The following is a 56,763-nucleotide window of genomic DNA, read 5'->3' as shown; positions in this document are numbered from 1 at the left end:
TATCGTCCAAAGGCATTGCATTATCCCATACACCCCTCTCTAATACAATGGTATCGTCCAAAGGCATTGCATCATCCCATACACCCCTCTCTAATACAATGGTATCGTCCAAAGGCATTGCATTATCCCATACACCCCTCTCTAATACAATGGTATCGTCCAAAGGCATTGCATCATCCCATACACCCCTCTCTAATACAATGGTATCGTCCAAAGGCATTGCATTATCCCATACACCCCTCTCTAATACAATGGTATCGTCCAAAGGCATTGCATTATCCCATACACCCCCACTAATACAATGGTATCGTCCAATTACCCCTTTCCCTCTGTGAATGGAATCGGCCATAATAAACTTTGCTGGTTGTCAGCGGTCTCAGTGAACAGCCCCCACCCCACACCCCCCCCCTGTGAGTCATTAACATAAGATGCCACGCCCCCTCCCTAATTAACATAGACCGTCACGCCCTCTCCCTAATTAACATAAGATGCCACGCCCATTCCCTGATTGACATAGGCCACCACGCCCCCTCCCTAATTAACATAGGCCACCACGCCCCGGATGTGACGTCACTCCTCATCCCTGACCACCATCCCCCCTAATTAACATACATAACCACGCCCCCTAGTTAATTAACATAGGCGACCACGCCCCCGGATGTTACGTCATTACTTTTTCCCGCTCAGAGTGTCAGCCTCTCTGAATCGCTCCCTCACCGCCTCCTCCCCACCCCCTAATTAACATAAGTAACCACGCCCATCCCTAATTAACATACACAAACACGCCTCCTCTAGATAATTAACATACGTGACCACGCCCCCCGGATGTTACGTCACTCCTCATCCCTCACCACTACCTCCCTAATTAACATACATAACCACGCCCCCTAGCTAATTAACATACGTGACCACGCCCCCGGATGTGACGTCACTACTCATCCCTCACCACTACCTCGCTAATTAACATACATAACCACGCCTCCTCGCTAATTAACATACGCGACCACGCCCCCGGATGTGACGTCATTAAATTTTTCCCGCTAAGAGTGTCAGCCTCTCTGAATCGCTCCCTCACCGCCTCCTCCTCCTCCCCACCCCCTAATTAACATAAGTAACCACGCCCATCCCTAATTAACATACACAAACACGCCCCCTAGCTAATTAACATACACAACCACGCCCCCGGATGTTACGTCACTCCTCTTCCCTCACCACTACCCCCCTAATTAACATACGTAACCACGCCCCCGGATGCAACGTCACTCCTCATCCCTCACCACTACCCCCTTAATTAACATACGTGACCACGCCCCCGGATGTTACGTCACTTCTCCTCATCCTCCCCCACTCCGCGTGTGTGAGCCTCCCTGAATCGCTCCCTCACCGCCTCACCACCACCACCTCACCTCCTCCTCACCACCTCCACCTCCTCCTCACCTCCTCCTCACCTCCTCACCACCTCCTCACCACCTCCTCACCACCTCCTCAGCGATGCCCAAGAACAAAGGTGGGTGAGGGGGGGGGGTGAGGAGACGCGGAGCGGCGGGAATAACTCGCCACGGCCTGGCAATGGCGGCTCGAGGCCTAGCGAAGGCTTCTGTCTCTGCGTGTGTCTCTGTGTGTCTCTGTGTGTCTGTCTCTGTATATCTGTGTGTGTATCTGTGTGTGTGTGTGTGTCTCTGTGTGTGTCTATCTGTGTGTGTCTGTGTGTGTGTCTGTGTCTATCTGTGTGTGTCTGTGTGTGTGTGTGTGTCTCTGTGTGTGTCTATCTGTGTGTCTCTGTGTGTGTGTGTGTCCTGTGTGTGTGTGTGTGTGTCTCTGTGTGTGTCTATCTGTGTGTGTGTGTGTGTGTCTCTGTGTGTGTCTGTGTCCTGTGTGTGTGTGTGTCTGTGTGTGTGTCTATCTGTGTGTGTGTCTCTGTGTGTGTGTCTTTGTGTCTCTGTGTGTGTGTCTGTCTATCTGTGTATCTATCTGTGTGTGTCTCTCTGTGTTTATCTGTGCGTGTCTTTGTCTCTGTGTCTCTCTCTGTGTCTCTCTATGTCTGTGTCTCTGTCTCTCTCTTTGTGTCTCTCTGTGTCTATGAGTGTCTCTGTGTCTTTGTGCGTGTCTGTTTATGTCTCTCTATGTGTGTGTCAATGTGTCTGTCTATGTGTGTGTCTCTGTATGTGTCTGTCTCTCCTTGTCTCCCCGTGTCTCTCCCTCTCCCCGTGTCTCTCTCCCCATATCTCTCTCCATCTCTCTCTCTGGCCACATCTCTCTGCCCGTGTTTGTCCGTGTCTAACCCCCCCGTGTCTCTCTGTGTCTGTCTGTCTGTCTCACCCCCTGTGTCTCTCTGTGTCTCACCCCAAGTGCCTGACCCCCCGTGTCTCTCTGTGTCTAACCCCCCGTGTCTCTCTGTGTCTGTCTGTGTCTCACCCCCTGTGTCTCTCTGTGTCTCACCCCAAGTGCCTGACCCCCCGTGTCTCTCTGTGTCTCACCCCACGTGCCTGACCCCCCGTGTCTGACCCCCCGTGTCTGACCCCCCGTGTCTCTCTGTGTCTCTCCCCGTGTCTCTCTCCCCATATCTCTCTGCGTCTCTCTCTCTGACCACATCTCTCTGCCCGTGTTTGTCCGTGTCTAACCCCCCGTGTCTCTCTGTGTCTCACCCCCCGTGTCTCTCTGTGTCTCACCCCACGTGTCTCACCCCCCGTGTCTCTCTGTGTCTCTCTGTGTCTCTCTGTGTCTCTCTGTCTCACCCCCCGTGTCTCACCCCCCGTGTCTCTCTGTGTCTCTCTGTCTCACCCCCCGTGTCTCACCCCCCGTGTCTCTCTGTGTCTCTCTGTGTCTCACCCCACGTGTCTCACCCCCCGTGTCTCTCTGTGTCTCTCTGTGTCTCACCCCACGTGTCTCACCCCCCGTGTCTCTCTGTGTCTCACCCCACGTGTCTCTCTGTGTCTCTCCCCACGTGTCTCACCCCCCGTGTCTCTCTGTGTCTCTCTGTGTCTCACCCCCCGTGTCTCACCCCCCGTGTCTGTCTGCCCAGGTAAGGGAGGTAAGAACCGGAGACGAGGAAAGAACGAAAACGAGTCGGAGAAGAGGGAGCTCGTCTTCAAGGAGGATGGACAGGGTGAGTGGGTGGGTGAGTGGGTGGGTGGGTGAGTGGGTGGGTGAGTGAGTGGGTGGGTGAGTGGGTGGGTGGGTGGGTGGGTGAGTGGGTGGGTGAGTGGGTGGGTGAGTGGGTGGGTGAGTGGGTGGGTGAGTGGGTGGGTGGGTGGGTGAGTGGGTGGGTGGGTGGGTGAGTGGGTGGGTGAGTGAGTGGGTGGGTGAGTGGGTGGGTGAGTGGGTGGGTGAGTGGGTGGGTGAGTGAGTGGGTGGGTGGGTGAGTGGGTGGGTGAGTGGGTGAGTGGGTGAGTGGGCGGGTGAGTGGGTGGGTGAGTGGGTGGGTGAGTGGGTGGGTGAGTGGGTGGGTGGGTGAGTGGGTGGGTGAGTGAGTGAGTGGGTGGGTGAGTGAGTGGGTGGGTGAGTGGGTGGGTGAGTGGGTGGGTGAGTGGGTGGGTGGGTGAGTGGGTGGGTGAGTGAGTGGGTGGGTGAGTGGGTGGGTGAGTGGGTGAGTGGGCGGGTGAGTGAGTGGGCGGGTGAGTGGGTGGGTGAGTGGGTGGGTGAGTGGGTGGGTGAGTGGGTGGGTGGGTGGGTGAGTGGGTGAGTGAGTGGGTGGGTGAGTGGGTGGGTGAGTGAGTGGGTGGGTGAGTGGGTGGGTGAGTGGGTGGGTGAGTGGGTGGGTGAGTGGGTGGGTGGGTGGGTGGGTGGGTGAGTGGGTGGGTGAGTGAGTGGGTGGGTGAGTGGGTGAGTGGGTGAGTGGGCGGGTGAGTGGGTGAGTGGGCGGGTGAGTGGGTGGGTGAGTGGGTGGGTGAGTGGGTGGGTGAGTGGGTGGGTGGGTGAGTGGGTGGGTGAGTGAGTGGGTGGGTGAGTGGGTGGGTGAGTGAGTGGGTGGGTGAGTGGGTGGGTGAGTGGGTGGGTGAGTGGGTGGGTGAGTGGGTGAGTGGGTGGGTGGGTGGGTGAGTGGGTGGGTGAGTGGGTGGGTGAGTGGGTGGGTGAGTGGGTGGGTGAGTGGGTGAGTGAGTGGGTGAGTGGGTGGGTGAGTGGGTGGGTGGGTGAGTGGGTGGGTGGGTGGGTGAGTGGGTGGGTGAGTGGGTGGGTGAGTGGGTGGGTGAGTGAGTGGGTGGGTGAGTGGGTGGGTGAGTGGGTGGGTGAGTGGGTGAGTGGGTGGGTGGGTGGGTGAGTGGGTGGGTGGGTGAGTGGGTGGGTGAGTGGGTGGGTGAGTGGGTGGGTGAGTGGGTGGGTGAGTGGGTGGGTGAGTGGGTGAGTGAGTGGGTGAGTGGGTGGGTGAGTGGGTGGGTGGGTGGGTGAGTGGGTGGGTGAGTGGGTGGGTGAGTGGGTGGGTGAGTGAGTGGGTGAGTGGGTGGGTGAGTGGGTGGGTGAGTGGGTGAGTGGGTGGGTGAGTGGGTGGGTGAGTGGGTGGGTGGGTGAGTGGGTAGGTGGGTGGGTGGGTGGATGAGTGGGTGGGTGGGTGGGTGAGTGGGTGGGTGGGTGAGTGGGTGGGTGAGTGGGTGGGTGAGTGGGTGAGTGGGTGGGTGAGTGGGTGGGTGAGTGGGTGGGTGAGTGGGTGGGTGGGTGAGTGGGTAGGTGGGTGAGTGAGTGGGTGAGTGGGTGAGTGGGTGGGTGGGTGAGTGAGTGGGTGAGTGAGTGGGTGAGTGGGTGGGTGAGTGGGTGAGTGGGTGGGTGGGTGGGTGGGTGGGTGAGTGGGTGGGTGAGTGGGTAGGTGGGTGAGTGAGTGGGTGAGTGGGTGAGTGGGTGGGTGGGTGGGTGGGTGAGTGGGTGGGTGGGTGAGTGGGTGGGTGGGTGAGTGGGTGGGTGGGTGAGTGGGTGGGTGGGTGAGTGGGTGGGTGGGTGGGTGAGTGGGTGGGTGAGTGGCTGAGTGAGTGGCTGGGTGAGTGAGTGGCTGGGTGAGTGAGAGGTTGGGTGAGTGGGTGGGTGAGTGGGTGGGTGAGTGGGTGAGTGGCTGGGTGAGTGAGAGGCTGGGTGAGTGAGTGGCTGGGTGAGTGAGTGGCTGGGTGAGTGAGTGGCTGGGTGAGTGAGTGGCTGGGTGAGTGAGTGGCTGGGTGAGTGAGTGGCTGGGTGAGTGAGTGGGTGGGTGAGTGAGTGGCTGGGTGAGTGAGAGGCTGGGTGAGTGAGTGGCTGGGTGAGTGAGTGGCTGGGTGAGTGAGTGGCTGGGTGAGTGAGTGGCTGGGTGAGTGAGTGGCTGGGTGAGTGAGAGGCTGGGTGAGTGAGAGGCTGGGTGAGTGAGTGGCTGGGTGAGTGAGTGGCTGGGTGAGTGAGTGGCTGGGTGAGTGAGTGGCTGGGTGAGTGAGTGGCTGGGTGAGTGAGTGGCTGGGTGAGTGAGTGGCTGGGTGAGTGAGAGGCTGGGTGAGTGAGTGGCTGGGTGAGTGAGTGGCTGGGTGAGTGAGTGGCTGGGTGAGTGAGAGGCTGGGTGAGTGAGTGGCTGGGTGAGTGAGTGGCTGGGTGAGTGAGTGGCTGGGTGAGTGAGTGGCTGGGTGAGTGAGTGGCTGGGTGAGTGAGAGGCTGGGTGAGTGAGTGGCTGGGTGAGCGAGTGGCTGGGTGAGCGAGTGGCTGGGTGAGCGAGTGGCTGGGTGAGCGAGAGGCTGGGTGAGCGAGTGGCTGGGTGAGCGAGTGGCTGGGTGAGCGAGTGGCTGGGTGAGCGAGTGGCTGGGTGAGCGAGTGGCTGGGTGAGCGAGTGGCTGGGTGAGCGAGAGGCTGGGTGAGTGAGAGGCTGGGTGAGTGAGTGGCTGGGTGAGTGAGTGGCTGGGTGAGTGAGTGGCTGGGTGAGCGAGTGGCTGGGTGAGCGAGTGGCTGGGTGAGCGAGTGGCTGGGTGAGCGAGTGGCTGGGTGAGCGAGTGGCTGGGTGAGCGAGTGGCTGGGTGAGCGAGAGGCTGGGTGAGTGAGTGGCTGGGTGAGCGAGTGGCTGGGTGAGCGAGTGGCTGGGTGAGCGAGTGGCTGGGTGAGCGAGTGGCTGGGTGAGCGAGTGGCTGGGTGAGCGAGTGGCTGGGTGAGCGAGAGGCTGGGTGAGTGAGTGGCTGGGTGAGTGAGTGGCTGGGTGAGTGAGTGGCTGGGTGAGTGAGTGGCTGGGTGAGTGAGTGGCTGGGTGAGTGAGTGGCTGGGTGAGTGAGTGGCTGGGTGAGTGAGTGGCTGGGTGAGTGAGTGGCTGGGTGAGTGAGAGGCTGGGTGAGTGAGTGGCTGGGTGAGTGAGTGGCTGGGTGAGTGAGTGGCTGGGTGAGTGAGTGGCTGGGTGAGTGAGTGGCTGGGTGAGTGAGTGGCTGGGTGAGCGAGTGGCTGAGTGAGTGAGTGGCTGGGTGAGTGAGTGACTGATTGACTGGGTGAGTGAGTGGCTGAGTGAGTGGCTGAGTGAATGGCTGAGTGAGTGGCTGAGTGAGTGGCTGAGTGAGTGGGTGGGTGAGTGGCTGAGTGAGTGGGTGGGTGAGTGAGTGAGTGAGTGGCTGAGTGAGTGGGTGGGTGAGTGGCTGAGTGAGTGGCTGAGTGAGTGGGTGGGTGAGTGGCTGAGTGAGTGGCTGAGTGAGTGGGTGGGTGAGTGAGTGAGTGAGTGGCTGAGTGAGTGGCTGGGTGAGTGGCTGAGTGAGTGGCTGAGTGAGTGGGTGAGTGAGTGGCTGAGTGAGTGGGTGGGTGAGTGGCTGAGTGAGTGGCTGAGTGAGTGGCTGAGTGAGTGGCTGAGTGAGTGGCTGAGTGAGTGGGTGGGTGAGTGGCTGAGTGAGTGGGTGGGTGAGTGGCTGAGTGAGTGGCTGAGTGAGTGGCTGAGTGAGTGGCTGAGTGAGTGGCTGAGTGAGTGGGTGGGTGAGTGGCTGAGTGAGTGGGTGGGTGAGTGGTGAGTGAGTGGTGAGTGTCTGTCTCTGCAGAGTACGCCCAGGTGATCAAGATGCTGGGTAACGGGCGTCTCGAGGCGATGTGCTTCGACGGAGTCAAGAGACTTTGCCACATACGCGGCAAGCTGCGGAAAAAGGTACCCACTCACCTACCCACTCACCCACTCACCCACCCACTCACCTACCCACTCACCTACCCACTCACCTACCCACTCACCTACCCACTCACCTACCCACTCACTCGCCCACTCACCTACCCACTCACCTACCCACTCACCTACCCACTCACCTACCCACTCACCTACCCACTCACCTACCCACTCACCCACTCACCTACCCACTCACTCACTCACTCATCCACTCACCTACCCACTCACCTACCCACTCACCTACCCACTCACCTACCCACTCACCTACCCACTCACCTACCCACTCACCTACCCACTCACCCACTCACCTACCCACTCACTCACTCACTCATCCACTCACCTACCCACTCACCTACCCACTCACCTACCCACTCACCTACCCACTCACCTACCCACTCACCTACCCACTCACCCACTCACTCACCCACTCACCCACTCACCTACCCACTCACCTACCCACTCACCCACTCACCTACCCACTCACCTACCCACTCACCTACCCACTCACCTACCCACTCACCTACCCACTCACCCACTCACCTACCCACTCACCCACTCACCTACCCACTCACCCACTCACTCACCCACCCACTCACCTACCCACTCACTTACCTACCCACTCACTCACCTACCCACTCACTCACCCACTCACTCACCTACCCACTCACCTACCCACTCACTCACTCACTCACTCACCTACCCACTCACTTACCTACCCACTCACCCACTCACCTACTCACTCACCCACTCACCCACTCACCCACTCACTCACCCACTCACTCACCCACCCACTCACCTACCCACTCACCCACTCACCCACTCACCCACTCACCTACCCACTCACCTACCCACTCACCCACTCACCTACCCACTCACCCACTCACCTACCCACTCACCTACCCACTCACCTACCCACTCACCCACTCACCTACCCACTCACCCACTCACCTACCCACTCACCCACTCACCTACCCACTCACCTACCCACTCACCTACCCACTCACCTACCCACTCATCCACCCACTCACCCATTCACTCACTCACCCACTCACTCACCTACCCACTCACCTACCCACTCACCTACCCACTCACCTACCCACTCACCCATTCACTCACTCACCTACCCACTCACCTACCCACTCACCTACCCACTCACCCACCCACTCACCCATTCACTCACTCACCTACCCACTCACCTACCCACTCACCTACCCACTCACCTACCCACTCACCTACCCACTCACCTACCCACTCACCCACTCACCCACTCACCTACTCACCTACTCACCTACCCACTCACCTACCCACTCACCTACCCACTCACCCACTCACCCACTCACTCACCCACTCACCTACCCACTCACCCACTCACCTACTCACCTACCCACTCACCTACCCACTCACCTACCCACTCACCCACTCACCCACTCACCTACCCACTCACCCACTCACCCACTCACCTACCCACTCACCTACCCACTCACCTACCCACTCACCCACTCACCTACCCACTCACCCACTCACCTACCCACTCACCCACTCACCTACCCACTCACCCACTCACCTACCCACTCACTCACCCACTCACCTACCCACTCACCCACTCACCTACCCACTCACCTACCCACTCACCCACTCACCCACTCACCTACCCACTCACCCACTCACCTACCCACTCACCTACCCACTCACCTACCCACTCATCCACCCACTCACCCATTCACTCACTCACCCACTCACTCACCTACCCACTCACCTACCCACTCACCTACCCACTCACCTACCCACTCACCCATTCACTCACTCACCTACCCACTCACCTACCCACTCACCTACCCACTCACCCACCCACTCACCCATTCACTCACTCACCTACCCACTCACCTACCCACTCACCTACCCACTCACCTACCCACTCACCTACCCACTCACCTACCCACTCACCCACTCACCTACTCACCTACTCACCTACCCACTCACCTACCCACTCACCTACCCACTCACCCACTCACTCACCCACTCACCTACCCACTCACCCACTCACCTACTCACCTACCCACTCACCTACCCACTCACCCACTCACCTACCCACTCACCCACTCACCTACCCACTCACTCACCCACTCACCTACCCACTCACCCACTCACCTACCCACTCACCTACCCACTCACCCACTCACCTACCCACTCAACTACCCACTCACCTACCCACTCACCCACTCACCTACCCACTCACTCACCCACTCACCTACCCACTCACCTACCCACTCACCCACTCACCTACCCACCTACCCACTCACCTACTCACTCACTCACCCACTCACCTACTCACTCACCTACCCACTCACCTACCCACTCACCCACTCACCTACTCACTCACTCACCCACTCACCTACTCACTCACCTACCCACTCACCTACCCACTCACCCACTCACCTACTCACTCACTCACCCACTCACCTACTCACTCACCTACCCACTCACCTACCCACTCACCCACTCACCTACTCACTCACCCACTCACTCACCTACCCACTCACCTACCCACTCACCTACCCACTCACCTACTCACTCACCAACTCACTCACCTACCCACTCTCACCCACTCACTCACCTACCCACTCACCTACCCACTCACCTACCCACTCACTCACTCACTCACCAACTCACCCACTCACCTACCCACTCACCTACCCACTCACCTACCCACTCACCTACCCACTCACCTACCCACTCACTCAACTACCCACTCACCTACCCACTCACCTACCCACTCACCCACCCACTCACCTACCCACTCACCCACCTACCCACTCACCCACTCACCCACTCACCTACCCACTCACCCACTCACCTACCCACTCACCTACCCACTCACTCACCTACCCACTCACCTACCCACTCACCTACCCACTCACCTACCCACTCACCTACCCACTCACCTACCCACTCACTCACCCACCCACTCACCTACCCACTCACCCACCCACCTACCCACTCACCCACTCACCTACCCACTCACCCACTCACCTACCCACTCACCTACCCACTCACTCACCTACCCACTCACCTACCCACTCACCTACCCACTCACCCACTCACCTACCCACTCACCCACTCACCTACCCACTCACTCACCCACTCACCTACCCACTCACCCACTCACCTACCCACTCACCTACCCACTCACCTACCCACTCACCTACCCACTCACCCACTCACCTACCCACTCACCTACCCACTCACCTACCCACTCACCCACTCACCTACCCACTCACTCACCCACTCACCTACCCACTCACCTACCCACTCACCCACTCACCTACCCACCTACCCACTCACCTACTCACTCACTCACCCACTCACCTACTCACTCACCTACCCACTCACCTACCCACTCACCCACTCACCTACCCACTCACTCACCCACTCACCTACCCACTCACCCACTCACCTACCCACTCACCTACCCACTCACCTACCCACTCACCTACCCACTCACCTACCCACTCACCTACCCACTCACCCACTCACCTACCCACTCACTCACCCACTCACCTACCCACTCACCTACCCACTCACCCACTCACCTACCCACCTACCCACTCACCTACTCACTCACTCACCCACTCACCTACTCACTCACCTACCCACTCACCTACCCACTCACCCACTCACCTACTCACTCACTCACCCACTCACCTACTCACTCACCTACCCACTCACCTACCCACTCACCCACTCACCTACTCACTCACTCACCCACTCACCTACTCATTCACCTACCCACTCACCTACCCACTCACCCACTCACCTACTCACTCACTCACCCACTCACTCACCTACCCACTCACCTACCCACTCACCTACTCACTCACCAACTCACTCACCTACCCACTCACTCACCCACTCACTCACCTACCCACTCACCTACCCACTCACCTACCCACTCACCTACTCACTCACTCACCAACTCACCCACTCACCTACCCACTCACCTACCCACTCACCTACCCACTCACCTACCCACTCACTCAACTACCCACTCACCTACCCACTCATCTACCCACTCATTCACCCACCCACTCACCTACCCACTCACCCACCCACCTACCCACTCACCCACTCACCTACCCACTCACCTACCCACTCACCTACCCACTCACTCACCTACCCACTCACCTACCCACTCACCTACCCACTCACCTACCCACTCACCTACCCACTCACTCACCCACCCACTCACCTACCCATTCACCCACCCACCTACCCACTCACCCACTCACCTACCCACTCACCCACTCACTCACTCACCTACCCACTCACCTACCCACTCACCTACCCACTCACCTACCCACTCACCTACCCACTCACCTACCCACTCACCCACCCACCCACCCACTCACCTACCCACTCACCCACTCACCTACCCACTCACCTACCCACACACTCACCACTCACTCACCACTCACTCACTCACCCACTCACCCACTCACCTACCCACTCACCTACCCACTCACCTACCCACTCACCTACCCACTCACTCACCCACTCACTCACCCACTCACCTACCCACTCACCTACCCACTCACCTACCCACTCACCCACTCACCTACCCACTCACCTACCCACTCACCTACCCACTCACCCACCCACCCACTCACCTACCCACTCACCCACTCACCTACCCACTCACCTACCCACTCACCTACCCACTCACCCACCCACTCACCTACCCACTCACCCACTCACCTACCCACTCACCTACCCACACACTCACCACTCACTCACTCACCACTCACTCACCACTCACTCACTCACCCACTCACCCACTCACCTACCCACTCACCTACCCACTCACCTACCCACTCACCTACCCACTCACTCACCCACTCACCCACTCACCTACCCACTCACCTACCCACTCACCTACCCACTCACCCACTCACCTACCCACTCACCTACCCACTCACCCACTCACCTACCCACTCACCTACCCACTCACTCACCACTCACTCACTCACTCACCCACTCACCCACTCACCTACCCACTCACCTACCCACTCACCTACCCACTCACCCACTCACCTACCCACTCACCTACCCACTCACCCACCCACCTACCCACTCACCCACTCACCCACTCACCTACCCACTCACCCACTCACCTACCCACTCACCTACCCACTCACTCACCTACCCACTCACCTACCCACTCACCTACCCACTCACCTACCCACTCACCTACCCACTCACCCACCCACCCACTCACCCACTCACCCACTCACCTACCCACTCACCCACCCACCCACTCACCCACTCACACACTCACCTACCCACTCACTCAACTACCCACTCACCCACTCACCCACTCACCTACCCACTCACCCACTCACCTACCCACTCACCTACCCACACACTCACCTACCCACTCACTCACCACTCACTCACCACTCACTCACCTACCCACTCACCTACCCACTCACTCACCCACTCACCCACTCACCTACCCACTCACCTACCCACTCACCTACCCACTCACCTACCCACTCACTCACTCACCCACCCACTCACCTACCCACTCACCTACCCACTCACTCACTCACTCATCCACTCACCTACCCACTCACCTACCCACTCATCCACTCACCCACTCACTCACCTACCCACTCACCTACCCACTCACCCACTCACCTACCCACTCACTCACCCACTCACCTACCCACTCACTCACCTACCCACTCACTCACCCACTCACCTACCCACTCACTCACTCACCTACCCACTCACTCACTCACCTACCGACTCACCTACCCACTCACTCACCCACTCACTCACCTACCCACTCACCTACCTACTCACCTACCCACCCACTCACTCACCCACTCACCCACCCACTCACTCACCCACTCACCCACCCACTCACCTACCCACTCACCCACTCACTCACCCACTCACCCACTCACTCACCTACCCACTCACTCACCCACTCACCTACCCACTCACTCACTCACCTACCCACTCACTCACTCACCTACCGACTCACCTACCCACTCACTCACCCACTCACTCACCTACCCACTCACCTACCTACTCACCTACCCACCCACTCACTCACCCACTCACCCACCCACTCACTCACCCACTCACCCACCCACTCACCTACCCACTCACCCACTCACTCACTCACCCACTCACCCACTCACCCACCCACTCACTCACCCACTCACCCACCCACTCACCTACCCACTCATCTACCCACTCACCTACCCACTCACTCACCTACCCACTCACCCACTCCCCCACTCACTCACCTACCCACTCACCCACTCACCTACCCACTCACTCACCTACCCACTCACCCACTCACCTACCTACTCACCTACCCACTCACCCACTCACCTACCCACTCACCCACTCCCCCACTCACTCACCTACCCACTCACCCACTCACCTACCTACTCACCTACCCACTCACCCACTCACCCACTCACTCACCTACCCACTCACCCACTCACCTACCTACTCACCTACCCACCCACTCACTCACCCACCCACTCACTCACCTACCCACTCACCCACTCACCTACCTACCTACTCACCTACCCACCCACTCACTCACCCACTCACCCACCCACCCACTCACTCACTCACCCACTCACCCACTCACCTACCTACTCACCTACCCACCCACTCACTCACCCACTCACCTACCCACTCACCCACTCACCTACCCACTCACTCACTCACCCACTCACCTACCCACTCATTCACCCACTCACTCACCTACCCACTCACCTACCCACTCACTCACTCACCCACTCACCTACCCACTCACCTACCCACTCACTCACCCACTCACCTACCCACTCACCCACTCACCCACTCACCTACCCACTCACTCACCCACCCACTCACTCACCCACTCACCTACCCACTCACCCACTCACCCACTCACCTACCCACTCACTCACTCACCCACTCAACTACCCACTCACCTACCCACTCACTCACTCACCCACTCACCTACCCACTTACTCACTCACCTACCCACTCACCTACCCACTCACCTACCCACTCACCCACTCACCTACCCACTCACCCACTCACCTACCCACTCACTCACCCACTCACCCACCTACCCACTCACCTACCCACTCACCTACCCACTCACCCACTCACCTACCCACTCACCAACCCACTCAATCACCACTCACTCACCCACTCACCTACCCACTCACCTACCCACTCACCGACCCACTCACCGACCCACCCACCTACCCACTCACCTACCCACTCACTCACCCACTCACTCACCTACCCACTCACTCACCTACCCACTCACTCACCTACCCACTCACCCACTCCCCCACTCAACTACCCACTCACCTACCCACCCACTCACCCACCCACTCACTCACCCACTCACCTACCCACTCATCTACCCACTCACCTACCCACTCACTCACCTACCCACTCACCCACTCCTCCACTCACTCACCTACCCACTCACCCACTCACCTACCCACCCACTCACTCACCTACCCACTCACCCACTCACCTACCTACTCACCTACCCACTCACCCACTCACCTACCCACTCACCCACTCCCCCACTCACTCACCTACCCACTCACCCACTCACCTACCTACTCACCTACCCACTCACCCACTCACCCACTCACTCACCTACCCACTCACCCACTCACCTACCTACTCACCTACCCACCCACTCACTCACCCACCCACTCACTCACCTACCCACTCACCCACTCACCTACCTACCTACTCACCTACCCACCCACTCACTCACCCACTCACCCACCCACTCACTCACTCACCCACTCACCCACTCACCCACTCACCTACCTACTCACCTACCCACCCACTCACTCACCCACTCACCTACCCACTCACCCACTCACCTACCCACTCACTCACTCACCCACTCACCTACCCACTCATTCACCCACTCACTCACCTACCCACTCACCTACCCACTCACTCACTCACCCACTCACCTACCCACTCACCTACCCACTCACTCACCCACTCACCTACCCACTCACCCACTCACCCACTCACCTACCCACTCACCCACCCACTCACTCACCCACTCACCTACCCACTCACCTACCCACTCACTCACTCACCCACTCACCTACCCACTCACCTACCCACTCACTCACTCACCCACTCACCTACCCACTCACTCACTCACCTACCCACTCACCTACCCACTCACCTACCCACTCACCCACTCACCCACTCACCTACCCACTCACCCACTCACCTACCCACTCACTCACCCACTCACCCACCTACCCACTCACCTACCCACTCACCTACCCACTCACCCACTCACCTACCCACTCACCGACCCACTCAATCACCACTCACTCACCCACTCACCTACCCACTCACCTACCCACTCACCGACCCACCCACCTACCCACCCACCTACCCACTCACCTACCCACTCACTCACCCACTCACTCACCTACCCACTCACTCACCTACCCACTCACTCACCTACCCACTCACCCACTCCCCCACTGAACTACCCACTCACCTACCCACCCACTCACCCACTCACCTACCCACTCACCTACCCACTCACCTACCCACTCACCTACCCACTCACCTACCCACTCACCCACTCACCTACCCACTCACCTACCCACTCACCTACTCACCCACCCACTCACTCACCCACTCACCCACTCACCTACCCACTCACCCACTCACCTACTCACCCACCCACTCACTCACCTACCCACTCACCCACTCACCCACTCACCTACCCACTCACCTACCCACTCACCCACTCACCCACTCACCTACCCACTCACCCACTCACCTACCCACTCACCTACCCACTCACCTACCCACACACTCACCTACCCACTCACCTACCCACCCACTCACCTACCCACTCACCCACTCACCTACCCACTCACTCACCCACTCACCTACCCACCCACTCACCTACCCACTCACCCACTCACCCACCCACCCACTCACTCACCTACCCACTCACCTACCCACTCACCTACCCACTCACCCACTCACCTACCCACACACTCACTCACTCACCTACCCACTCACCCACTCACCTACCCACTCACTCACCTACCCACTCACCCACCTACCCACTCACCCACCCACTCACCTACCCACTCACCCACTCACCTACCCACTCACCTACCCACTCACCTACCCACTCACCCACTCCCCCACTCAACTACCCACTCACCTACCCACTCACCTACCCACTCACTCACCCACTCACTCACCCACTCACCCACCCACTCACCCACTCACCTACCCACTCACCTACCCACTCACCCACTCCCCCACTCAACTACCCACTCACCTACCCACTCACCTACCCACTCACCCACTCACCTACCCACTCACCTACCCCTCACTCACCTACCCACTCACTCACCTACCCACTCACCCACCCACTCACCTACCCACTCACTCACCTACCCACTCACCCACCCACTCACCCACTCACTCACTCACCCACTCACTCACTCACCCACTCACTCACCCACCCACTCACCTACCCACTCACCCACCCACTCACCTACCCACTCACTCACCTACCCACTCACCCACCCACTCACTCACCCACTCACTCACTCACCCACTCACTCACTCACTCACCCACTCACTCACCCACCCACTCACCTACCCACTCACCCACCCACTCACCTACCCACTCACCTACCCACACACTCACCTACCCACTCACCCACTCACCTACCCACTCACCTACCCACTCACCCACCTACCCACTCACCCACCCACTCACCTACCCACTCACTCACCTACCCACACACTCACTTACCCACTCACCCACTCACCCACTCACTCACCTACCCACTCACTCACCTACCCACTCACCCACCCACTCACCTACCCACTCACTCACCTACCCACTCACCCACCCACTCACTCACCCACTCACTCACTCACCCACTCACTCACTCACCCACTCACTCACCTACCCACTCACTCACCTACCCACTCACCCACCCACTCACCTACCCACTCACTCACCTACCCACTCACCCACCCACTCACTCACCCACTCACTCACTCACCCACTCACTCACTCACCCACTCACCTACCCACTCACCCACCCACTCACCTACCCACTCACCTACCCACACACTCACCTACCCACTCACCCACTCACCTACCCACTCACCTACCCACTCACCTACCCACTCACCTACCCACTCACTCACCTACCCACTCACTCACTCACCCACTCACTCACTCACCCACTCACCCACTCACCCACCCACTCACCCACTCACCTACCCACTCACCTACCCACTCACCCACTCACCTACCCACTCACCTACCCACTCACTCACCTACCCACTCACCTACCCACTCACCCACTCACCCACTCAACTACCCACTCACCTACCCACTCACCTACCCACTCACCCACTCACCTACCCACTCACCCACTCACCTACCCACTCACCCACTCACCCACTCACTCACCTACCCACTCACTCACCTACCCACTCACCTACCCACTCACCCACTCCCCCACTCAACTACCCACTCACCTACCCACTCACTCACCCACTCACTCACCCACTCACCCACCCACTCACCCACTCACCTACCCACTCACCCACTCACCTACCCACTCACTTACCTACCCACTCACTTACCTACCCACTCACTCACCCACCCACCCACTCACTCACCTACCCACTCACCTACCCACTCACCCACCCACCCACTCACCCACCCACCCACTCACTCACCCACTCACCCACCCACTCACCCACTTACCTACCCACTCACCCACCCACCCACTCACCCACCCACCCACCCACTCACCCACTCACCTACCCACTCACCCACTCACCCACCCACTCACCCACTCACCCACTGTGTGTGTGTGTGTCACTGTGTGTGTGTGTGTGTCACTGTGTGTGTGTGTGTCACTGTGTGTGTGTGTGTCACTGTGTGTGTGTGTGTCACTGTGTGTGTGTGTGTCACTGTGTGTGTGTCACTGTGTGTGTGTCACTGTGTGTGTGTCACTGTGTGTGTGTGTCACTGTGTGTGTGTGTCACTGTGTGTGTGTCACTGTGTGTGTGTGTGTGTCACTGTGTGTGTGTGTGTGTGTCACTGTGTGTGTCACTGTGTGTGTGTGTGTGTCACTGTGTGTGTGTGTGTGTGTCACTGTGTGTGTGTGTGTGTCACTGTGTAGGTGTGGATCAACACGTCTGACATTGTCCTTGTGGGACTCCGCGACTATCAGGTACCCAGCATCATCATCAACATCATCAACATCATCACCATCACAATCATCAACATCATCAACATCATCACCATCACCATCATCAACATCATCAACATCATCACCATCACAATCATCAACATCATCAACATCATCACCATCACCATCATCAACATCATCAACATCATCACCATCACCACCATCAACATCATCAACATCATCAACATCATCACCACCACCATCAACATCATCAACATCATCACCATCACCACCATCACCACCACCATCACCACCACCATCACCACCATCACCACCACCATCACCACCACCATCACCACCACCACCACCATCACCACCTTCACCACCATCACCACCACCATCATCACCATCACCACCACCTTCACCACCATCACCACCACCATCACCACCATCACCACCACCACCATCACCACCTTCACCACCATCACCACCACCATCATCACCATCACCACCACCATCACCACCACCATCACCACCATCACCACCATCACCACCACCACCATCACCACCATCACCACCATCATCATCACCATCATCACCATCATCACCATCATCACCACCTTCACCATCATCACCATCACCACCACCATCACCACTGTCACCACCACCATCACCACTATCACCACCCCCATCACCACCATCACCACCACCATCACCACTATCACCACCACCATCACCACCATCACCACTATCATCACCACCATCACCACCATCACCACCATCACCACCCCCATCACCACCATCACCACCATCACACCATGACTGCCCCCGTGCTCTGTAGGACACGAAGGCCATCACCACCACCACCATCACCACCACCCCCATCACCACCATCATCACCATCATCATCACCACCATCACCACCATCACACCATGACTGCCCCCGTGCTCTGTAGGACACGAAGGCCATCACCACCATCATCACCATCACCACCCCCACCACCACCATCACCACCCCCATCACCACCATCATCACCATCATCATCACCATCACCACCACCATCACCACCACCATCACCACCATCACCACCCCCATCACCACCCCCATCACCACCATCATCACCACCATCATCATCACCATCATCACCATCATCATCACCATCATCACCACCACCATCATCACCATCATCATCACCACCATCACCACCCCCACCACCACCATCACACCATGACTGCCCCCGTGCTCTGTAGGACACCAAGGCCATCACCACCATCACCACCCCCACCACCACCATCATCACCATCACCACCCCCATCACCACCATCATCACCATCATCATCACCATCACCACCACCATCACCATCACCACCACCATCACCACCACCATCACCACCCCCATCACCACCCCCATCACCACCCCCATCACCACCATCATCACCACCATCATCACCATCATCATCACCATCATCACCATCATCACCACCACCATCATCACCATCATCATCACCACCATCACCACCCCCACCACCACCATCACCACCCCCATCACCACCATCATCACCATCATCATCACCATCACCACCACCATCACCACCACCATCACCACCACCATCACCACCCCCATCACCACCCCCATCATCACCATCATCATCACCATCATCACCATCATCACCACCACCATCATCACCATCATCATCACCACCATCACCACCACCACCACCACCATCACCACCACCACCACCATCACCACCACCATCACCACCATCACCACCACCATCACCACCCCCATCACCACCATCATCACCCCCATCACCACCATCACACCATGACTGCCCCCGTGCTCTGTAGGACACCAAGGCCATCACCCCCATCACCACCATCACACCATGACTGCCCCCGTGCTCTGTAGGACACCAAGGCCATCACCCCCATCACCACCATCACACCATCACCACCATCACACCATGACTGCCCCCGTGCTCTGTAGGACACCAAGGCCATCACCCCCATCACCACCATCACACCATGACTGCCCCCGTGCTCTGTAGGACACCAAGGCCATCACCCCCATCACCACCATCACACCATGACTGCCCCCGTGCTCTGTAGGACACCAAGGCCATCACCCCCATCACCACCATCACACCATGACTGCCCCCGTGCTCTGTAGGACACCAAGGCCATCACCCCCATCACCACCATCACACCATGACTGCCCCCGTGCTCTGTAGGACACCAAGGCCATCACCCCCATCACCACCATCACACCATGACTGCCCCCGTGCTCTGTAGGACACCAAGGCCATCACCCCCATCACCACCATCACACCATGACTGCCCCCGTGCTCTGTAGGACACCAAGGCCATCACCCCCATCACCACCATCACCACCATCACACCATGACTGCCCCCGTGCTCTGTAGGACACCAAGGCCATCACCACCATCACCACCATCATCACCATCACCACCATCACACCATGACTGCCCCCGTGCTCTGTAGGACACCAAGGCCATCACCACCACCACCACCACCCCCATCACCACCATCACCACCATCACACCATGACTGCCCCCGTGCTCTGTAGGACACCAAGGCCATCACCCCCATCACCACCATCACACCATCACCACCATCACACCATGACTGCCCCCGTGCTCTGTAGGACACCAAGGCCATCACCCCCATCACCACCATCACACCATGACTGCCCCCGTGCTCTGTAGGACACCAAGGCCATCACCCCCATCACCACCATCACACCATGACTGCCCCCGTGCTCTGTAGGACACCAAGGCCATCACCCCCATCACCACCATCACCACCATCACCACCATCACACCATGACTGCCCCCGTGCTCTGTAGGACACCAAGGCCATCACCACCATCACCACCATCATCACCATCACCACCATCACACCATGACTGCCCCCGTGCTCTGTAGGACACCAAGGCCATCACCACCACCACCACCACCCCCATCACCACCATCACCACCATCACACCATGACTGCCCCCGTGCTCTGTAGGACACCAAGGCCATCACCACCACCACCACCACCCCCATCACCACCATCACCACCATCACACAATGACTGCCCCCGTGCTCTGTAGGACACCAAGGCTGACGTGATCCTCAAGTACAACGCTGACGAAGCTCGCAGCCTCAAAGCCTACGGGGAGCTCCCAGAACATGGTGCCCAACTCTCCCTTAACTCTCCCTTAGCTCTCCCTTAGCTCTCTCTCTTAGCTCTCCCTTAGCTCTCCCTTAGCTCTCTCTTAGCTCTCCCTTAGCTCTCCCTTAGCTCTCCCTTAGCTCTCCCTTAGCTCTCTCTCTTAGCTCTCCCTTAGCTCTCCCTTAGCTCTCCCTTAGCTCTCTCTTAGCTCTCCCTTAGCTCTCCCTTAGCTCTCCCTTAGCTCTCCCTTAGCTCTCCCTTAACTCTCCCTTAGCTCTCCCTTAGCTCTCCCTTAGCTCTCCCTTAGCTCTCCCTTAGCTCTCTCTTAGCTCTCCCTTAACTCTCCCTTAGCTCTCCCTTAGCTCTCCCTTAGCTCTCCCTTAACTCTCCCTTAGCTCTCTCTTAGCTCTCCCTTAGCTCTCTTTTAGCTCTCCCTTAACTCTCCCTTAGCTCTCCCTTAGCTCTCCCTTAGCTCTCCCTTAGCTCTCCCTTAGCTCTCCCTTAGCTCTCTCTTAGCTCTCTCTTAGCTCTCCCTTAGCTCTCCCTTAGCTCTCCCTTAGCTCTCCCTTAGCTCTCCCTTAGCTCTCTCTTAGCTCTCCCTTAGCTCTCCCTTAGCTCTCCCTTAGCTCTCCCTTAGCTCTCCCTTAGCTCTCCCTTAGCTCTCCCTTAGCTCTCCCTTAGCTCTCCCTTAGCTTTCCCTTAGCTCTCCCTTAGCTCTCCCTTAACTCTCCCTTAGCTCTCCCTTAGCTCTCCCTTAGCTCTCCCTTAACTCTCCCTTAGCTCTCCCTTAGCTCTCCCTTAGCTCTCCCTTAGCTCTCCCTTAGCTCTCTCTTAGCTCTCCCTTAACTCTCCCTTAGCTCTCCCTTAGCTCTCCCTTAGCTCTCCCTTAACTCTCCCTTAGCTCTCCCTTAGCTCTCCCTTAGCTCTCTCTTAGCTCTCCCTTAGCTCTCCCTTAGCTCTCCCTTAGCTCTCCCTTAGCTCTCCCTTAGCTCTCTCTTAGCTCTCTCTTAGCTCTCCCTTAGCTCTCCCTTAGCTCTCCCTTAGCTCTCCCTTAGCTCTCTCTTAGCTCTCTCTCTGTCTCTGTGTGTGTGTGTGTCTGTGTCTCTTTGTGTCTCTGTCTCTCTGCGTGTCTCTCTGCATATCTCTCTGTGTCTCTGTCTGACTGCGTGTCTCTGTGTCTCTCTGTGTCTCTGTCTGACTGCATGTCTCTCTGCGTGTCTCTGTGTGTCTCTATCTGACTGCGTGTCTCTGTCTCTCTCTGTCTCTGTGTGTCTCTGTGTGTGTCTCTCTGTGTGTCTCTGTGTGTCTCTGTGTCTCTGTGTGTTTGTGTGTCTTTGTGTGTCTCTGTGTGTCTCTGTGTGTGTCTCTGTGTGTGTCTCTGTGTCTCTCTGTGTCTCTGTCTCTGTGTGTGTGTGTCTCTGCCTCTCTGTGTCTCTGTGTGTCTCTCTGTGTGTGTCTCTGTGTGTCTCTCTGTCTCTCTGTGTGTGTCTCTGTCTCTCTGTGTATCTCTGTGTGTGTCTGTGTGTCTCTGTGTCTCTCTGTGTCTCTGTGTGTGTCTCTGTCTCTCTGTCTCTGTGTGTGTGTCTGTGTGTCTCTGTGTGTCTCTGTGGGCCTCTGTGTGTCTCTCTGTGTCTCTGTGTGTCTCTGTGTGTGTCTCTGTGTGTCTCTGTGTCTCTCTCTGTGTCTCTGTCTGACTGTCTGACTGCTTGTCTCTGCTGCTGCGTGTGTCCGAGTAGCCAAGATTAACGAGACGGACACGTTTGGTCCGGGCGAAGAGGACGACATCCTGTTTGACGACATCGGAGATGATGAGGAAGACATCGATGATGTGAGTGGAGAGAGACACGGGGAGAGAGACACGGGGAGAGAGACACGGGGAGAGAGACACGGGGAGAGAGAGACACGGGGAGAGACACGGGGAGAGACACGGGGGGAGAGACACGGGGAGAGAGACACGGGGAGAGAGACACGGGGAGAGAGACACGGGGAGAGAGACACGGGGAGAGAGACACGGGGAGAGAGACACGGGGAGAGAGACACGGGGAGAGAGACACGGGGAGAGAGACACGGGGAGAGAGACACGGGGAGAGAGAGACACGGGGAGAGACACGGGGAGAGACACGGGGGGAGAGACACGGGGAGAGAGACACGGGGAGAGAGACACGGGGAGAGAGACACGGGGAGAGAGACACGGGGAGAGAGACACGGGGAGAGAGACACGGGGAGAGAGACACGGGCAGAGAGACACGGGCAGAGAGACACGGGGGGAGAGAGACACGGGGAGAGAGACACGGGGAGAGGGAGAGAGACACGGAGAGAGACACGGGGAGAGAGACACGGGGAGAGAGACACGGGGAGAGAGACACGGGGAGAGAGACACGGGGAGAGAGAGACACGGGGAGAGACACGGGGGGAGAGACACGGGGAGAGAGACACGGGGAGAGAGAGACACGGGGAGAGAGAGACACGGGGAGAGAGAGACACAGGGAGAGACACGGGGAGAGAGAGACGGGGAGAGAGACACGGGGAGAGAAAGAGAGACACGGAGAGAGACACGGGGAGAGAGACACGGGGAGAGAGACACGGGGAGAGAGACACGGGGAGAGAGACACGGGGAGAGAGACACGGGGAGAGAGACACGGGGAGAGAGAGACACTGGGAGAGACATGGGGAGAGAGAGACACGGGGAGAGGGAGAGAGACACGGGGAGAGAGACACGGAGAGAGACACGGGGAGAGAGAGACACGGGGAGAGACACGGGGAGAGAGACACGGGGAGAGAGACACGGGGAGAGAGACGGGGAGAGACACGGGGAGAGAGACACGGGGAGAGAGAGACACGGAGAGAGAGAGACACGGGGAGAGAGAGACACGGGGAGAGAGAGAGACACGGGGAGAGAGAGACACGGGGAGAGAGAGACACGGAGAGAGAGAGACACGGGGAGAGAGAGAGACACGGGGAGAGAGAGACACGGGGAGAGAGAGAGACACGGGGAGAGAGAGACACGGGGAGAGAGAGACACGTGGAGAGAGAGAGACACGGGGGGAGAGAGACACGGGGAGAGAGACACGGGGAGAGAGACACGGGGAGAGAGAGACACGGGGAGAGAGAGACACGGGGAGAGAGAGAGAGACACGGGGAGAGAGAGACACGGGGAGAGAGAGACACGTGGAGAGAGAGAGACACGGGGGGAGAGAGACACGGGGAGAGAGACACGGGGAGAGAGACACGGGGAGAGAGACACGGGGAGAGAGAGACACGTGGAGAGAGAGAGACACGGGGAGAGAGAGACACGGGGAGAGAGACACGGGGAGAGAGACACGGGGAGAGAGACACGGGGAGAGAGACACGGGGAGAGAGAGACACGTGGAGAGAGAGAGACACGTGGAGAGAGAGAGACACGGGGAGAGAGAGACACGGGGAGAGAGACACGGGGAGAGAGACACGGGGAGAGAGAGAGACACGGGGAGAGAGAGACACGGGGAGAGAGACACGGGGAGAGAGACACGGGGAGAGGGAGACACGTGGAGAGAGAGAGACACGGGGAGAGAGAGACACGGGGAGAGAGACACGGGGAGAGAGACACGGGGAGAGAGAGACACGGGGAGAGAGAGAGACACGGGGAGAGAGAGACACGGGGAGAGAGAGACACGTGGAGAGAGAGAGACACGGGGGGAGAGAGACACGGGGAGAGAGACACGGGGCTAGAGATACATGGGGAGAGAGACACGGGGAGAGAGACACGGGGAGAGAGACACGGGGAGAGAGACACGGGGAGAGAGACACGGGGAGAGAGACACGGGGAGAGAGACACGGGGAGAGAGACACGGAGAGAGACACGGCGAGAGACACGGGGAGAGAGACACGGGGAGAGAGACACGGGGAGAGAGACACGGGGAGAGAGAGACACGGGGAGAGAGACACGGGGAGAGAGACACGGGGAGAGAGAGAGACACGGGGAGAGAGAGACACGGGGAGAGAGACACGGGGAGAGAGACACGGGGAGAGAGACACGTGGAGAGAGAGAGACACGGGGAGAGAGAGACACGGGGAGAGAGACACGGGGAGAGAGACACGGGGAGAGAGAGACACGGGGAGAGAGAGAGACACGGGGAGAGAGAGACACGCGGAGAGAGAGACACGTGGAGAGAGAGAGACACGGGGGGAGAGAGACACGGGGAGAGAGACACGGGGCTAGAGATACATGGGGAGAGAGACACGGGGAGAGAGACACGGGGAGAGAGACACGGGGAGAGAGACACGGGGAGAGAGACACGGGGAGAGAGACACGGGGAGAGAGACACGGGGAGAGAGACACGGAGAGAGACACGGAGAGAGACACGGGGAGAGAGACACGGGGAGAGAGACACGGTGAGAGAGACACGGGGAGAGAGAGACACGGGGAGAAAGAGAGACACGGGGAGAGAGACACGGGGAGAGAGACACGGGGAGAGAGACACGGGGAGAGAGACACGGGGAGAGGGACACAGCGCTGCATGTGTGTTGTATCCCACTGATTGTCGTTCTATCTGCAGATTTGACAGTCGGACGGAAGATGCACTCACTCACCCACTCACTCACCCGCTCGCTCACTCGCCCGCTCGCTCATCCACCCACCCACTCGCTCACCCACTCGCTCACTCACTCACCCACTCGCTCGCTCACTCACCCACTCGCTCACTCGCTCAGTCGCTCACTCGCTCAGTCGCTCAGTCACCCACTCACTCACTCACCCACTCACTCACCCACTCACCAACCCACTCACCAACCCACTCACCCACTCACTCACCCACTCACCAACCCACTCACCCACTCACCCACCCACTCACCCACTCACCAACCCACTCACCCACTCACCAACCCACTCACCCACTCACCAACCCACTCACCCACTCACCCACTCACTCACCCACTCACCAACCCACTCACCCACTCACCAACCCACTCACCCGCTCGCTCACTCGCCCGCTCGCTCACTCGCTCAGTCGCTCACTCGCTCAGTCGCTCAGTCACCCACTCACTCACCCACCCACTCACTCACTCGCTCACTCACTCACCCACTCACTCACCCACCCACTCACTCACTCACCCACTCACTCACTCATGTTGAAAATGTGTTAAGATGTTGATATGGGACAGCGTTAAATGTAGGTGCTGAGTGGTAGGTGTAGAGCGGTAGGTGTAGAGTGGTAGGTGTAGAGTGGTAGGTGTAGAGTGGTAGGGGTAGAGTGGTAGGTGCAGAGTGGTAGGGGTAGAGTGGTAGGTGTAGAGTGGTAGGTGTAGAGTGGTAGGTGCAGAGTGGTAGGTGCAGAGTGGTAGGGGTGGAGTGGTAGGTGTAGAGTGGTAGGTGCAGAGTGGTAGGGGTGGAGTGGTAGGGGTAGAGTGGTAGGGGTAGAGTGGTAGGGGTAGAGTGGTAGGGGTAGAGTGGTAGGGGTAGAGTGGTAGGTGCAGAGTGGTAGGGGTAGAGTGGTAGGTGTAGAGTGGTAGGTGTAGAGTGGTAGGGGTGGAGTGGTAGGGGTAGAGTGGTAGGGGTAGAGTGGTAGGGGTAGAGTGGTAGGGGTAGAGTGGTAGGGGTAGAGTGGTAGGGGTAGAGTGGTAGGTGTAGAGTGGTAGGTGTAGAGTGGTAGGTGTAGAGTGGTAGGTGTAGAGTGGTAGGTGCAGAGTGGTAGGGGTGGAGTGGTAGGTGCAGAGTGGTAGGTGCAGAGTGGTGGGTGTAGATTGGTAGGGGTAGAGTGGTAGGTGCAGAGTGGTAGGTGCAGAGTGGTAGGTGCAGAGTGGTGGGTGTAGATTGGTAGGGGTAGAGTGGTAGGTGCAGAGTGGTAGGTGTAGAGTGGTAGGTGTAGAGTGGTAGGTGTAGAGTGGTAGGGGTAGAGTGGTAGGTGTAGAGTGGTAGGTATAGAGTGGTAGGTGTAGAGTGGTAGGGGTAGAGTGGTAGGTGTAGAGTGGTAGGTATAGAGTGGTAGGTGTAGAGTGGTAGGTGTAGAGTGGTAGGTGTAGAGTGGTAGGGGTAGAGTGGTAGGGGTAGAGTGGTAGGGGTAGAGTGGTAGGTGCTGAGTGGTAGGTGCTGAGTGGTAGGTGTAGAGTGGTAGGTGTAGAGTGGTAGGGGTAGAGTGGTAGGTGCAGAGTGGTAGGGGTAGAGTGGTAGGTGTAGAGTGGTAGGTGCAGAGTGGTAGGGGTGGAGTGGTAGGTGTAGAGTGGTAGGTATAGAGTGGTAGGTGTAGAGTGGTAGGGGTAGAGTGGTAGGTGTAGAGTGGTAGGTATAGAGTGGTAGGTGTAGAGTGGTAGGTGTAGAGTGGTAGGTGTAGAGTGGTAGGGGTAGAGTGGTAGGTGTAGAGTGGTAGGGGTAGAGTGGTAGGGGTAGAGTGGTAGGGGTAGAGTGGTAGGTGTAGAGTGGTAGGTGTAGAGTGGTAGGGGTAGAGTGGTAGGGGTAGAGTGGTAGGTGTAGAGTGGTAGGTGCAGAGTGGTAGGGGTAGAGTGGTAGGTGCAGAGTGGTAAGTGCAGAGTGGTAGGTGTAGAGTGGTAGGTGTAGATTGGTAGGTGTAGAGTGGTAGGGGTAGAGTGGTAGGGGTAGAGTGGTAGGTGTAGAGTGGTAGGGGCAGAGTGGTAGGTGTAGAGTGGTAGGTGTAGAGTGGTAGGTGTAGAGTGGTAGGTGCAGAGTGGTAGGGGTAGAGTGGTAGGTGTAGAGTGGTAGGTGTAGAGTGGTAGGTGTAGAGTGGTAGGGGTAGAGTGGTAGGTGTAGAGTGGTAGGTGCAGAGTGGTAGGTGTAGAGTGGTAGGTGTAGAGTGGTAGGTGTAGAGTGGTAGGTGTAGAGTGGTAGGTGTAGAGTGGTAGGGGTAGAGTGGTAGGTGCAGAGTGGTAGGTGTAGAGTGGTAGGTGTAGAGTGGTAGGTGCAGAGTGGTAGGTGCAGAGTGGTAGGTGCAGAGTGGTAGGTGCAGAGTGGTAGGTGCAGAGTGGTAGGTGCAGAGTGGTAGGTGCAGAGTGGTAGGTGTAGAGTGGTAGGGGTGGAGTGGTAGGGGTAGAGTGGTAGGGGTGGAGTGGTAGGGGTAGAGTGGTAGGTGCAGAGTGGTAGGGGTAGAGTGGTAGGGGTAGAGTGGTAGGTGCAGAGTGGTAGGTGTAGAGTGGTAGGTGCAGAGTGGTAGGTGCAGAGTGGTAGGTGCAGAGTGGTAGGTGTAGAGTGGTAGGTGTAGAGTGGTAGGGGTAGAGTGGTAGGGGTAGAGTGGTAGGGGTAGTGGTAGGGGTAGAGTGGTAGGTGTAGAGTGGTAGGTGTAGAGTGGTAGGTGTAGAGTGGTAGGGGTAGAGTGGTAGGTGTAGAGTGGTAGGGGTAGAGTGGTAGGGGTAGAGTGGTAGGTGTAGAGTGGTAGGGGTGGAGTGGTAGGGGTAGAGTGGTAGGGGTAGAGTGGTAGGTGTAGAGTGGTAGGTGCAGAGTGGTAGGTGCAGAGTGGTAGGTGCAGAGTGGTAGGTGTAGAGTGGTAGGTGTAGAGTGGTAGGGGTAGAGTGGTAGGTGTAGAGTGGTAGGTGTAGAGTGGTAGGTGTAGAGTGGTAGGTGTAGAGTGGTAGGGGTAGAGTGGTAGGGGTAGAGTGGTAGGTGTAGAGTGGTAGGTGTAGAGTGGTAGGTGCAGAGTGGTAGGGGTAGAGTGGTAGGTGTAGAGTGGTAGGTGTAGAGTGGTAGGTGTAGAGTGGTAGGTGTAGAGTGGTAGGTGCAGAGTGGTAGGTGCAGAGTGGTAGGTGTAGAGTGGTAGGGGTAGAGTGGTAGGGGTAGAGTGGTAGGTGTAGAGTGGTAGGTGTAGAGTGGTAGGTGCAGAGTGGTAGGGGCAGAGTGGTAGGGGCAGAGTGGTAGGTGTAGAGTGGTAGGTGTAGAGTGGTAGGTGCAGAGTGGTAGGTGCAGAGTGGTAGGTGTAGTGGTAGGTGTAGAGTGGTAGGTGTAGAGTGGTAGGTGCAGAGTGGTAGGGGTAGAGTGGTAGGTGCAGAGTGGTAGGTGTAGAGTGGTAGGTGTAGAGTGGTAGGTGTAGAGTGGTAGGGGTAGAGTGGTAGGTGCAGAGTGGTAGGTGCAGAGTGGTAGGGGTAGAGTGGTAGGTGCAGAGTGGTAGGTGTAGAGTGGTAGGTGTAGAGTGGTAGGTGTAGAGTGGTAGGTGTAGAGTGGTAGGTGTAGAGTGGTAGGTGCAGAGTGGTAGGGGTAGAGTGGTAGGTGTAATGGGATGTATGGGGTTAGGGGTAGTCAATACGTGATGACCATTTCTATATTTAATAATTTTCATTCAATAAATGACCCTCATCTTAAGTTGTGTGAGCCTTCCATTGATCACCACAGACTCACCACACAGATACCCACAGACTCACCACACACAGACCCACAGACTCACCACACAGAGACCCACAGACTCACCACACAGAGACCCACAGACTCGTCACACAGATACCCACAGACTCACCACACAGAGACCCACAGACTCGTCACTAAGACCCATAGACTCACCACACAGAGACCCATAGACTCACCACACAGAGACCCACAGACTCACCACACAGAGACCCACAGACTCACCACACAGAGACCCACAGACTCACCACACAGAGACCCACAGACTCGTCACTGAGACCCACAGACTCACCACACAGAGACCCACAGACTCATCACATAGAGACCCACATACTCACCACACAGAGACCCACAGACTCATCACATAGAGACCCACAGACTCACCACACAGAGACCCACAGACTCACCACACACAGACCCACAGACTCACCACACACAGACCCACAGACTCACCACACAGAGACCCACAGACTCACCACACAGAGACCCACAGACTCACCACACAGAGACCCACAGACTCATCACACACAGACCCACAGACTCACCACACACAGACCCACAGACTCACCACACAGAGACCCACAGACTCATCACACAGAGACCCACAGACTCACCACACACAGACCCACAGACTCACCACACAGAGACCCACAGACTCATCACACAGAGACCCACAGACTCACCACACAGAGACCCACAGACTCATCACACAGAGACCCACAGACTCACCACACACAGACCCACAGACTCACCACACAGAGACCCACAGACTCATCACACAGAGACCCACAGACTCACCGCACAGAGACCCACAGACTCATCACACACAGAGACCCACAGACTCAGCACTGAGACCCACAGACTCAACACTGAGACCCACAGACTCAACACTGAGACCCACAGACTCAACACTGAGACCCACAGACTCAACACTGAGACCCACAGACTCAGCACTGAGACCCACAGACTCAGCACTGAGACCCACAGACTCAACACTGAGACCCACAGACTCAACACTGAAACTCAACACTGAGACCCACAGACTCAACACTGAGACCCACAGACTCAGCACTGAGACCCACAGACTCAGCACTAAGTAGGTGAGTGAGTAGGTGGATGAGTGAGTGAGTAGGTGAGTGAGTGAATGAGTGAGTAGGTGAGTGAGTGGGTGAGTGAGCGGGCGGGTGAGTAGGTGGGTGAGTGTGTGAGTGAGTGGGTGGGTGAGTTGGTGAGTGAGTTGGTGGGTGGGTGAGTGAGTGGGTGGGTAAGTGGGTGGATGAGTAGGTGGGTGAGTGAGTGGGTGGGTGGGTGAGTGGGTGAGTGAGTGGGTAAGTGAGCGGGTGAGTTGGTGAGTGAGTGAGTGAGCGGGTGAGTGGGTAAGTGAGTGAGTGAGTGAGTAGGTGAGTGAGTCGGTGAGTGAATGAGTGAGTAGGTGAGTGAGTGAGTAGGTGAGTGGCTGAGTGAGTGAGTGAGTGAATGAGTGAGTAGGTGAGTGAGTGAGTAGGTGAGTGGCTGAGTGAGTGAGTGAGTGAATGAGTGAGTAGGTGAGTGAGTGAGTAGGTGAGTGGCTGAGTGAGTGAGTGGGTGGGTGAGTGAGTGGGTAAGTGAGCGGGTGAGTTGGTGAGTGAGTGAGTGAGTAGGTGAGTGAGTGGGTGAGTGAGTAGGTGAGTGAGTAGGTGAGTGGCTGAGTGAGTGAGTGAATGAGTGAGTAGGTGAGTGAGTGAGTAGGTGAGTGGCTGAGTGAGTGAGTGAATGAGTGAGTAGGTGAGTGAGTGAGTAGGTGAGTGGCTGAGTGAGTGAGTGAGTGAATGAGTGAGTAGGTGAGTGAGTGAGTAGGTGAGTGGCTGAGTGAGTGAGTGAATGAGTGAGTAGGTGAGTGAGTGAGTAGGTGAGTGGCTGAGTGAGTGAGTGAATGAGTGAGTAGGTGAGTGAGTGAGTAGGTGAGTGGCTGAGTGAGTGAGTGAGTGAATGAGTGAGTAGGTGAGTGAGTGAGTAGGTGAGTGGCTGAGTGAGTGAGTGAGTGAATGAGTGAGTAGGTGAGTGAGTGAGCGGGTGAGTGGGTAAGTGAGTGAGTGAGTAGGTGAGTGAGTCGGTGAGTGAATGAGTGAGTAGGTGAGTGAGTGAGTAGGTGAGTGGCTGAGTGAGTGAGTGAGTGAATGAGTGAGCGGGCGGGTGAGCGGGCATCGGAGCATTGCTTTATTGAAACACGACAACGCCGTTACAAGTCGCGTGAACGGTCCCAACCGCCCCAAATCGTCACCGTCGCAGACATCAAGATCCTGCGTCAACTCAGGCTCCGATCGTTCCAGGCAATCTTCTTGGTTCTTTAGGTAAAGTCGTCACGTAGAAGGGAAATAATAAAATAATAAAATATAATAAAATACAATTCTCACGACGTTTCGGCCACAACGCAAGCAGCCGTCCTCAGGTGAAGAACAGGTCTGTCGGAAAGGCAGCGTCTGAATGAGCACCGCCAAGCTTGGCAGCGTATATTTAAGTATATACACTGCCAAGCCTGGGGTGTTTCATTCAGACGCTGTCTTTCCGACAGACCTGTTCTTCACCTGAGGACGGCTGCTTGCGTTGTGGCCGAAACGTCGTGAGAATTACTTCATTTTATTATGTTTAATTTTTATTATTTTATTACTTCTTCAGGTGAAGACGGCTGCTTGCGTTGTAGCCGAAACGTCGTAAGAATTATTTGATTTTATGTTTTATTTTTATTATTTTATTATTTCCCTTCTACGTGACTTTACCGAAAGAACCAAGAAGATGAATCCCTGCAGTCACGAAAGCTTTAAATCGAAAAGGAAGCGTGCAAATAAGGCGTTAGGCTGTTTTTGTTTGTTTGTATTATTTGATAGCCGTTCTGGAGCGGAACAGGTGTTAATGTTTCGATGTAAAGCTTTGGTGACTGCAGGGATTCATCTTCTTGGTTCTTTCGGTAAAGTCACGTAGAATGGAAATAATAAAATAAGAAAAATAAAACATAATAAAATAATTCTCACGACGTTTCGGCCACAACGCGTCTGAATGACTGAATGACTCTGTCTTCTCGACAGACCTGTTCTCCACCTGAGGACGGCTGCTTGCGTTGTGGCCGAAACGTCGTGAGAATTATTTTATTATGTTTTAATATTGTATTATTTCCCTTCTACGTGACTTTACCGAAAGAACCAAGAAGATGAATCCCTGCTGCAGTCACGAACAGCTTTACATCGAAAGTTCCAGGCAATCTTAGTCACCGATGGCTATCCGCTAGTTAAATCCCTAGTTAGGCCCTAGTCATGCCAGTCGGTCATTAATTCTAGATTTGAAGCTTTCGTGACTGCAAGGATTCAAACTCGTAGTTTTTTTCGGTAAAGTCACGTGGGTAAAAAAAAATGAAATTAAAATTAAAAAAAAAAAAAATGAATTAAAATAGAATAAAAAATGAATTAAAATTAATTAAAATAAAATAATAATAAAATGAAATTTTATTAATACAAATAAAATAATAAAATGAAATTTTATTAATAAAAATAAAATAATAAAATGAAATTAAAATTAATAAAAAATAAAATATTAATAAAATGATGAAATTAAAATTAATAAAAATAACATTTAAATAAAATGAAATTTAAATTAACAAAAAATAAAATAATAATTAAATCAAATTTAAATTAATAAAATACTAAAATGAAATTTTAATTAATCTAAATTAAATAATAAAATGAAATTTTAATTCATAGAAATAAAATAATAAAATGAAATTTAAATTCATAGAAATAAAATAATAAAATGAAATTACACTAATACAAATAAAATAATCAAAATCACGACGACGTTTCGGAGGCAACGCAAGTGTCCGTCACCAGGTGGGACCCTCACAGGCAGACTTGCTCTACACCAGCAGCAGCAGCAGCAGCGGTGGGCTTACTGACTAGTGACTCACTCAAACTCTCAGTTTTAATCGGTAAAGTCACGTGGGGAAAAGATAAAAAATTAAAATAAAAAAAAATGATGAAATTTAAATTAATAAACGTAAAATAATAATAAAATAAAATGTATCAAAATAAACTAATTAAAAAATGCGATTAAATTAATAAAAATTAAATAATCAAAATCACGACGACGTTTCGGAGGCAACGCAAGTGTCCGTCACCAGGTGGGACCCTCACAGGCAGACTTGCTCTACACCAGCAGCAGCAGCAGCAGCGGTGGGCTTACTGACTAGTGACTCATTCAAACTCTCAGTTTTAATCGGTAAAGTCACGTGGGTGAAAGATAAAAAAATAAAATTAATAAAAAAAAAATGATGAAATTTAAATTAATAAACATAAAATAATAATAAAATAAAATGTATCAAAATAAACTAATAAAAAAATGCGATTAAATTAATAAAAATAAAATAATAAAAATCACGACGACGTTTCGGAGGCAACGCAAGTGTCCGTCACCAGGTGGGACCCTCACAGGCAGACTTGCTGCAGCAAGTGAGGCAGACTTTCCAAGATGCAGGTTCTTATATACAAGGAGAGGGGGGGGGGGAGGAGCTTATCAGAATGTGGTAGCCAATGAATGGAACGTATTGGGAGGGGGCGGGGCTAAATGAGGGGGGCGTGGCTAAAAGAGAGGGGCGGGGCTAAAAGAGAGGGGCGGGGCTAAAAGAGGACGAGGAGTACAGGTCCACGTACACCTCGTCCTCTTTTAGCCCCGCCCCTCTCTTTTAGCCACGCCCCCTTTAATCGCATTTTTTAATTAATTTATTTTTATACATTTTATTTTATTATTATTTTATGTTTATTAATTTAAATTTCATCAATTATTTTATTTATTTTTTATTAATTTTATTTGTTTATCTTTCACCCACGTGACTTTACCGATTAAAACTGAGAGTTTGAGTGAGTCACTAGTCAGTAAGCCCACCGCTGCTGCTGCTGCTGGTGTAGAGCAAGTCTGCCTGTGAGGGTCCCACCTGGTGACGGACACTTGCGTTGCCTCCGAAACATCGTCGTGATTTTTATTATTTTATTTTATTATTATTTTATGTTTATTAATTTAAATTTCATCAATTATTTTATTTATTTTTTATTAATTTAATTTTTTTATCTTTCACCCACGTGACTTTACCGATTAAAACTGAGAGTTTGAATGAGTCACTAGTCAGTAAGCCCACCGCTGCTGCTGCTGCTGCTGGTGTAGAGCAAGTCTGCCTGTGAGGGTCCCACCTGGTGACGGACACTTGTGTTGCCTCCGAAACGTCGTCGTGATTTTGATTATTTTATTTTTATTAATAAAATTTTATTTTATTTTAGCAATTCAAATTTCATTTATTATTATTTTATTTTTATTAAAGAGATTTCATCATTTTATTATTTAATTTCGATGAATAAAATTGTATTATTATTTTATTTTATTAATTCACATTTCATTTATTATTATTTTACTTTTATTATTTTATTTTAATTCATTTAATTTCATCATTTTATTATTTTATTTTTATTAACTTTAATTTTTTTCATTTTCCCTACGTGACTTTACCGAATAAAAACTGAGAGTTTGAGTGAGTCACTAGTCAGTAAGCCCAGCGCTGCTGCTGCTGGTGTAGAGAGATGCGGGACGCTGAGAAGAGGAGGAGAGACCCGGCTGAGGCCTCCAGCACCACGGTGACCCCACCCAGTACGGGGCCCAGGGCGTAACCCACAGAGTGGGAGGGGTGGGGGCAGGGGGGGAGGGGGGAGGGGGAGGGGTGGAGTTGGACCCACGTGACGAAGAGGAGGATGGAGATGAGGAGGGTGACACCTGTGGGGGGAGAGGGGGGGAGGGGTGGGGGGAGAGGGGGGGTGGGGGGGGTTGGGGAGAGGGGGGATGAGTGGGTGGGTGGGTGGGTGAGTGGGTGGGTGGGTGAGTGGGTGGGTGGGTGGATGGGTGGGTGAGTGGGTGGGTGGGTGAGTGGGTGGGTGAGTGGGTGGGTGAGTGGGTGGGTGGGTGGGTGAGTGAGTGAGTGGGTGGGTGAGTGGGTGGGTGGGTGAGTGGGTGGGTGAGTGGGTGGGTGGGTGAGTGGGTGAGTGGGTGGGTGAGTGGGTGAGTGGGTGGGTGAGTGGGTGGGTGGGTGAGTGGGTGGGTGAGTGGGTGGGTGAGTGGGTGAGTGAGTGAGTAGGTGGGTGAAGAGGTGGGTGAGTGGGTGGGTGAGTGGGTGGGTGGGTGAGTGGGTGAGTGACTGAGTGAGTGAGTGAGTGACTGAGTGAGTAGGTGAGTGGGTGAGCGAGTGAGTGGGTGAGTGACTGAGTGACTGACTGAGTGAGTGACTGAGTGAGTGAGTGGGTGTGTGAGTGGGTGAGTGAGTAGATGAGTGAGTGACTGAGTGACTGACTGAGTGAGTGACTGAGTGAGTGAGTGAGTGACTGAGTGGGTGAGTGAGTGGGTGAGTGAGTGGGTGAGTAGATGAGTGAGTGACTGAGTGACTGACTGAGTGAGTGACTGAGTGAGTGAGTGACTGACTGAGTGAGTGACTGAGTGAGTGAGTGACTGAGTGGGTGAGTGAGTGAGTGACTGAGTGAGTGAGTGACTGACTGAGTGAGTGACTGAGTGAGTGAGTGAGTGAGTGACTGAGTGACTGAGTGAGTGAGTGACTGACTGAGTGGGTGAGTGGGTGAGTGAGTGAGTAGGTGAGTGAGTGGGTGAGCGTACTGCTGATGATGAAGAGTGCCCCCGAGGCAGCGAAGAGGCGGCTCTTCATGAAGTGGGTGGGTGGGTGAGTGGGTGAGTGGGTGACTGAGTGACTGAGTGAGTGAGTGGGTGAGTGGGTGACTGACTGAGTGAGTGGGTAGGTGAGTGAGTGAGTGAGTGGGTGAGTGGGTGAGTGACTGAGTGAGTAGGTGAGTGGGTGACTGAGTGAGTGAGTGAGTGGGTGACTGACTGACTGAGTGAGTGGGTCAGTAGATGAGTGAGTGGGTGAGTGGGTGAGTGACTGAGTGAGTAGGTGAGTGGGTGACTGAGTGACTGGGTGAGTGGGTGACTGAGTGAGTAGGTGAGTGAGTGGGTGAGCGTACTGCTGATGATGAAGAGTGCCCCCGAGGCAGCGAAGAGGCGGCTCTTCATGAAGTGGGTGGGTGGGTGAGTGGGTGACTGACTGAGTGAGTGAGTGACTGAGTGAGTGAGTGACTGAGTGAGTAGGTGAGTGGGTGAGTGAGTGGGTGAGTGACTGGGTGAGTGGGTGACTGGGTGACTGAGTGAGTGAGTGAGTGAGTGACTGAGTGAGTAGGTGAGTGAGTGGGTGAGCGTACTGCTGATGATGAAGAGTGCCCCCGAGGCAGCGAAGAGGCGGCTCTTCATGAAGTGGGTGGGTGAGTGGGTGACTGACTGAGTGAGTGACTGAGTGGGTGAGTGAGTGGGTGAGTGGGTGAGTGAGTAGATGAGTGAGTGACTGAGTGACTGAGTGGGTGTGTGAGTGGGTGAGTGAGTGACTGAGTGACTGAGTGAGTGGGTGAGTGACTGAGTGACTGAGTGAGTGAGTGGGTGAGTGACTGAGTGACTGAGTGAGTGGGTGAGTGGGTGACTGAGTGAGTGACTGACTGAGTGACTGACTGAGTGAGAGGGTGAGCGTACTGCTGATGATGAAGAGTGCCCCCGAGGCAGCGAAGAGGCGGCTCTTCATGAAGTGGGTGGGTGGGTGAGTGGGTGACTGACTGAGTGAGTGACTGAGTGGGTGAGTGGGTGAGTGGGTGACTGAGTGACTGAGTGAGTGAGTAGATGAGTGAGTGACTGAGTGACTGACTGAGTGAGTGACTGAGTGAGTGACTGAGTGGGTGAGTGAGTGGGTGAGTGAGAGAGTGACTGACTGAGTGAATGACTGACTGAGTGAGTGACTGACTGAGTGAGTGGGTGAGCGTACTGCTGATGATGAAGAGTGCCCCCGAGGCAGCGAAGAGGCGGCTCTTCATGAAGTGGGTGGGTGGGTGAGTGGGTGACTGACTGAGTGAGTGACTGAGTGGGTGAGTGAGTGGGTGAGTGGGTGAGTGAGTAGATGAGTGAGTGACTGAGTGACTGAGTGGGTGTGTGAGTGGGTGAGTGAGTGACTGAGTGACTGAGTGAGTGGGTGAGTGACTGAGTGACTGAGTGAGTGAGTGGGTGAGTGACTGAGTGACTGAGTGAGTGGGTGAGTGGGTGACTGAGTGAGTGACTGACTGAGTGACTGACTGAGTGAGAGGGTGAGCGTACTGCTGATGATGAAGAGTGCCCCCGAGGCAGCGAAGAGGCGGCTCTTCATGAAGTGGGTGGATGGGTGAGTGGGTGACTGACTGAGTGAGTGACTGAGTGGGTGAGTGAGTGGGTGAGTGGGTGACTGAGTGACTGAGTGAGTGAGTAGATGAGTGAGTGACTGAGTGAGTGACTGAGTGGGTGAGTGAGTGGGTGAGTGAGTAGATGAGTGAGTGACTGAGTGACTGACTGAGTGGGTGACTGAGTGAGTGACTGACTGAGTGACTGACTGAGTGAGTGGGTGAGCGTACTGCTGATGATGAAGAGCGCCCCCGAGGCAGCGAAGAGGCGGCTCTTCATGAAGTGGGTGAGTGGGTGAGTGGGTGAGTGGGTGACTGAGTGACTGAGTGAGTGAGTGGGTGAGTGGGTGACTGACTGAGTGAGTGGGTAGGTGAGTGAATGAGTGAGTGACTGAGTGAGTGACTGAGTGGGTGAGTGAGTGGGTGAGTGAGAGAGTGACTGACTGAGTGAATGACTGACTGAGTGAGTGACTGACTGAGTGAGTAGGTGAGTGAGTGGGTGAGCGTACTGCTGATGATGAAGAGTGCCCCCGAGGCAGCGAAGAGGCGGCTCTTCATGAAGTGGGTGGGTGGGTGAGTGGGTGACTGACTGAGTGAGTGACTGAGTGACTGAGTGAGTGGGTGAGTGACTGAGTGAGTGAGTGGGTGAGTGACTGAGTGACTGAGTGAGTGGGTGACTGAGTGACTGAGTGAGTGGGTGACTGACTGAGTGAGTGACTGAGTGGGTGAGTGAGTGGGTGAGTGGGTGAGTGAGTAGATGAGTGAGTGACTGAGTGACTGAGTGGGTGTGTGAGTGGGTGAGTGAGTGACTGAGTGACTGAGTGAGTGGGTGAGTGACTGAGTGACTGAGTGAGTGAGTGGGTGAGTGACTGAGTGACTGAGTGACTGAGTGGGTGTGTGAGTGGGTGAGTGAGTGACTGAGTGACTGAGTGAGTGGGTGAGTGACTGAGTGACTGAGTGAGTGAGTGGGTGAGTGACTGAGTGACTGAGTGAGTGGGTGACTGAGTGACTGACTGAGTGACTGACTGAGTGACTGAGTGAGTAGATGAGTGAGTGGGTGAGCGTACTGCTGATGATGAAGAGTGCCCCCGAGGCAGCGAAGAGGCGGCTCTTCATGAAAGGCGCCGCGATGAGCAGGATCAGAGCGCCGATCAGAGAGGCGAGCAGAGCGCAGGACGCGAGCACGCAGCACACCACGTGTGCATCTGACGTAGTGTGACACACACACAGTGACACACACACACACAGTGACACACACACACACACAGTGACACACACACAGTGACACACACACAGTGAGACACACACAGTGACACACACACAGTGACACACACAGTGACACACACACAGTGACACACACAGTGAGACACACAGTGACACACACAGTGACACACACACAGTGACACACACACACACAGTGACACACACACAGTGACACACACAGTGACACACACACAGTGACACACACACAGTGACACACACACACACAGTGACACACACAGTGACACACACACACACAGTGACACACACACAGCGACACACAGTGACACACACAGTGACACACACACACACAGTGACACACACACACAGTGACACACACACAGTGACACACACACAGTGACACACACACACACACAGTGACACACACACACACACAGTGACACACACACAGTGACACACACACAGTGACACACACACACACAGTGACACACACACAGTGACACACACAGTGACACACACACAGTGACACACACAGTGACACACACACAGTGACACACACACAGTGACACACAGTGAGACACACAGTGACACACACAGTGACACACACAGTGACACACACACAGTGACACACACAAACACACAGTGACACACACACACACACAGTGACACACACACAGTGACACACACACAGTGACACACACACACAGTGACACACACAGTGACACACACACACACACACACAGTGACACACACACAGTGACACACACACAGTGACACACACACAGTGACACACACAGTGACACACACACACACAGTGACACACACAGTGAGACACACAGTGACACACACAGTGACACACACACACAGTGACACACACACAGTGACACACACACAGTGAGACACACAGTGACACACACAGTGACACACACACACACACAGTGACACACACACAGTGACACACACACACACACAGTGACACACACACAGTGACACACACAGTGACACACACAGTGACACACACACACACAGTGACACACACAGTGAGACACACAGTGACACACACAGTGACACACACACACAGTGACACACACACAGTGACACACACACAGTGAGACACACAGTGACACACACAGTGACACACACACACACACAGTGACACACACACAGTGACACACACACACACACAGTGACACACACACAGTGACACACACACAGTGACACACACAGTGAGACACACAGTGACACACACACAGTGAGACACACAGTGACACACACAGTGAGACACACAGTGAGACACGCAGTGAGACACGCAGTGAGACACACACACACAGTGAGACACACAGTGAGACACACACACAGTGACACACACACAGTGAGACACACAGTGACACACACACAGTGACACACACACAGTGACACACACACAGTGACACACACACACACAGTGACACACACACAGTGACACACACACAGTGAGACACACACACAGTGAGACACACACACACAGTGAGACACACACACACAGTGAGACACACACACACACACAGTGAGACACACACACAGCGACATAGTGACACACACACAGTGAGACACACACACACAGTGAGACACACACACAGTGAGACACACACACAGTGAGACACACACACACAGTGAGACACACACACAGCGACATAGTGACACACACACAGTGAGACACACACACAGTGAGACACACACACACACAGTGAGACACACACAGTGACACACACACACACAGTGAGACACACACACAGCGACATAGTGACACACACACACAGTGACACACACACAGTGACACACACACAGTGACACACACACAGTGAGACACACACACAGTGAGACACACACACACACACAGTGAGACACACACACAGCGACATAGTGACACACACACACAGTGAGACACACACAGTGACACACACACAGTGAGACACACACACACACACAGTGAGACACACACAGTGACACACACACACACAGTGAGACACACACACAGCGACATAGTGACACACACACACAGTGACACACACACAGTGACACACACACAGTGACACACACACAGTGACACACACACAGTGACACACACAGTGACACACACAGTGACACACACAGTGACACACACACAGTGACACACACACACACAGTGACACACACACAGTGACACACACACAGTGAGACACACACACACAGTGACACACACACAGTGACACACACACACACACAGTGACACACACACACACAGTGACACACACACACAGTGACACACACACACACACAGTGACACACACACACACAGTGACACACACACACACAGTGACACACACACAGTGACACACACACACAGTGACACACACACACAGTGACACACACAGTGACACACACACACACACAGTGACACACACACACAGTGACACACACACACACAGTGACACACACACACACAGTGACACACACACACACAGTGACACACACACACAGTGACACACACACACAGTGACACACACACACACAGTGACACACACACACACAGTGACACACACACACAGTGACACACACACACACAGTGACACACACAGTGACACACACACACACACACAGTGAGACACACACACACAGTGACACACACACACACAGTGACACACACACACAGTGACACACACACACACACAGTGACACACACACACAGTGACACACACACACACACAGTGACACACACACACAGTGACACACACACACACAGTGACACACACACACAGTGACACACACACACACACAGTGAGACACACACACACAGTGACACACACACACACAGTGACACACACACACACAGTGACACACACAGTGACACACACACACACAGTGACACACACACACACAGTGACACACACACACACACACAGTGACACACACACACACACACACAGTGAGACACACACACACAGTGACACACACACACACAGTGAGACACACAGTGACACACACACAGTGACACACACACACACAGTGACACACACACAGTGACACACACACAGTGACACACACACACACAGTGACACACACACACACAGTGAGACACACAGTGACACACACACAGTGACACACACACACACAGTGACACACACACACACAGTGACACACACACACACAGTGACACACACACACACAGTGAGACACACAGTGACACACACACACACAGTGACACACACAGTGAGACACACACACAGTGACACACACACACACAGTGACACACACACACACACACACAGTGACACACACACAGTGACACACACACAGTGACACACACAGTGACACACACACACAGTGACACACACACACAGTGACACACACACAGTGACACACACAGTGACACACACACACAGTGACACACACACACAGTGAGACACACACACAGTGACACACACAGTGACACACACACAGTGACACACACACACACAGTGACACACACACACACACAGTGAGACACACACACAGACACAGTGAGACACACACACAGTGACACACACAGTGACACACACACACACAGTGAGACACACACACACAGTGAGACACACACACAGACACAGTGAGACACACACACAGTGACACACACAGTGACACACACACACACAGTGAGACACACACACAGTGACACACACACACACAGTGACACACACACACACAGTGACACACACACACACAGTGACACACACAGTGAGACACACACACAGTGACACACACACAGTGACACACACACACACACAGTGACACACACACACACAGTGACACACACACACACAGTGACACACACACACACACAGTGACACACACACACACAGTGACACACACACACAGTGACACACACACACAGTGACACACACACACACAGTGACACACACACACAGTGACACACACACACACAGTGACACACACACAGTGACACACACACACAGTGACACACACAGTGACACACACACACAGTGACACACACACAGTGACACACACAGTGACACACACACAGTGACACACACACAGTGACACACACACACAGTGACACACAGTGACACACACACACAGTGACACACACACACACAGTGAGACACACACACAGTGACACACACACACAGTGACACACACACACAGTGAGACACACACACAGTGAGACACACACACAGTGACACACACACACACAGTGACACACACACACAGTGAGACACACACAGTGACACACACACACAGTGACACACACAGTGACACACACACACACAGTGACACACACACACACACACAGTGACACACACAGTGACACACACACACAGTGACACACACAGTGACACACACACACACACACAGTGACACACACAGTGACACACACACAGTGACACACACACACACACACAGTGACACACACAGTGACACACACACACACAGTGACACACACACACAGTGACACACACACACACAGTGACACACACACACACAGTGACACACACACACACAGTGAGACACACACACAGTGACACACACACACACAGTGACACACACACACACAGTGACACACACACACACAGTGACACACACACAGTGAGACACACACACAGTGACACACACAGTGACACACACACACACAGTGAGACACACACACAGTGACACACACACACAGTGACACACACACACACAGTGAGACACACACAGTGACACACACACAGTGACACACACACACACAGTGAGACACACACACAGTGACACACACAGTGACACACACACAGTGAGACACACACACAGTGACACACACACACAGTGACACACACACACACAGTGAGACACACACACAGTGACACACACACACAGTGACACACACACACACAGTGAGACACACACAGTGACACACACAGTGACACACACACACACAGTGACACACACAGTGACACACACACACAGTGAGACACACACACACACACAGTGAGACACAGACACAGTGACACACACAGTGACACACACACACAGTGAGACACACAGTGACACACACACACACAGTGACACACACAGTGAGACACACACACACAGTGACACACACACACAGTGACACACACACACAGTGACACACACACACACACAGTGAGACACACAGTGAGACACACACAGTGAGACACACACACACAGTGAGACACACACACACAGTGAGACACACACACACAGTGAGACACACACACACACAGTGACACACACACACAGTGAGACACACACACACAGTGAGACACACACACACACAGTGACACACACAGTGACACACACACACAGTGAGACACACACACAGTGACACACACAGTGACACACACACACAGTGAGACACACACACACAGTGAGACACACACACACAGTGAGACACACACACAGTGACACACACACACAGTGAGACACACACACACACAGTGAGACACACACACACAGTGAGACACACACACACACTGTGAGACACACACACACAGTGAGACACACACACACACACAGTGAGACACACACACAGTGACACACACACACTGTGAGACACACACACACACACAGTGACACACACACACAGTGACACACACAGTGAGACACACACACAGTGACACACACACACAGTGAGACACACACACACACAGTGAGACACACACACACACAGTGAGACACACACACACACAGTGACACACACACACAGTGACACACACACACAGTGACACACACACACACAGTGACACACACACACACAGTGACACACACACACAGTGACACACACACACACAGTGACACACACACACACAGTGACACACACACACAGTGACACACACAGTGAGACACAGTGACACACACACAGTGAGACACACACACAGTGACACACACACAGTGACACACACACACACAGTGAGACACACACACAGTGACACACACACACACAGTGACACACACACACAGTGACACACACAGTGACACACACACACACAGTGACACACACAGTGACACACACACACACAGTGAGACACACACACAGTGACACACACACACAGTGACACACACACACAGTGACACACACACACAGTGACACACACACACAGTGACACACACACACAGTGACACACACACACAGTGACACACACACACACAGTGAGACACAGTGACACACACAGTGACACACACACACACACAGTGACACACACACACAGTGACACACACACACACACACAGTGACACACACACACAGTGACACACACACACAGTGACACACACACATACACAGTGACACACACACACAGTGACACACACACACACAGTGAGACACACACACAGTGACACACACACACAGTGACACACACACACAGTGACACACACACACACACACAGTGACACACACACACACAGTGACACACACACACAGTGACACACACACACACAGTGACACACACACACACAGTGACACACACACACAGTGACACACACAGTGAGACACAGTGACACACACACAGTGAGACACACACACAGTGACACACACACAGTGACACACACACACACAGTGAGACACACACACAGTGACACACACACACACAGTGACACACACACACAGTGACACACACAGTGACACACACACACACAGTGACACACACAGTGACACACACACACACAGTGAGACACACACACAGTGACACACACACACAGTGACACACACACACAGTGACACACACACACAGTGACACACACACACACACAGTGACACACACACACAGTGACACACACACACAGTGACACACACACACACAGTGAGACACAGTGACACACACAGTGACACACACACACACACAGTGACACACACACACAGTGACACACACACACACACACAGTGACACACACACACAGTGACACACACACACAGTGACACACACACATACACAGTGACACACACACACAGTGACACACACACACACAGTGAGACACACACACAGTGACACACACACACAGTGACACACACACACAGTGACACACACACACACACACAGTGACACACACACACACAGTGACACACACACACACAGTGACACACACACAGTGTCACACACACATACAAAGCTCCCCCAGGTAGCCTCTAGCAGAGCTGTAGGGGCAAGTGCTGTTACACACACACAGACAAAGCTCCCCCAGGTAGCCTCTAGCAGGGCTGTAGGGGCAAGTGCTGTTACACACACACAGACAAAGCTCCCCCAGGTAGCCTCTAGCAGGGCTGTAGGGGCAAGTGCTGTTACACACACACAGACAAAGCTCCCCCAGGTAGCCTCTAGCAGAGCTGTAGGGGCAAGTGCTGTTACACACACACAGACAAAGCTCCCCCAGGTAGCCTCTAGCAGGGCTGTAGGGGCAAGTGCTGTTACACACACACAGACAAAGCTCCCCCAGGTAGCCTCTAGCAGGGCTGTAGGGGCAAGTGCTGTTACACACACAGAGACAAAGCTCCCCCAGGTAGCCTCTAGCAGGGCTGTAGGGGCAAGTGCTGTTACACACAGACAGGCAAAGCTCCCCCAGGTAGCCTCTAGCAGGGCTGTAGGGGCAAGTGCTGTTACACGCACACAGGCGAAGCTCCCCCAGGTAGCCTCTAGCAGGGCTGTAGGGGCAAGTGCTGTTACACACACACAGGCAAAGCTCCCCCAGGTAGCCTCTAGCAGGGCTGTAGGGGCAAGTGCTGTTACACACACAGGCAAAGCTCCCCCAGGTAGCCTCTAGCAGGGCTGTAGGGGCAAGTGCTGGTACACAGACACAGGCAAAGCTCCCCCAGGTAGCCTCTAGCAGGGCTGTAGGGGCAAGTGCTGGTACACAGACACAGGCAAAGCTCCCCCAGGTAGCCTCTAGCAGGGCTGTAGGGGCAAGTGCTGGTACACAGACACAGGCAAAGCTCCCCCAGGTAGCCTCTAGCAGGGCTGTAGGGGCAAGTGCTGTTACACAGACACAGGAAAAGCTCCCCTAGGTAGCCTCTAGCAGGGCTGTAGGGGCAAGTGCTGTTACACACACACAGGCAAAGCTCCCCCAGGTAGCCTCTAGCAGGGCTGTAGGGGCAAGTGCTGTTACACAGACACAGACAAAGCTCCCCCAGGTAGCCTCTAGCAGGGCTGTAGGGGCAAGTGCTGTTACACAGACACAGACAAAGCTCCCCCAGGTAGCCTCTAGCAGGGCTGTAGGGGCAAGTGCTGTTACACACACACAGGCAAAGCTCCCCCAGGTAGCCTCTAGCAGGGCTGTAGGGGCAAGTGCTGTTACACACACAGGCAAAGCTCCCCCAGGCAGAGGGGGGGGGTGGGTGGCCAGCACCACGCCCGGCCACCTTTGTCTCCCCAGTGATAGCGATGTTCACTACGCTACACCAGCTACTCAATTGAGGCTGAGTCGATCTAGGGGAGGCCCAGGACCGGTTCGTAGCGCAGCGTAGCGCTAACCACTACACCCACCACTCCCCAGGTGCCATTGGTTGTGCTGCTGTGCCAGGCTAGGTGCATGAGGAGGAGGTCACGTGACAGACCCTGCAGGTGCCATTGGTTGACTGCTGTGCCAGGCTAGGTGCATGAGGAGGAGGTCACGTGACAGACCCTGCAGGTGCCATGGGTTGTACTGCTGTGCCAGGCTAGGTGCATGAGGAGGAGGTCACGTGACAGACCCTGCAGGTGCCATGGGTTGTGCTGCTGTGCCAGGCTAGGTGCATGAAGAGGTCACGTGACAGACCCTGCAGGTGCCATGGGTTGTGCTGCTGTGCCAGGCTAGGTGCATGAGGAGGAGGTCACGTGACAGATCCAGCAGGTGCCATGGGTTGTACTGCTGTGCCAGGCTAGGTGCATGAGGAGGAGGTCACGTGACAGACCCTGCAGGTGCCATGGGTTGTACTGCTGTGCCAGGCTAGGTGCATGAGGAGGAGGTCACGTGACAGACCCTGCAGGTGCCATGGGTTGTGCTGCTGTGCCAGGCTAGGTGCATGAAGAGGTCACGTGACAGACCCGGAAGGTGCCATGGGTTGTACTGCTGTGCCAGGCTAGGTGCATGAGGAGGAGGTCACGTGACAGACCCTGCAGGTGACGTGGGTTGACTGCTGTGCCAGGCTAGGTGCATGAGGAGGAGGTCACGTGACAGACCCTGCAGGTGCCATGGGTTGACTGCTGTGCCAGGCTAGGTGCATGAGGAGGTCACGTGACACGCCCTGCAGGTGCCATGGGTTGTACTGCTGTACCAGGCTAGGTGCAGGTCACGTGACAGACCCAGCAGGTGCCATGGGTTGTGCTGCTGTACCAGGCTAGGTGCAGGAGGAGGAGGTCACGTGACAGACCCTGCAGGTGCCTCGGGTTGTACTGCTGTGCCAGGCTAGGTGCATGAGGAGGAGGTCACGTGACAGACCCTGCAGGTGCCATGGGTTGACTGCTGTGCCAGGCTAGGTGCATGAGGAGGTCACGTGACACGCCCTGCAGGTGCCATGGGTTGTACTGCTGTACCAGGCTAGGTGCAGGTCACGTGACAGACCCAGCAGGTGCCATGGGTTGTGCTGCTGTGCCAGGCTAGGTGCATGAGGAGGAGGTCACGTGACAGATCCAGCAGGTGCCTCGGGTTGTACTGCTGTGCCAGGCTAGGTGCATGAGGAGGAGGTCACGTGACAGACCCTGCAGGTGCCATGGGTTGTGCTGCTGTGCCAGGCTAGGTGCATGAAGAGGTCACGTGACAGACCCAACAGGTGCCATGGGTTGTACTGCTGTGCCAGGCTAGGTGCATGAGGAGGAGGTCACGTGACAGACCCTGCAGGTGCCATGGGTTGTACTGCTGTGCCAGGCTAGGTGCATGAAGAGGTCACGTGACAGACCCAACAGGTGCCATGGGTTGTACTGCTGTGCCAGGCTAGGTGCATGAGGAGGAGGTCACGTGACAGACCCTGCAGGTGCCATGGGTTGTGCTGCTGTGCCAGGCTAGGTGCATGAAGAGGTCACGTGACAGACCCAACAGGTGCCATGGGTTGTACTGCTGTGCCAGGCTAGGTGCATGAGGAGGAGGTCACGTGACAGACCCTGCAGGTGCCATGGGTTGTACTGCTGTGCCAGGCTAGGTGCATGAAGAGGTCACGTGACAGACCCAACAGGTGCCATGGGTTGTACTGCTGTGCCAGGCTAGGTGCATGAGGAGGAGGTCACGTGACAGACCCTGCAGGTGCCATGGGTTGTGCTGCTGTGCCAGGCTAGGTGCATGAAGAGGTCACGTGACAGACCCAACAGGTGCCATGGGTTGTACTGCTGTGCCAGGCTAGGTGCAGGAGGAGGAGGTCACGTGACAGACCCTGCAGGTGCCATGGGTTGTACTGCTGTGCCAGGCTAGGTGCAGGAGGAGGAGGTCACGTGACAGATCCAGCAGGTGCCATGGGTTGTACTGCTGTGCCAGGCTAGGTGCAGGAGGAGGAGGTCACGTGACAGACCCTGCAGGTGCCATGGGTTAACTGACTTGAGATGGCTGCTGCTGATGATGATGCTGATGATGATGATGCTACTCACAGAAGCTGCTGCTGCTGCTGATGATGATGATGCTGCTGATGATGATGTTGATGATGATGCTGCTGATGATGCTGATGATGATGATGCTGCTGATGATGCTGATGATGATGCTGATGATGATGCTGCTGCTGATGATGATGTTGATGATGATGCTGCTGATGATGCTGATGATGATGATGCTGCTGATGATGATGTTGATGATGATGCTGCTGATGATGCTGATGATGATGATGCTGCTGATGATGATGTTGATGATGATGCTGCTGATGATGATGTTGATGATGATGATGATGCTGCTGCTGATGATGATGCTGCTGCTGCTGATGATGCTGATGATGATGCTGCTGCTGCTGATGATGATGCTGCTGCTGATGTTGATGATGATGATGCTGCTGATGCTGCTGCTACTCACAGAAGCTGCTGATGATGATGTTGGGGTCATCTGTCTCCATCATGGGGAAAGCGTGAAGAGCGGCGTGCAGGCAGAGCGAGGTTCCTGCTAAACATCATCATCAGCAGCAGCATCAGCAATCAGCAGCATCATCATCAGCAGTAGCAGCAGCATCAGCAGCATCAGTAGCAGCAGCAGCATCATCATCATCATCAGCAGCAGCAGCAGAATCATCAGCAGCAGCAGCATCATCATCATCAGCAGCATCATCATCATCAGCAGCAGCAGCAGCATCAGCAGCAGCATCATCATCAGCAGCATCAGTAGCAGCAGCAGCATCATCATCATCATCAGCAGCATCATCATCATCAGCAGCAGCAGCAGCATCAGCAGCAGCATCAGTAGCAGCAGCAGCAATATCATCAAGTATCACTCACTCACCCACCAACCCACTCACTCTCCCACCCACTCACTCACCCACCCACTCACCCACTCACTCACTCACTCACCCACTCACTCCACACTCACCCACCCACCCACTCACTCACCCACTCACTCACTCACTTACCCACTCACTCACTCACCCACCCACCCACTCACTCACCCACTCACCCACTCACCCACTCACTCACCCACTCACCCACTCACTCACTCACCCACTCACCCACCTACCCACCCACTCATCCACCTACCCACTCACTCACCCACTCACCTACCCACCCACTCACCCACCCATTCACCCACTCACTCACTCACTCACCCACTCACTCACTCACCCACCCACTCACTCACCCACTCACTCACTCACCCACTCACTCACTCACTCCACCCACCCACCCACTCACTCACCCACCCACCCACTCACTCACCCACCCACCCACTCACTCACTCACCCACCCACTCACTCACCCACCCACTCACCCACTCACTCACTCACTCACCCACCCACTCACTCACTCACTCACCCACCCACTCACCCACTCACTCACTCACTCACTCACCCACTCACTCACCCACCCACTCACTCACCCACTCACTCACTCACTCACCCACTCACTCACTCACTCACCCCACCCACTCACCCACCCACTCACCCACTCACTCACTCACTCACCCACCCACTCACTCACCCACCCACCCACTCACCCACTCACTCACTCACTCACTCACTCACTCACCCACCCACTCACTCATTCACCCACTCACCCACTCACCCACCCACTCACTCACCCACCCACTCACCCACTCACTCACTCACTCACCCACCCACTCACTCATTCACCCACTCACCCACTCACCCACCCACTCACTCACCCACTCACTCACTCACCCACTCACTCACTCACCCACCCACTCACTCATTCACCCACTCACTCACTCACCCACTCACTCACCCACCCACTCACTCACCCACTCACTCACTCACTCACCCACCCACTCACTCATTCACCCACTGACCCACCCACTCACTCACCCACTCACTCACTCACCCACCCACTCACCCACTCACCCACCCACTCACCCACCCACTCACTCACTCACTCACCCACCCACCCACCCACCCACTCACTCACTCACTCACCCACCCACCCACTCACTCACCCACTCACTCACTCACTCACCCACCCACCCACCCACTCACTCAACCACTCACCCACTCACTCACCCACTCACTCACCCACTCACTCACTCACTCACCCACTCACTCACCCACTCACTCACTCACTCACCCACCCACCCACTCACTCACTCATTCACTCACTCACTCACCCACCCACTCACCCACTCACTCACCCACCCACCCACCCACCCACTCACTCACTCACTCACCCACCCACCCACTCACTCACCCACTCACTCACTCACTCACCCACCCACCCACTCACTCACCCACCCACTCACCCACTCACTCACCCACTCACTCACCCACTCACTCACCCACTCACTCACCCACTTACTCACTCACTCACTCACCCACCCACCCACCCACCCACTCACTCATTCATTCACTCACTCACTCACCCACCCACTCACCCACCTACCCACCCACTCACCCATTCACCCACCCACTCACTCACCCACCAACCCACTCACTCACTCACTCACCCACTCACCCACCTACCCACCCACTCACCCATTCACCCACCCACTCACTCACCCACCAACCCACTCACTCATTCACCCACTCACTCACTCACTCACCCACTCACTCACTCACTCACCCACTCACCCACTCACTCACTCACCCACTCACCCACTCACTCACTCACTCACTCACCCACTCACCCACTCACTCACCCACTCACTCACTCACCCACTCACTCACTCACTCACCCACTCACCCACTCACTCACCCACTCACTCACTCACCCACTCACCCACCCACTCACTCACCCACTCACCCACTCACCCACTCACTCACCCACTCACTCACCCACTCACTCACTCACTCACCCACCCACTCACCCACTCACTCACCCACCCACTCACTTACTCACCCACTCACTCACCCACCCACTCACTCACTCACCCACTCACCCACCCACTCACTCACCCACTCACCCACTCACTCACTCACTCACCACTCACCCACTCACTCACCCACTCACTCACCCACTCACTCACTCACCCACTCACCCACTCACTCACTCACCCACTCACTCACCCACTCACTCACTCACTCACCCACTCACCCACTCACTCACTCACCCACTCACTCACCCACTCACTCACCCACTCACTCACTCACCCACTCACTCACCCACCAACCCACTCACTCAATCACCCACTCACTCACTCACCCACTCACCCACTCACCCACTCACTCACCCACTCACTCACCCACTCACTCACTCACTCACCCACTCACCCACTCACTCACCCACTCACTCACCCACTCACTCACCCACACACTCACTCACTCACCCACTCACCCACTCACTCACCCACCCACTCACCCACTCACTCACCCACTCACTCACTCACCCACTCACTCACCCACTCCACTCACCCACTCACCCACTCACTCACTCACCCACTCACCACTCACTCACCCACTCACTCACCCACTCACTCACTCACCCACTCACTCACCCACCAACCCACTCACTCACTCACCCACTCACTCACTCACCCACTCACCCACTCACTCACCCACTCACTCACCCACTCACTCACTCACTCACCCACTCACCCACTCACTCACCCACTCACTCACCCACTCACTCACCCACTCACTCACTCACTCACCCACCCACTCACCCACTCACTCACCCACCCACTCACTCACTCACTCACCCACTCACCCACTCACACACTCACCCACTCACTCACCCACCCACTCACTCACCCACCAACCCACTCACTCACTCACCCACTCACCCACTCACCCACTCACTCACCCACTCACTCACCCACCCACTCACCCACTCACTCACCCACTCACTCACTCACCCACTCACCCACTCACTCACCCACTCACTCACCCACTCACTCACTCACTCACCACTCACTCACCCACTCACTCACCCACTCACTCACCCACTCACTCACTCACCCACTCACCCACTCACTCACCCACTCACTCACCCACTCACTCACTCACTCACTCACTCACCCACTCACTCACACCACTCACCCACTCACCCACTCACTCACCCACTCACTCACCCACTCACTCACTCACCCACTCACTCACTCACTCACCCACTCACCCACTCACTCACCCACTCACTCACTCACCCACTCACTCACCCACTCACTCACCCACCACTCACCCACTCACCCACTCACCCACTCACTCACCCACTCACTCACCCACTCACTCACTCACTCACCCACCCACTCACCCACTCACTCACTCACTCACCCACCCACTCACTCACTCACTCACCCACTCACTCACCCACTCACTCACCCACTCACTCACCCACTCACTCACTCACCCACTCACTCACCCACCACCCACTCACTCACTCACCCACTCACTCACTCACCCACTCACCCACTCACCCACTCACCCACTCACTCACCCACTCACTCACCCACCACTCACTCACTCACTCACCCACTCACCCACTCACCCACTCACTCACCACCCACTCACTCACCCACTCACTCACTCACTCACCCACCCACTCACCCACTCACTCACCCACCCACTCACTCACTCACTCACTCACCCACTCACCCACTCACTCACTCACCCACTCACTCACCCACCCACTCACTCACCCACCAACCCACTCACTCATCACCCACTCACCCACTCACCCACTCACTCACCCACTCACTCACCCACCCACTCACCCACTCACTCACCCACTCACTCACTCACCCACTCACCCACTCACTCACCCACTCACTCACCCACTCACTCACTCACTCACTCACCCACTCACTCACCCACTCACTCACCCACTCACTCACCCACTCACTCACCACCCACTCACCCACTCACTCACCCACTCACTCACCCACTCACTCACTCACTCACCCACTCACTCACTCACCCACTCACTCACCCACTCACTCACCCACTCACTCACTCACCCACCACTCACTCACTCACCCACTCACCCACTCACTCACCCACTCACTCACCCACTCACTCACCCACTCACTCACCCACCCACTCACCCACTCACTCACCCACTCACTCACCCACTCACTCACCCACTCACTCACCTCACTCACTCACTCACCCACCCACTCACCCACTCACTCACTCACTCACTCACTCACCCACCCACTCACTCACTCACCCACTCACTCACCCACTCACTCACTCACTCACTCACCCACTCACCCACTCACTCACCCACCCACTCACTCACTCACTCACCCACTCACCCACCCACTCACTCACCCACTCACCCACTCACCCACTCACTCACCCACTCACTCACCCACTCACTCACTCACTCACCCACCTACTCACCCACTCACTCACCCACCCACTCACTCACTCACTCACCCACTCACTCACCCACCCACTCACTCACTCACCCACTCACCCACCCACTCACTCACCCACTCACCCACTCACCCACTCACTCACCCACTCACTCACCCACTCACTCACTCACTCACTCACCCACCCACTCACCCACTCACTCACTCACCCACCCACTCACTCACTCACCCACTCACCCACCCACTCACTCACCCACTCACCCACTCACCCACTCACTCACCCACTCACTCACCCACTCACTCACTCACCCATCCACTCACCCACTCACTCACCCACCCACTCACTCACTCACCCACCCACCCACTCACCCACCCACTCACCCACTCACCCACTCACTCACCCACTCACTCACCCACTCACTCACCCACTCACTCACCCACTCACTCACCCACCCACTCACTCACTCACTCACCCACCCACTCACTCACCCACTCACCCACTCACTCACTCACTCACCACTCACTCACTCACTCACTCCCCCACCCACTCACCCACTCACTCACCCACCCACTCACTCACTCACCCACTCACCCACCCACTCACTCACCCACTCACCCACTCACTCACCCACTCACTCACCCACTCACTCACTCACTCACCCACCCACTCACCCACTCACTCACCCACCCACTCACTCACTCACCCACCCACCCACTCACCCACCCACTCACCCACTCACTCACCCACTCACTCACCCACTCACTCACCCACCCACTCACTCACCACCCACTCACTCACCCACTCACCCACTCACCCACTCACTCACCCACTCACTCACCCACTCACTCACTCACTCACTCACCCACCCACTCACCCACTCACTCACCCACCCACTCACTCACTCACTCACCCACTCACCCACCCACCCACTCACCCACTCACCCACTCACTCACCCACTCACTCACCCACTCACTCACTCACTCACCCACCCACTCACCCACTCACTCACCCACCCACTCACTCACTCACTCAACCACTCACTCACCCACTCACTCACTCACCCACCCACTCACTCACCCACTCACCCACTCACTCACCCACCCACTCACTCACTCACTCACCCACCCACTCACTCACTCACCCACTCACCCACTCACCCACTCACTCACCCACTCACTCACCCACTCACTCACTCACTCACCCACCCACTCACCCACTCACTCACCCACCCACTCACTCACCCACTCACCCACCCACTCACTCACCCACTCACCCACTCACTCACCCACTCACTCACCCACTCACTCACTCACTCACCCACCCACTCACCCACTCACTCACCCACCCACTCACTCACTCACCCACTCACTCACTCACCCACTCACTCACTCACCCACTCACCCACTCATTCACCCACGCACTCACTCACTCACCCACTCACTCACTCACTCACTCACCCACTCACTCACTCACTCACTCACCCACTCACTCACCCACTCACTCACTCACTCACCCACCCACTCACCCACTCACTCACTCACCCACTCACCCACTCACCCACTCACCCACTCACTCACCCACTCACTCACTCACTCACCCACC

General features: G+C 55.3%; 1 protein-coding gene and 1 long non-coding RNA gene across 2 annotated transcripts; one reads left to right on the top strand and one right to left on the bottom strand.

Moving 5' to 3' along the window:
* Window positions 1-1,333: 1,333 nt before the first annotated feature.
* LOC144954439 (eukaryotic translation initiation factor 1A, X-chromosomal) lies at window positions 1,334-29,777 on the top strand. The gene is made up of 13 exons (XM_078884942.1): window positions 1,334-1,507; window positions 3,023-3,106; window positions 6,945-7,048; window positions 18,313-18,363; window positions 21,438-21,519; window positions 23,236-23,327; window positions 26,035-26,804; window positions 26,931-26,986; window positions 27,071-27,490; window positions 28,107-28,484; window positions 28,611-28,666; window positions 28,931-29,364; window positions 29,405-29,777. The coding sequence occupies exons 1-7, from the start codon at window positions 1,492-1,494 to the stop codon at window positions 26,038-26,040; spliced, it is 435 nt and encodes a 144-aa protein (XP_078741068.1). The 5' UTR covers window positions 1,334-1,491; the 3' UTR covers window positions 26,041-26,804; window positions 26,931-26,986; window positions 27,071-27,490; window positions 28,107-28,484; window positions 28,611-28,666; window positions 28,931-29,364; window positions 29,405-29,777.
* Window positions 29,778-35,333: 5,556 nt separating this feature from the next.
* Window positions 35,334-50,378, bottom strand: LOC144954440 (uncharacterized). The gene is made up of 3 exons (XR_013641192.1): window positions 50,267-50,378; window positions 39,145-39,282; window positions 35,334-35,600 (listed from the first exon to the last, which is right to left on the bottom strand). It is a non-coding gene; the product is annotated as an uncharacterized LOC144954440 (long non-coding RNA).
* Window positions 50,379-56,763: the final 6,385 nt, after the last annotated feature.

The sequence above is a fragment of the Lampetra fluviatilis genome, unplaced genomic scaffold (genome assembly GCF_964198595.1).
Source record: "Lampetra fluviatilis unplaced genomic scaffold, kcLamFluv1.1 SCAFFOLD_679, whole genome shotgun sequence".
NCBI lineage: Eukaryota > Metazoa > Chordata > Hyperoartia > Petromyzontiformes > Petromyzontidae > Lampetra > Lampetra fluviatilis.
The sequence above is the reverse complement of the archived record's forward strand: the minus strand, read 5'-3'. Positions and strand labels throughout refer to the sequence as shown.

Excerpts from the sequence above, each read along its gene's own strand:
- LOC144954439 (XM_078884942.1), top strand. Across the intron at positions 7,049-18,312 it reads GCGGCAAGCTGCGGAAAAAG|GTGTGGATCAACACGTCTGA; the intron begins GTACCCACTCAC and ends GTCACTGTGTAG. Across the intron at positions 21,520-23,235 it reads CGGGGAGCTCCCAGAACATG|CCAAGATTAACGAGACGGAC; the intron begins GTGCCCAACTCT and ends GTGTCCGAGTAG.